At 47.5% G+C, this 70898-nt stretch overlaps 4 protein-coding genes across 5 annotated transcripts; 3 read left to right on the top strand and 1 right to left on the bottom strand.

Moving 5' to 3' along the window:
* The first annotated feature begins 29598 nt into the window (after positions 1-29598).
* Positions 29599-33895, top strand: LOC100278233 (uncharacterized). Of its 2 annotated transcripts, XM_020553250.3 has the most exons (3): positions 29599-30030; positions 33008-33053; positions 33168-33800. In XM_020553250.3, exons 1-3 carry the CDS (start codon positions 29878-29880, stop codon positions 33197-33199), a joined length of 231 nt encoding a protein of 76 aa, XP_020408839.1. In that variant the 5' UTR covers positions 29599-29877; the 3' UTR covers positions 33200-33800. The 2 variants fall into 2 exon arrangements, with proteins under 2 accessions (XP_020408839.1, NP_001145047.2); NM_001151575.2 differs by lacking the exon at positions 33008-33053 and having other exon boundaries at positions 29714-30030; positions 33168-33895.
* A 1885-nt stretch (positions 33896-35780) lies between these two features.
* LOC100193840 (Protein IRX15-LIKE) lies at positions 35781-37210 on the top strand. The gene is made up of 2 exons (NM_001138922.1): positions 35781-36599; positions 36711-37210. The coding sequence occupies exons 1-2, from the start codon at positions 35902-35904 to the stop codon at positions 36982-36984; spliced, it is 972 nt and encodes a 323-aa protein (NP_001132394.1). The 5' UTR covers positions 35781-35901; the 3' UTR covers positions 36985-37210.
* A 1257-nt stretch (positions 37211-38467) lies between these two features.
* On the bottom strand, positions 38468-41862 carry LOC100277365 (uncharacterized). The gene is given in 3 exon segments (NM_001150949.1): positions 38468-38804; positions 39705-39928; positions 41070-41862. Coding segments are annotated over 3 exon segments (1044 nt in total). The 5' UTR covers positions 41733-41862; the 3' UTR covers positions 38468-38647.
* Positions 41863-43192: 1330 nt separating this feature from the next.
* On the top strand, positions 43193-44723 carry LOC109939724 (uncharacterized). The gene is made up of 3 exons (XM_020538038.1): positions 43193-43295; positions 44098-44438; positions 44553-44723. Exons 1-3 carry the CDS (start codon positions 43193-43195, stop codon positions 44706-44708), a joined length of 600 nt encoding a protein of 199 aa, XP_020393627.1. The 3' UTR covers positions 44709-44723.
* The last annotated feature ends 26175 nt before the right edge of the window (positions 44724-70898 follow it).

Below are 70898 nucleotides of genomic sequence, written 5' to 3'. Positions count from 1 at the left end.
GGGACGCTACGACAGCGGGGAGGATCGGAGTCCCTCGCCCGAGCCACCCGGTCCGCAGGCTTTCAGCCGCGCCATACGACGGGCGCCGTTCCCGACCCGGTTCCGAACCCCGACTACTATCACAAAGTACTCGGGGGAGACGAAACCGGAACTGTGGCTCGCGGACTACCGGCTGGCCTGCCAACTAGGTGGAACGGACGATGACAACCTCATCATCTGCAACCTCCCCCTGTTTCTCTCCGACACCGCTCGCGCCTGGTTGGAGCACCTGCCTCCGGGGAAGATCTCCAACTGGGACGACCTGGTCCAAGCCTTCGCCGGCAATTTCCAGGGCACGTACGTGTGCCCTGGGAACTCCTAGGATCTCCGGAGCTGCCGACAGCAGCCGGGAGAGTCTCTCCGGGACTACATCCGGCGATTCTCGAAGCAGCGCACCGAGCTGCCCAACATCACCGATTCAGATGTCATTGGCGCGTTCCTCGCCGGCGCCATCTGTCGCGACCTGATGAGCAAGCTGGGTCGCAAGACCCCCACCAGGGCGAGCGAGCTGATGGACATCGCCACCAAGTTCGCCTCTGGCCAGGAGGCGGTTGAGGCTATCTTCCGGAAGGACAAGCAGCCCCAGGGCCGCCCACCGGAAGATGCCCCCGAGGCGTCAACTCAGCGTGGCGCCAAGAAGAAAGGCAAGAAGAAGTCGCAAGCGAAACACGACGCCGCCGATGCGGACCTTGTCGCCGTCGCCGAGTACAAGAACCCTCGGAAACCCCCCGGAGGTGCCAACCTCTTCGACAAGATGCTCAAGGAGCCGTGCCCCTATCATCAGGGGCCCGTCAAGCACACCCTTGAGGAGTGCGCCATGCTTCGGCGCCACTTTCACAAGGCCGGGCCGCCCGCGGAGGGTGGCAGGGCTCGCGACGACGATAAGAAGGAAGATCACCAGGCAGGAGAGTTCCCCGAGGTTCGCGACTGCTTTATGATCTACGGTGGGCAAGCGGCGAACGCCTCGGCTCGGCACCGCAAGCAAGAGCGTCGGGAGGTCTATTCGGTAAAGGTGGCGGCGCCAGTCTACCTAGACTGGTCCGACAAGCCCATCACCTTCGACCAAGCCGACCACCCCGACCGTGCCGAGCCCGGGGAAATACCCGCTCGTTGTCGACCCCGTCATCGGCGACGTCAGGCTCACCAAGGTCCTCATGGACGGAGGCAGCAGCCTCAACATCATCTACGCCGAGACCCTCGGGCTCCTGCGTGTTGATCTGTCCTCGGTCCGGGCAGGCGCTGCGCCTTTCCACGGGATCATCCCCGGGAAGCGCGTCCAGCCCCTCGGACAACTCGATCTCCCCGTCTGCTTTGGGACACCCTCCAACTTCCGAAGGGAGACCCTCACGTTTGAAGTGGTCGGTTCCGAGGAACCTACCACACAGTATTGGGGAGGCCATGCTACGCGAAGTTCATGGCCGTCCCCAACTACACCTACCTCAAGCTCAAGATGTCGGGCCCCAATGGGGTCATCACCGTCGGCCCCACGTACCGACACGCGTTCGAATGCGACGTGGAGTGCATGGAGTACGCTGAGGCCCTCGCCGAATCCGAGGCCCTCATCGCCGACCTGGAGAGCCTCTCTAAGGAGGTGCCAGACGTGAAGCGCCATGCCGACAACTTCGAGCTAGCGGAGACGGTTAAATCCGTCCCCCTCGACCCCAGCAGCGACGCCTCCAAGCAGATCCGGATCGGCTCCGAGCTCGATCCCAAATAGGAAGCAGTGCTCGTCGACTTTCTCCGCGCAAACGCCGACGTTTTCGCGTGGAGTCCCTCGGACACGCCCGACATACCGAGGGATGTCACCGAGCACTCGCTGGATATCCAAGCTGGAGCCCGACCCGTGAAGCAGCCTCTGCGCCGATTCGACGAAGAAAAGCGCAGAGCCATAGGCGAGGAGATCCACAAGCTAATGGCGGCATGGTTCATCAAAGAGGTATTCCATCCCGAATGGCTTGCCAACCCTATGCTTGTGAGAAAGAAAGGAGGGAAATGGCAGATGTGTGTAGACTACACTGGTCTAAACAAAGCATGTCCGAAGGTTCCCTACCCTCTGCCTCGCATCGACCAAATCATGGATTCCACTGCTGGGTGCGAAACCCTGTCTTTCCTCGATGCCTACTCAGGGTATCACCAAATCAGGATGAAAGAGTCCGACCAGCTCGCGACTTCTTTCATCACACCCTTCGGCATGTACTGCTATGTCACCATGCCGTTCGGCTTGAGGAATGCGGGTGTGACGTATCAACGGTGCATGAACCATGTGTTCGGCAAACACATTGGCCGGACGGTCGAGGCCTACGTCGATGACATCGTAGTCAAGACAAGGAAAGCCTCCGACCTCCTTTCCGACCTTGAAGTGACATTCCGATGTCTCAAGGCGAAAGGCGTGAAGCTCAATCCCGAAAAGTGTGTCTTCGGGGTTCCCCAAGGCATGCTCTTGGGGTTCATCGTCTCCGAGCGAGGCATCGAAGCCAACCCGGAGAAGACCGCGGCCATCACCAGCATGGGGCCCATCAAGGACTTGAAAGGCGTACAGAGAGTCATGGGATGCCTTGCGGCTCTGAGCTGCTTCATCTCGCGCCTCGGCGAAAGAGGCCTGCCTCTGTACCGCCTCTTAAGGAAGGCCGAGTGCTTCACTTGGACCCCTGAGGCTGAGGAAGCCCTCGGGAACCTGAAGGCGCTCCTTACAAACGCACCCATCTTGGTGCCCCCCGCTGCCGGAGAAGCCCTCTTGATCTACGTCGCTGCGACCACTCAGGTGGTTAGCGCCGCGATTGTGGTTGAGAGACGAGAAGAGGGGCATGCATTGCCCGTCCAGAGGCCAGTCTACTTCATCAGCGAGGTACTGTCCGAGACCAAGATTCGCTACCCACAAGTTCAGAAGCTGCTATACGCGGTGATCCTGACGCGGCGGAAGTTGCGACACTACTTCGAGTCTCATCCGGTAACTGTGGTGTCATCCTTCCCCCTGGGGGAGATCATCCAGTGCCGAGAGGCCTCGGGTAGAATTGCAAAGTGGGCGGTAGAAATCATGGGCGAAACGATCTCGTTCGCCCCTCGGAAGGCCATCAAGTCCCAGGTCTTGGCAAACTTCGTGGCTGAATGGGTCGACACCCAGCTCCCCATGGCTCCGATACAACCGGAACTCTGGACCGTGTTCTTCGATGGGTCGCTGATGAAGACGGGAGCAGGCGCAGGCCTGCTCTTCATCTCGCCCCTCGGAAAGCACCTACGCTACGTGCTATGCCTCCATTTCCCGGCGTCCAACAATGTGGCTGAGTACGAGGCTCTGGTCAACGGGTTGCGCATCGCCATCGAGCTAGGGGTCCGACGCCTCGACGCTCGCGGTGACTCGCAACTCGTCATCGATCAAGTCATGAAGAACTCCCACTGCCGCGACCCGAAGATGGAAGCCTACTGCGATGAGGTTCGGCGCCTGGAAGACAAGTTCTATGGGCTCGAGCTCAACCACATCGCCCGACACTACAACGAGACTGCGGACGAGCTGGCTAAAATAGCTTCGAGGCGAACAACGGTTCCCCCGGACGTCTTCTCCCGAGACCTGCATCAACCCTCCGTCAAGACCGGCGACACGCCCGAGCCCGAGAAGGCCTCGGTCGAGCCTGAGTCACCCTCGGCTCAGCCCGAGGTACCCTCGGCTCAGTCCGAGGCACCCTCGGTTCGGCTCGAGGCACCCTCGGCCCAACCCGAGGCATCCTCGGCTCAGCCCGAGGCACCCTCAGCTCAGCCCGAGGTACCCTCGGCCCTCGAGAGTGAGGCACTGCGCATCGAGGAGGAGCGAAGCGGGGTCACGCCTAATCGAAACTGGCAGACCCCGCACCTGCAATATCTCCACCGAGGAGAGCTACCCCTCGACCGAGCCGAAGCTCGACGGTTAGCGTGGCGCGCCAAGTCGTTTGTCTTGCTGGGGGACGGGAAGGAACTCTACCACCGCAGCCCCTCAGGCATCCTCCAGCGATGCATTTCCATCGTCGAAGGCCAGAAGCTCCTACAAGAGATACACTCGGGGGGCTTGCGGCCATCACGCAGCACCTCGAGCCCTTGTTGAAAACGCCTTCCGACAAGGTTTCTACTGGCCGACGGTGGTGGCCGACGCCACTAGAATTGTCCGCACCTGCGAAGGGTGTCAGTTCTACGCAAGGCAGACCCACCTGCCCGCTCAGGCCCTACAGACGATACCCATCACCTGGCCTTTTGCTGTGTGGGGTCTGGACCTCGTCGGCCCCTTGCAGAAGGCACCCGAGGGCTACACGCACCTGTTGGTCTCCATCGACAAATTCTCCAAGTGGATCGAGGTCTGACCCCTAAACAGCATCAGGTCCGAACAGGCGGTGGCGTTCTTCACCAACATCATCCATCGCTTTGGGGTCCCGAACTCCATCATCACCGACAACGGCACCCAGTTCACCGGTAGAAAGTTCCTGGACTTCTGCGAGGATCACCACATCCGGGTGGACTGGGCCGCCGTGGCTCACCCCATGACGAATGGGCAAGTAGAGCGTGCCAACGGCATGATTCTACAAGGACTCAAGCCTCAGATCTACAACGACCTCAACAAGTTCGGCAAGCGATGGATGAAGGAACTCCCCTCGGTGGTCTGGAGTCTGAGGACAATGCCGAGCCGAGCCACGGGCTTCACGCCGTTCTTTCTAGTCTATGGGGCCGAGGCCATCTTGCCCATAGACTTAGAATACGGTTCCCCGAGGACGAGGGCCTACGCCGACCAAAGCAATCAAGCTAGTCGAGAAGACTCATTGGACCAGCTGGAAGAGGTCTTGGGACATGGCCTTACTACACTCGGTGTGGTACCAGCAGTCCCTGCGACGCTACCACGCCCGAGGGGTTCGGTCCCGAGACCTCCAGGTGGGCGACCTGGTGCTTCGGCTGCGACAAGACGCCCGAGGGCGGCACAAGCTCAAGCCTCCCTGGGAAGGGCCGTTCGTCATCGCCAAAGTTCTGAAGCCTGAAACGTACAAGCTGGCCAACAGTTGAGGCGAGGTCTACAGCAATGCTTGAAACATCCAACAGCTACGTCGCTTCTACCCTTAAGATGCTTTCAAGTTGTTCGTATGCCTCGTTTCCCACGCAAAGTTTAGTCATCAAGGAAGGGTCAGCCTTGCCTCGGCAAAGCCCGACCCTCCCTCGGGGGCTAAAAGGGGGAACCCCCTCTGCGTCGAAATTTTCCTCGAAAAAAGATCTTTTCTGCCAGAATGTCTTTCGTGCTTTTCGACTACTTCGAAAGTGGATCCTGAAAACGACGGAGTACACGTAAGCAGCCAAGGCCGACCGAGCCGAGGGACTCCTATGCCTCCGGGATACGGATACCTCACTCATCACCTTCTGCGATAAGTAACTCGCGTTCGGATAAGTGATTCCGCGGACCGAACAAGTCTTCACGCTCGAAAGCTCCTCTGCCGAAGCGATTCTTCGGGCCTTCTCGACTGCGTCGGTGACAGAACCCTACGGACGGGTAAGAGTGCGCGTAAGCGGCAAGGCCGACCGAGCTGAGGGATTCCTACGCCTCCGGGATACGGATACCTCACTCATCGCCTTCCGTGAAAAGCAACTCTCGCTCGCACAAACAATTCTGTTACCGACAAAAAAGTCCAGATACTCGAAACAAGGGGAAAAGAAATGCAGCTTTACAACACGACGATGGTGTGTTTGGGCCTCGGCGGCCGCAGAAAACACACGCTGCAAGATAATCCGATCCTACAGGCTCGGATCTTGACAGTTGAAGGGAGCAGCAGCACCCTCGGCGTCAACTACACCTTCGGCGAGGTCCGACCTAGCCTCGGACGGCGACGTAGTCGGAGGATCTCCACTCTGAAGGACGACATCATCACCACGCCCGGGCCATCGCCGCCAGGGTCTTCTCCAGGAATCCGGCTCGAGCAGATGGCTCGGCCAGTCACCCCGAGGCCTCGGCCAGCTGTCCCCCGAAGACATCAGCCCGGCCCGAGGCCTCGACAACTCAATTCCGGCGTCGGTCCCGCCAGTGGACGACCCGGCCAGGCTCTGGCCGACCAAGTCTTCTTTTCGAGCCAACTCTGCCTCTGTCCGTGCTGACGCCGCTACCCCTGGTTTCGGCTCATCGTAGAGCGGCCGAGGGGTTCCTTTAACTAAGCAAGAGAAGCCTCGGACAGCTAGGTTGACCAAGCCGAGGGACTCCTACGCCTCCGGGATACAGATACCTCACTCGTCACCTTTGCACGGGGCGACTCACGCTTGGTGAAGCGGTTCAGATAACCAACAAGCGAGTCTCAGTGCTCGAAAATGAGGAAACAACACGGCTCCGCGCCAAAAATACATACATGTTCAGGCCCCGACAGCCACAATGAACAAAGAGACCGGCATTCAAGGTGCCATTACAAACGGAACCCCGGTTCCACCTCCGCAGGTACAAACAACCCCACACGATTGGGGGGCCTGCGGAGCAACAGAAGACCGACGAACGGCTCGCCGTCGCTCGCTCCAGCAGCGGCGACGACGACGACTTCTGCTCCGGGGGGCCGAACAGCAGCAGCGATGACCTCAGGGCGAATGCTGCTGCCATGAGGCCCTCGCCCATGCCCTCACTCGAGAGGCAAGGACGGGCAGAAGGCCGTAGAGTTGGAGGTCAGTCCGTGGGCGGCACCGGCTATCTCATCGGCGGAAGAACCTCTTCCAGCTGCCGTGGCAGAAGGCGGCGCCGAGAGCGGCTCCGAAGCCACTCAGGTCAGAGAGCCAGGCACGCGGCAGCTGCCAGCGCCACGAACTGCGAACGCCCTTCCCCCCGATCACTGAGGGAAGGAGCGGGCCGCCGCCCGCGCAGGGGCCGACCCCAACTCGACACACTCCCCTCCCCAGCACTGATGATGAAAATCCTTGGAGCTGAGGGAGGGGCAGAGGCCGCAGCCCGGCTCGCTTTCCCCCGCCATCGAACTGGAGGTCACCGTCTTGGGTGACCGCCGGCGAGGGGGTGCAGCCGGGCTGCATGATGAAAATCCTTGAAGCCGAACGATGGCTGAAAGGTACCAACTTCCACGAAGCTGTGTTCCTCCAACGATAAGGCGGAAGGATTGCGGGTGTCCCCCATCTGGGGGCTCGGAAGGTGAAAAGACACGGTGCATAAGGGAGCGCGAAGACATGGTCGCCTTTCAAGGGGATCACCCCCCTTTTTAAAGGCGACTCTCCCTACTTGTGTCCCCAGCCGTCGTGGGCTGAGTCTTCTCCAACACGCTCCAAGGTCCTCCCCCTACGGCGCGGGGGCTGGGTCCCACGCGTCATGCAAACTGGCCCAGGGCAGAAGAAGCTAAACCGCCGCGCGCGGTGCATGCAACCGCCCAGCGGTTACAAGCGTCCCTCCACTTTTGCCCAGACCAACGGGTGAAAGGGCGGACAGCCGTGCAGGCGGCATGTGACCGCGCCAAGTGGGCGCGCCCCTCCGACTTCCAACGCACCCAGCATGGAGGCCCAGGCCCACGCGTCATGCAACCGACGCGCCGGTTGCTACGTGCGAGCAACTGCACCGCCACTCGCACCACTACCACGCCTCCTCGACTGCGGAACCAGTACCGCGACTCGAGGCAACCCTGCGTACGACCCAGCAGTGCCAGCCAGGCACGACGGTCAATACGGCCAAAAATGGGCCGGCAGTAATGGCGGTGGCAGGCGGGCAGGAGCAGCGGTCACGTCGTCAGCCAAGCTTACGTCCCATCCAGGGGCAGCGAGAGAACCCTCTCTCACGGCGTGGAGACGGCTCGCCCGTGTTCCGTTCCTCGAACGGCTCGCGCACGCGCAACGGCCGCCTCGCGAACCACTCACCCCGTCGCATTAACTCCGCGGCGGGACAGGCGGCGCCTCTGGCAGGGGAAGCGAGCGACGCTTCGCCTTCGCCATAATGACCGCGTCGAAAAAGGTACGCCACGTCATTCGATTTCGTATCCTTTTCCTTTTCCTCTTTCTCTCTCTTACAACAGGGACCGGGAAAGGGGGATACCCCGAAAAGGATCCTTCTCCATGAAGGAAACAGGCCCCAAGCCTCACTACTGATCAGAGGTTCAAAGGCTGGCCCCTCGGAGGGGTTCAACAGCCGCCTCAGAACGCTTGGGTTCTGCGCCCACTACTGGTCAGAGGTTCGAAGGCCGGCCCCTCGGAAGGGTTCCAGGGGTTCGCAGGTTGGCCCTCGGAGGGTTCACAGCCGCCTCAGACACAGAGCGAGGGATGACCCTGGTACGTTCGATACATAACCAAGGCTCGGGCTACGCTCCCGAGGTACCCTAGGACATTTCCGAGACCGGCGGGAACGATCTTGTAATGGAATCCCATCAGAGGGAGGCATCGAGCCCTCGGACCCCGTCGAAAGGGGACCGGGTCCGGCAGATCACCCGTAGGTACTTTTGGGCGCGCCTCCGGTCCTCTAGCCGACCCCTAACAAATGGGGCACGGGCGTTCACTCGGATTACCCACCAGCAGCTCACCGGAGACACCATGTTCGGCGCCCTCCGAGGGCAACATGGCGCTTTCCCCCCTCCTCCTTGCGGAAAGGCGACGCAGGGGCGTATGTAAAAAAGTCGAGTCTGTCCCTGACCGTCCTCTCACCCTGTGTAGAGGCTCGGGGGCTGCTCTCGCAAACCTGGCTCCAGCCAAACCGTTGACAGCGTCAACATACCAGCCCAAGAACTTGGGACCCGACCGTGCACCCGGGCTACAGCCAGCTCGCATGAGGGAACGACCAGACCAGCCAAAGCATTGCGCAAGGCATTAAGACCTCAGAGGAGTCAAACCACTCCTCCGAGGCCTCGGGGGCTACACCCGGCGGGTGCGCTCGCGCGCACCCACCGAAACAAAACGCAACCGAGAAAGGCTGGTCCCCTTGCAAAAAAGTGCGGCAAAAGCCTCCAAGCGAGTATTAACACTCCCTTCGAGGCTCGAGGGCTACTGTCGAGGACCATAATTAGGGGTACCCTCAAGACTCCTAATTCTCAGCTGGTAACCCCCATCAGCACAAAGCTGCAAAGGTCTGATGGGTGCGACTAAGTCAAGGATCGGTCCATTCGAGGGACCCGATCACGCCTCGCCCGAGCCCAGCCTCGGGCAAGGGCAGCCGACCCCGGAGGATCTACGTCTCGCCCGAGGCCCCCTCGAGCAACGTACATACTTTCGGCTCGCCCGAGGCCCAGCCTTCACCAAGAAGCAACCTTGGCCAAACCGCCACGCCAACCGACCAAATCGCAGGGGAATTTAATGCAAAGGTGGCCTGACACCTTTATCCTGACGCGCGCCCTCCAGTTGACAGAGCCGAAGTGACCGTAGTCACTTCGCCGCTCCACTGACCGGTCTGACAAGAGGACAGCGCCGCCTGCGCCGCTCCGACTGCTGTGCCACTCGACAGAGTGAGGCTGACAAGCAGCCAGGCCCGGCCTCAGGCGCCATAGGAAACTCCGCTTCGCCCGACCCCAGGGCTCGGACTCGGGCTCAGCCCCTGAGGACGACAAACTCCGCTTCGCCCGACCCCAGGGCTCGGACTCGGGCTCAGCCCCTGAAGACGACGAACTCCGCTTCGCCGGACCCCAGGGCTCGGACTCGGGCTCAGCCCCGGAAGACGACGAACTCTGCTTCGCCCGACCCCAGGGCTCGGACTCGGGCTCAGCCCCGGAAGACGATGAACTCCGCTTCGCCCGACCCCAGGGCTCGGACTCGGGCTCAGCCCCAGAAGACGACGAACTCCGCTTCGCCCGACCCCAGGGCTCAGACTCAGGCTCAGCCCCGGAAGACGATGAACTCCGCTTCGCCCGACCCCAGGGCTCGAACTCAGCCCTGGCCTCAGCCGACGGTCTCCGCCTCGCCCGACCCAGGGGCTCGGACTCGACCTCGGCCTCGGAAGACAGACTCAACCTCGACCACGGAGGAGCCTCCACATCGCCCAACCCAGGGCACGGACCGACCACGTCAACAGGAGGCGCCATCATTACCCTACCCCAAGCTGACTCAGGCTATGGGGAACAAGACCGACGTCCCATCTGGCTCGCTCCGCCAGACAAGTAATGATGGCGCCCCGCACGCTCTATGACGACGGCGGCTCTCAGCCCCCTTACGGAAGCAAGAGGACGTCAGCAAGGACTCGACAGCCCCGACAGCTGTCCTTCCGCCAGGCTCCAGCGCTCCTCCGACGGCCACGACACCACACGAACCGGGTGCCAAAACCTCTCCGGCTGCCACGATGGCATGTACTTAGGGCGCTAACTCTCCTCCGCTAGACACGTTAGCACACTGCTACACCCCCACTGTACACCTGGATCCTCTCCTTGCGCCTATAAAAGGAAGGACCAGAGCCCTCTTACAGAGGGTTGGCCGCGCGGGGAAGGACGGGACAGGCGCTCGCGTGAGGCCGCTTACTCCCTCCCGCGTGGACGCTTGTAACCCCCTACTGCAAGCGCACCCGACCTGGGCGCGGGACAAACACGAAGGCCGCGGGATTTCCACCTCTCACGCCCGTCTCCCTCCGGCTGCCTCCCCCCTTCGCGCTCCGTCTCGCGCCGACCCATCTGGGCTGGGACACGCGGCGACAATTCACTCGTCGGTCCAGGGACCCCCCGGTCTCGAAACGCCGACACTACTCTTTTTGGAGTCACAAAATGCGTAGTCACTTATTTTCTCTCCATCCTAGTATTTGGGAGATAGTTGAAAATGGAATGCATTTCGATAGTACGGATAACCCGATGTTTATTAATGAACAAATTCATAAGAATGCACAAGCTACCACTGTTTTGCTAGCATCTTTGTGCAGGGATGAATACAACAAGGTGAGCGGCTTGGACAACGCCAAGCAGATTTGGGATACCCTCAAGATATCACACGTGGGAAACGACGCCACCATGATCACCAAGATGGAGTTGGTGGAAGGCGAACTGGGAAGATTCGCAATGATCAGGGGAGAGGAGCCAACACAAACATACAACAGGCTCAAGACCCTGGTCAACAAAATCAGGAGCTATGGAAGCACAAGATGGACGGACCACGACGTCGTTCGACTAATGCTAAGGTCATTTACCGTAATTGACCCCCATCTTGTCAACCTTATTCGTGAGAATCCCAGGTACACCAAGATGACGCCCGAGGAGATTCTTGGGAAGTTTGTGAGCGGGCGCATGATGGTGAAGGAGGCCCGATATGTGGACGATGCTCTAAACGGTCCACTCCCCGTCCACGAGCCTCAAACTGTTGCTCTCAAGGCAACGAGCAGCAGGGAGACGCTACCAAGTAAGGTGGCACAAGTGGAGGCCGCTGGCCTCAACGAAGATGAGATGATGCTTATCATCAAGTGTTTCAAGACCGCACTAAAAGGACGCAAGGAGTACCCCAACAAGAATAAGACAAGGGGGAAGCGCTCCTGCTTCAAATGCGGTAAGACATGTCATTTTATTGCTCAATGTCCTGATAATGAAAATGACCATGGGGAAGAAAGACATGGGAAGAAGGAGAAAAAGAAAAGCTATAGGAAGGCAAAAGGCGGGGCTCATCTTGGCAAAGAATGGGACTCAGACTGCTCTTCATCCAACTCCGACGATGAAGGACTGGCATCCTCAGCCTTCAACAAGTCTTCGCTCTTCCCCAACGAACGCCACACTTGCCTCATGGCAAAGGAGAAAAAGGTAAGCATTCGAGAAACCCCTAAGTATATTGTTGGGGGTATGCTTCGTAGCCGAAGATCCTAAAGAAAGAGAACACCTTCGAAAGATCCACTCAGGAGCAAGTGCCGAAGCTATTACCTATAGAGCTTTGGCACAATGACAGATCTCAAGACGAAGGGCCGAACCGACTTAAAGATGGATTGACTTAAAGACCCATGATGTTTTGTGTCATTATTGTAGTCGATTGTAAAGGACATAAATGTAATTTTACACAGGTTGCACCCTGTGCCTATAAATAGGTGAACAGTACCCCGGCACTGTTCACATATTCTTGTAATCGCTGGCACATTACGCTGGAATTATTGCTTTCTGCCAAGACGAAGGTATAAATGTACCTAAATATTATGTTTTAATATTTAGGTTCATAAAATAAAATATATAAATAATGTTATCTATTTTTAGTATATCTTTCCATAATGTTTCATGTTTTATATCCTATTTCATATTCTTTTATAAGTCTGATCACGAAGGTGTGACCTTCGTGATATTTTTGCTCATGGCCTTCGTCCGAAGCTCATTAAATCCTTGGGGAGATAATGCTTCAGCGGACGAAGGGCATTGATATTTAACATTTTATGTTGCCTTGTTCTTAAATCATAGCATTTGAGAACAAATCCCCAACATTGGCGCCCACCTCCGGTGAACTCACTTACACTTTTTTGAGCTGATGGCTTCGTTCAACAACAAAGCTGGAGCTGCTTCGGCTCCGAAGCTGGTACTCCCGATAACAGGTGGTTCATGCTCAGAGCTAGCTAACAAGAAGCAGAAGAAGGAGGCACAGAGAAGGATACAACATGTCGGGGTGCAAGGACCCTTCATCAAGTCAAGATGGTCCCACATCCCAATTACCTTCTCTCAAGAGGACCTTCAGCTCAAGGATTACCCTCACAATGATGCTATGGTTATTTCTTGTGTTATCAAAGGATTTCTGGTCCACAATGTTCTGGTTGACACATGCAGTGCAGCGGATATTGTATTTGCTAAGGCCTTCAGACAGATGCAAGAGCCTGAAGATAAAATCCATGATGCTACACATCCCCTTTGTGGCTTCGGAGGAAGGCAGATTGTAGCGCTCGGCAAGATCACGATGCCAGTGACCTTCAGATTTATCAATAATACAAGGACTGAACAAGTTGTGTTTGATATCGTTGACATGGAATACCCTTACAACGCAATCATTGGTCGTGGGACACTCAATGCTTTTGAAGCAATTCTTCATCCAGCATATCTCTGCATAAAGATACCTTTGGATCAAGGACCTATTGCTATTCATGGAAGTCAAGAAGCTGCCAGAAAGGCCGAAGGAAACTGGACAGATTCAAAAGCAATCCATAATATAGATGGAGCTGAAGCTTGTGAGCAATACAAGTACAGAAGGGAGAAGGCTGCTTCGGCTGATCAGCCAAAGCCCATGCTTTTATGTGAAGATATAGCAGAGCAGAAGGTGTTGCTGGGGTCTCAATTGTCTGAGGAGCAGGAGAAAACCTTGACAAGGTTTCTGTTCAACAATAAAGATGTCTTCGCATGGTCGGCCAATGATCTCTGTGGTGTGAACAGGGATGTCATTGAGCACTCGCTCAATGTTGATCCATCCTTCAGACCCAGGAAGCAGAGACTTCGGAAGATGTCTGATAACAAAGCCAAAGGTGCTCAAAACGAAGTAAAAAGACTTCTTAGTGCTGGAGTCATTAGAGAAGTAAAGTACCCAGAATGGTTAGCCAACACTGTTATGGTGAAGAAGGCCAATGGTAAATGGAGAATGTGCATTGACTTTACTGATCTCAATAAGGCTTGTCCGAAGGATGAATTTCCATTATCAAGAATAGATTCTCTAGTAGACGCAGCAGCTTCGTTAGAGCTCATGAGTCTACTAGATTGTTATTCAGGCTACCATCAAATCTGGATGAAGAAAGAAGATGAGCCAAAAACCAGCTTCATAACCCCCAGTGGTACATATTGTTATCTTCTGATGCCTGAAGGGCTCAAGAACGCTGGAGGAAGCTTCAGCAGAATGACAGCGAAGGTCCTTCATTCTCAGATAGGCAGAAACGTGCTAACATATGTTGATGATATCATAGTAAAAAGAACGAAGCAAGAAAATCACATTGCTGATCTGCAGGAGACATTCGCTAATTTTAGGCAAGCTGGTCTGAAGCTGAATCCAGAAAAATGTGTCTTCGGAGTAAAGAAGGGGAAATTCCTTGGTTGTTTGGTTTCAACAAAAGGGATCGAAGCTAATCCAAATAAAATCGAAGCTATCCTTCGGACGGAGCCACCAAGCACAAAGAAAGGGGCTCAACGGCTAACAGGAAGACTGGCATCTTTGAATCGATTTATATCCAGATCAGCAGAAAGAAATTTACCATTCTTTGAAGTGCTGAAGTCAGCCGAAGCTTTTCAATGGGGATCAGCTCAGCAAAAAGCCTTCGAAGAGCTGAAGCAGTATCTGATAGATTTAACAACCCTAACTCCACCAGCGCCAGGGGCTCCTCTGCTGCTGTATGTGGCAGCCTCACACTCTGCAGTAAGTGCGGCGCTTGTCCAGGAGAAGCTTGAAGGACAATTGAAAAAGCAGGCTCCAGTATACTTCGTCTCTGAAGTTCTCAGTTTATCAAAGAAAAACTATACAGAATTGGAGAAGGTGATGTATGTAGTCTTAATGGCCTCCAGGAAGCTTCGACATTATTTTCAAGCATACCATATAATTGTTCCTTCATCACATCCTTTGAAGGATATTATGAGAAACAGAGAAGCTACTGGAAGGATTGGAAAGTGGGCTGCGGAACTCAACGAGTTCAGCATTGATTATGTGCATAGATCTTCGATTCAGTCCCAGGCGTTAGCAGACTTCATCGCTGACTGGACGCCAGGGGCTCAGGAGGAAGAAGCAAGTAAAGATGTCGAAGCTTAGACAGTGTTTTGCGATGGTTCCTGAGGAACCTTCGGGGCAGGTGCAGCTGCCGTTTTAATTGCACCTTCCAGAGTCAGAACATGTTATGCAGTGAAACTTGATTTCAGCTGCACAAATAATATTGCTGAATACGAAGCTTTGCTTTTGGGGCTTCGGAAGTTGAAGGCAATGGGATAAGAAGGACGGTTCTCAAAACTGATTCCCAAGTTATTTCTGGTCATGTTGACAAGAGTTGCAAAGCAAGAGATCCAAAGCTTGAGAAATATTTGGATACAGTTCAAAGGCTTGAAGCTTCCTTCGAAGGGTTTTCTGTCAAGAATATTCCACGAGGAGAAAATGAGCACGCTGATCTGCTAGCCAAGTCAGCGGCACAGAGGCTGCCTTTACCTTCGGAAGTATTCTTTGAAACAATAAAAGCACCTTCGGTCGACCTTCTTGAAAGAGCAGTGCTCAATATATCTCCTGTTTATAGCGAGGATTGGAGAACTGAGATCATGTCTTTTCTCCAAGGCAATTTCCTTTCAGATGACGAAGCTTATAATAAGAGAATAGCGGCAAGAGCCCGTCCATATGTAATAATAGAAGGGGAGTTATACAAGCATGGAGTCTGTTCTCCATTACTCAAATGTTTATCCAGAGCTGAAGGTATAGAGCTGATGAAAGAAATACATGCAGGGTTGTGTGGATCTCACATCGGATCTAGGCCCTTGCTGGGTAAAGTTTTTTGTCAAGGATTTTATTGGCCGAAGGCAGCTTCGGATGCAGCAGAATTAGTCCAAAAATGCGAAGGTTGTCAAAAATGTGCAAGAGATCAGAGACAACCTTCGTCTTTAACTCAATTAATACAGCCCACTTGGCCATTGCAAAGGTGGGGCCTTGATTTGTTAGGCCCACTTCCACCAGCACAAGGGAATTTAAAATATGATGTGGTGGCAGTAGAATATTTTTCTAAGTGGATTGAGGCGAAGCCCTTAGCCACAATAACTTCGGTCACTGTTCAAAAAAATTTCTGGCAAAATATTGTGTGTCGCTTCGGAGTGCCGAAAGCTATCACCGTGGACAACGGAACACAGTTTGATGCCGAAGTTTTCAAAGAGTTTTGTGAACAAATTGGCACGAAGATCCATTTTGCATCGGTTCGGCATCCAGAGTCAAATGGACTTGTTGAAAGAGCTAATGGAATTATAATGACAGGAATAATGAAGTTAATCTTTAACCAGCCCAGGGGGGAAGTGGCCAGACGAATTAATCAAAGTGGTGTGGAGCCACAACACAACAATGTCAAGGTCAACAGGTTTTACACCATTCAAATTGCTGTTTGGTGACGAAGTGATAACCCCAGAAGAAGCTAAAGCGGGATCAATAAGAACATTAGCTTCGGCAGAGGATGAAGCTGATTATTCTATGGCAAAAGATGTTATAGAAGGGATCAAGCTTCAGGCTGTGGAGAATATCAATAAATATCAAGCCGAAACAATAAAATGGCGTGACAGAAAAGTTCAGTTAAAAAATATTAAGCCAGGACACTTGGTACTTCGGAGAGTTGCCAACCCAGATACAGTAGGCAAGCTACAGTTGAAGTGGGAAGGACCTTTTCTGGTAGTATCTTCGTCAAGACCCGGTTCCTACAGGTTGAAGGATATGGACGGCAACGACATTCCTAGATCTTGGAATGCGGATGAGCTTCGGCGGTATTATGTGTAGATTGATGTAATCTTTTTATTTTTTTCCTATGGCACCCTTTTCCTTTCCAAAGGGGGAGAAAGGTTTTTAATGGGGCATAGCATGTAATTTCTCTTTTTCTTATATCAGCTCTATAAGAGCAATATCCCCTAAAGATGTAAATGTAAAAACCGAGCGCGCACCATCGAGTGCAAAAAGAGGAAAAGGAAAAACAACGAGAAGCTCGAAAGACGTCCCTAAGGGGATGAAGAGCACGACGAAGCTACAAAAAAGTCGTTCTTAAGGGAGTGCAGCGTAAGTTTTCTGCTCAAAAGTCGTTCCTAAGGGAATGCAAAGCTTACAGCGAAAAGTCAACGCTGATTCCGCCGAAGTATAAGGCGAAACGCGAAAAGTCAACGCGATATCGCCGAAAGTAAAAGGCGAAGAAGTTCAAAAGACGTTCCTAAGGGAATGCAGAACTTACAGCGAAAAGTCAGTGCTGATACACCGAAAAATAAGCGGTGAAGCCGAAAAATAAATGGCAAAGATTTGTTATTCCTAAGGGAATAAGAGTTTTGATTGTGGTTTCGTATGTGTCTTTGAACATTCATTTGCACGATACATTACATCATACATTTGCATTCATAAACATTCACTTAGACATACATAGGGTCATCATCATCATAACATACACACTTGCTTCAGCTATAAAAGAGAAGGCTTCGGAAAAAAGAAAAAGAGGCAATTTTATGCTTCGCTGTGTACGCAAAGAAGGGAAGGTGTTTTTCGCTTTCGGCTCAAAAATATTGATTTCGTCCACACCAAAGCACTTTATACATAGACGGAAAGGTAAGACTATATTACAAGGTATGTGTAAAGTCCACGAAGTGAAATTTAAATACATCATACTTTATACAAGTTATTACAGAAGTTTTTTGAGCTATTTCTACAGACTACTCGAGTTTCGTCAGCATTCATAGAGCTTTGTCTTCTTACTCCGTAGCTTCGGCTTCGCCATCCTGTATGTAAGTATTATAAGATAAATTCAAAACTCAAAGGAAAAGGTAAGCATAAGGTATGATTTTGTTACCGGTTTGAGGTGGCTTCGAGCTTCGTCACCAGCCTTGCTTCGTCCACCCTTTGTCCATACTAATTTTATAAATCTATTCGCAATACTTCGGGCAAGGTTGGGAATATTATCTAAGTCTGCTGGTGACAAGCTGAAGTTGGGTCTATTGATAATCTTTCCGTGTTCACAGCCAGACTTCAGAAAGGCAACAGTTGTGCCCCGAGAAGCTACCAGGGCACAGAAGTCACCATGCCCAGCTATAACTTCGTCAAGATCATTAATTTCACCTTCAATGTGCTCGAAGGCACCAGGCAGGTCTTCAGCCGAAGGAGTAAACTTCTCAGTGCTGGATCCAACAAAATAGAACACCTGCTTCAGCCGCTGAATGCATCGATTGCTGAACTCTAGACATTTATTCTGAAGGCTTGTCAAAGATTCTTTCAGCTCTGAACTTTTTTGGACTTCAGCCTCAAGTTCTGCATCAAGCTTCAGCTTCTCTTGTTCGAAGCTTTCTGATTGAGAGAGAAGCTTCGAATTTAATTCTGTTATTTTAGCTTCAGCATCCGCTAATAAGCCTTCGGTTGTTTGAAGCTCAAAGTCTTTCTTTTCGATAGCAGCTGATTGCTCTTTTATCTTGTTCTCTAAGTTCTCAATTATAACTTCGTGCTTTTTATCCTCTAAGTCCTGCTGCATTTTTAAAGCCTTGCTCAACAGCATACTCTGCGGACAAATAACCTTCGTTAGAAAACATTTATATTATTGCAAATAATAAAAGTTAGACAAAAGTTGTTTACCTTAAAATTGGAATAAAACAAACTACCGACAATGTGTTGTCATCGGTAGCGGCTGATATCTGCTTCGAGCTTCGGGAAACCGATACTCTTTGATAGAGTACTGATAACCTTCGCGTTGGTCTGATCTCGTATGCAGCCCAATCTTTCATCATCAATACCACCAAAGAGAAGCGCTCCCGGCCGATACCCGCAAGATATAGCATATTCTTTTAATTCTTCTTTTTCAGTTTTTGTCAGCTCTTGGCCAACTAAGTTTTGAAAGTTAAAGGCTTCATCTTCCGAAGTACCTTCGGTCATTTCTTCTTTCTCGGGTTTTGCGGTCGTAGTCTCTTCGGTGGCTGCGGTAGCCTCTTCTGCGGCAGCTTCTTCCGCGACCATGTTTAGTAGTATTTTATCTATATCAGCAGCCATGCTTTCTAAATTAATATCTTCGGATTTGACATCTTCGGCTCTGGCCTCTTCTGCGGTAGCCTCCGAAGGTACAGCTTCAATAGCCGGCACCTTCGGAGCTGAAGCTCCTGGTGGTGTTGCTTCAATGACTTCTGTCACAGTAACGATTCTTTGCCTTTTTGGCCTAGGTGCCTTCGCTTTTGCGGGCTCCTTTTCCTTATGAAAAAGCTTTGTCAGATGTAGTCCCAGCGGACTTAGTTTGACAGGCAAAGTTTCAGTCATTACCTTTAAGATTTCCTCTATTTCGGTAGCAGAGGATGTCGCAGAAGTCCTTTCTTTTTCATCAATTGATTTTTGCTTCGGAGTCAAAGCCTTTCTTTTCTTTGGAGCAACTGTTTTTGCCTTAGACTCTTGTTTTTTCTTCTTCGGTTGATCTTCATCGTCCTTATTCAGAGCACTAGCTACTCTCTTCCTTTTTTGGCCTTCGACACCCTTGTCCAGCCGCTCGTAATCAGGGTATTCAAAACCTATAGCATCCATCACTCGGTTTAGCCTTCGTTTCGGACGGGTGCCGAAGGCCACAGTCATTAATTGGTCTTCTTTTTTAGAATAATTTCCAAGTATTTCGTTGCACATTACTTCAATTGTATCTAGCCATTCTTGGCAAGGCACTTTGAAATGTCTCTTGAATTTGTAATGATAGGGCAACCGGATAAGTTCACCTTCCTTCTTTTTTCCTTCAAGCTTCGGCATGGCCCACTCTTTCATAGTTGGAAACACTTTGAAAGCCAAAAATTCCTGCACTAAGTCCCTAGTGCAAAAGTGCTTTGCGATAACCCTAAATTCAGCCAGCGCAATTTGGGTTGGACCGTCTGGTGTCATATTGCACGGGGGTCTGGTCTCTCTGAAGACCAACTCTAACGGACTCTGAACCAGCTTCTCCTTATCATCGTCAACTTTGACGTAGAACCATTCAGATTTCCATCCAGCTAGCCACTTGCTTCGGTAACTGATCACTGGAAATTTTGTAGTCTTGCGGTAGGCAAAATTGTAGCAGCCGAAGTTTTCATGCAACCCATCTCCTCTAGCCTTGGTTTGGTAATGCAGCTCATGCACTCGGCAGAAACCTTCGGCAAATGGTTCCACCCCTTGGTTTCGAAGAGCCCAAATGTAAACGCTAAGCCTAACGATAGCGTTAGGAGTTAGCTGATGAAAGTAGATCCCAAACTTCTTCAACACATCAGCAATCATCTTATTCAAAGGGAATCTCAAACCAGCTTTGAAGAAACTTTTAAAAACTACTACTTCATCTTTTCCTGGCTTTGGAGTAGTTTCCTCCCCACCAAAGCGAACCAACTCTTTCTTTTCTTCATTAAAATAGCCCAATTTCAACATCTTAGGTAGATCACCTTCAGAGATGGTGGATTTTCTGAAATCCAGGTGGCTGGGTTTGCTCGGCACCGTGCTGCTATAGTCATCTTCAGACTCGGTCTCCTCAACATCAGCTCACTCTGCTTCAGCGGCAGGGACGTCCTCCGATGTTACCAGCCCAGACCGCTTCATTGCTTCGGAAATCGGAACAGTCTCAGTAGCTTCGGTCTCTTCTCCCTCACGATCAACCCTAGCAGTAGAGCGAACTCTGGCCATTTGATTATGACTTTCTTGAAATTTTTGTTGCTGACTTTTTTGGTTGTCCCGAAGCTCTTCCTCTTGTGACAAAGCAGAATCAAAAGCGAAGTTTCGTCTGAGCACAATGATTAAGCTTCGGCTATGACTAAAATTTTGGCAGCAAAACAGTGCAATAGCAATGAATGTTGTGGTAACTTCACACCTACCCGTCTGTTTATATAGTGCCCCAGGTGGGAAGGTGAATCGCTAAGGTCTCCCGCACCGAACAAACAGTCACCCGCACTCGCTGAACGGTGGGCCACAGGGTCCGAGAAGGTGAATCGCTGGGGCGCGCGTAACTGCTGCAAGATGGGCCACCGCGCGTGCGCCGATTATTTTAATCGTTTCTCGCCAACGAGCTCAGGGAAGGTGTTTTTCGGATCTTCGGCGTCCCGAAGCCTAGAAGATTTTTTCACGGACCAAGCTCGTTACGAAAAACGATCTAGCACCGCGAAGGGGCTACTGTTGGGGGTATGCTTCGTAGCCGAAGATCCTAAAGAAAGAGAACACCTTCGGAAGATCCTCTCAGGAGCAAGCGCCGAAGCTATTACCTATAGAGCTTTGGCACAATGACAGATCTCAAGACGAAGGGCCGAACCGACTTAAAGATGGATTGACTTAAAGACCCATGATGTTTTGTGTCATTATTGTAGTCGATTGTAAAGGACATAAATGTAATTTTACACAGGTTGCACCATGTGCCTATAAATAGGTGAACAGTACCCCGATACTGTTCACACATTCTTGTAATCGCTGGCACATTACGCTGGAATTATTGCTTTCTGCCAAGACGAAGGTATAAATGTACCTAAATATTATGTTTTAATATTTAGGTTCATAAAATAAAATATATAAATAATGTTATCTATTTTTAGTATATCTTTCCATAATGTTTCATGTTTTATATCCTATTTCATATTCTTTTATAAGTCTGATCACGAAGGTGTGACCTTCGTGATATTTTTGCTCATGGCCTTCGTCCGAAGCTCATTAAATCCTTGGGGAGATAATGCTTCAGCGAACGAAGGGCATTGATATTTAACATTTTATGTTGCCTTGTTCTTAATTCATAACATTTGAGAACAAGTCCTCAACATATACTACTTCAAGCGATGATGATTCTAGTGATGATGAAGTAGATTATATCGATTTATTTAAGGGTTTAGATAGAACAAAAGTAGATAAAATTAATGAGTTAATTGATGCTCTAAATGAAAAGGATAGATTGCTAGAGAAGCAAGAGGACATTTTATATGAAGAACATGACAAATTTGTTAGTGTACAAAAGTCTCTTGCTTTAGAAACTAAAAGAAATGAAATGTTATCCTCTGAATTGTCTGTGTGCCATGAATCAATCTCTAGTTTAAAGATTTTGAATAATGATTTAAATGCTAAGCTAGAGGTAGCCAATAAATCTAGTTCATGTGTAGAACATGTTGCCATTTGTAATAGGTGTAAGGATTTTGATGTTGATGCTTGCGTTGAACACCTTACTTCTATAACCAAATTAAATGATGAGGTGGCAAGTCTTAATACTCAGCTTAAGACTTGCAAAATTGATTTTGATAAGCTAAAATTTGCTAGGGATGCCTACACCATTGGTAGACACCCCTCAATTAAGGATGGACTTGGTTTTCAAAAGGAAGCCAAGAACTTAACAAGCCAAAAGGCTCCCATTCTCGCCAAGGAGAAAGGGAAGGCCCCTATGGCTAGTAGCGTTCAAAAGAATCTTGCTTTCATGCATAATAGGAAAATTGCTAGTCATAATAGGAGATATGATCATGATGCTTGTGAGTCACATGCTATGTTTGCTTGAAGTTCTAATTTTAATGGTAGGCCTAGGAGAAATTTTGTGTCTCATGCTCCTAGGAAAATGTGTAATAAACCTACTACTGTCTTTCATGCTTGCAACACTACGTTTGTACTTCCATGTAAAAATGAAAAAGTGGTTGCTAGAAAATTGGGATCCAAATGCAAAGGAGACAAGGCTTGCATTTGGGTACCAAAAGCTATTGTGACTAACCTTATAGGACCCAACAAGAGTTGGGTACCTAAAACCCAAGCCTAATTTGCCTTGCAGGTTTATGCATCCGGGGGCTCAAGCTGGATTATCGACAGCGGATGCACAAACCACATGACGGGGGAGAAGAAGATGTTCACCTCTTACGTCAAGAACAAGGATTCCTAGGATACAATCATATTTAGACATGGGAATCAAGGCAAGGTCAAAGGTTTGGGAAAAATAGCCATCACAAGCGAGCACTCTATTTCCAATGTATTTTTAGTAGAGTCGCTAGGCTATAATCTCCTGTCTGTAAGTCAATTGTGCCACATGGGCTACAATTGTTTGTTTACAAATGTTGATGTATCTGTCTTTAGAAGGAGTGATGGTTCATTAGCGTTTAAGGGTGTACTAGATGGCAAACTCTTCTTAGTTGATTTTTCGAAAGAGGAGGCTGATCTAGATGCATGCTTAATCACTAAGACTAGTATGGGCTAGTTATGGCATCGCCGTCTAGCACATGTTGGGATGAAGAACTTTCACAAACTTATAAAGGGAGAGCATGTGTTAGGACTAACCAATGTATGTTTCGAAAAAGATAGACCTTGTACAGCTTGTCAGGCAGGGAAACAGGTGGGAAGCACTCATCACAGCAAGAATGTGATGACAACATCAAGACCGCTGGAGCTTCTTCACATGGACCTCTTCGGACCCGTCGCCTACCTTAGCATCGGAGGAAGTAAGTATGGTCTAGTGATTGTTGATGATTTTTCCCGCTTCACTTGGGTGTTCTTTTTGCAGGATAAATCAGAAACCCAAGGGACCCTAAAGCGCTTTCTAAGGAGGGCTCAAAACGAGTTTGAGCTCAAGGTGAAAAAGATAAGAAGCGGCAACGGGTCCGAATTCAAGAATCTGCAAGTGGAGGAGTACCTTGAGGAAGAAGGCATCAAGCACGAGTTCTCCGCTCCCTACACACCACAGCAAAACAGTGTGGTAGAGAGGAAGAACAAGACGCTTATCGACATGGCGAGGACGATGCTTGGAGAATTCAAGACGCCCGAACGGTTTTGGTCGGAAGCTGTGAACACAGCTTGCCACGCCATAAACCGGCTTTACCTACATCGCCTCCTCAAGAAGACCTCCTACGAACTACTTACCGGTAACAAACCCAATGTTTCCTACTTTCGTGTATTTGGGAGCAAATGCTATATTTTGGTGAAGAAAGGTAGACATTCAAAATTTGCTCCCAAGGCAGTAGAAGGGTTTTTACTAGGGTATGACTCAAATACAAGGGCGTATAGAGTCTTCAACAAATCATCGGGTTTGGTTGAAGTCTCTACGACGTTGTATTTGATGAGACTAATGGCTCTCCAAGAGAGCAAGTTGATCTTGATGATGTAGATGAAGATGATGTTCCAACGGCCGCAATACGCACCATGGCGATTGGAGATGTGCGACCAAAGGAACAACAAGAGCAAGATCAACCTTCTTCCTCAATGATGATGCATCCCCCAACTCAAGATGATGAACAGGTTCCTCAAGAAGAGGCGCGTGATCAAGGGGGAGTACAAGAAAAACCAGCTATGGAGGAAGAAGCACCACGAGTCCCTCCAACTCAAGTCCGAGCAATGATCCAACGACATCACCCCGTCGATCAGATACTGGGTGACATAAGCAAGGGAGTAACAACTAGCTCAAGATTAGCTAACTTTTGTGAGCATTACTCGTTTGTCTCCTCTATTGAGCCTTTCAGGGTAGAAGAGGCCTTGCAGGATCCGGACTGGGTGTTGGCCATGCAGGAAGAGCTCAACAACTTCAAGAGGAACGAAGTTTGGAGCCTGGTGCCACGTCCCAAGCAAAATGTTGTGGGAACCAAGTGGGTGTTCCGCAAGAAGCAAGACGAGCACGGGGTGGTGACACGAAACAAGGCTCGACTTGTGGCAAAAGGTTATGCCTAAGTCACAGGTTTGGATTTCGAGGAGACTTTTGCTCCTGTGGCTAGGCTAGAGTCTATTCGAATATTATTAGCCTATACCGCTCACCACTCTTTCAGGTTGTTTCAAATGGATGTGAAGAGCGCTTTCCTCAACGGGCCAATCAAGGAGGAGGTGTACGTGGAACAACCCCCTAGCTTTGAGGATGACAGGTATCCCGACTACATTTTTAAGCTCTCTAAGGTGCTCTATGGACTTAAGCAAGCCCCAAGAGCATGGTATGAATGCCTTAAAGATTTCTTAATTGCTAATGCTTTCAAGGTTGGGAAAGCCGATCCCACTCTTTTAACTAAGACTTGTGACGGTGACCTCTTTGTGTGCCAAATTTATGTTGATGACATAATATTTGGTTCTACTAATCAAAAGTCTTGTGAGGAGTTTAGCAGGGTGATGACACAAAAATTGAGATGTCAAGCGGTTTGGGATGAAGGACGCCAAGCCCGCAAAGACACCAATGGGAACCGACGGACATGTCGACCTCAACAAAGGAGATAAGTCTGTTGATCAAAAGGCATACCGGTCTATGATAGGGTCATTACTTTATTTATGTGCTAGTAGACCAGATATTATGCTTAGCATATGCATGTGTGCTAGATTTCAATCCGACCCAAGGGAATGTCACCTTGTGGCTGTTAAGCGGATTCTTAGATATTTAGTTGCTACACCTTGCTTCGGGATATGGTATCCAAAGGGGTCTACCTTTTACTTGATTGGATATTCAGACTCCGATTATGCCGGGTGCAAGGTTGATAGGAAGAGCACATCGGGGACGTGCCAATTTCTAGGAAGGTCCCTGGTGTCGTGGAGCTCAAAGAAACAAACATCTGTTGCCCTATCCACCGCTGAGGCCGAGTATGTTGCCGCAGTACAATGTTGCGCGCAACTACTTTGGATGAGGCAAACCCTCCGGGACTTTGGCTACAATCTGAGCAAAGTTCTACCCCTATGTGACAATGAGAGTGCAATCCGCATGGCGGATAATCCTGTTGAACACAGCCGCACTAAGCACATAGACATTCGGCATCACTTTCTAAGAGACCACCAACAAAAGGGAGATATCGAGGTTTTCCATATTAGCACCGAGAACCAGCTAGCGATATCTTTACCAAGCCATTATATGAGAAGACCTTTTGCAGGTTGCGTAGTGAGCTAAATGTCTTAGATTCACGTAACTTGGATTGATCTATAACATACATGTGTTTTATGCTTTTGATCATGTTACTTATGCATTTATGAAATTTGTTGATTATTTATGGTTCTCAAATTGTGCAAGGGATCCTCGGACCTCTCAAGTCCATGTGTGAATGATGCACATATTTAGGGGGAGAAGTGCTACAACTTGACCCTTTGAGACTAACCTTTGTGTTTGAGTATATTTAATGAAGTCTCAAAGGTGAATTGAAAGGGAAAGGTGAACTTGGACCATGCAAAGACTTCCACTGCACTTCGGTATTAGTGTACTCACCTCCAAGTTCATTCTTATGATCTTATTGCCTTTTTGCTCTTAATTGACATTTTGGTGAGGCAATGGGGTTAAAGGGCCAAAAATGATCCCATTTTGGTGCTTAATGCCAAAGGGGGATAAATTAAGGCCAAAGCAAATGGATCAGCTACCACTTGAGAATTTTGAAAATAGTAGAGTTAGAATTTTTGGTTTGCTAAAATACTCTTATTGCAAAATTTGGTCTCTTGTGGGGAGAATTTATAATTATGGGAAAAGGGGGTGTTTTTGGATCTTGTACAATTTCACTTTTGGAATATCTCTCTTTATGCCCAAACAAGTAAGTTTGACTTAGAGATAGGAAAATGAATTTGATTTGCAAAAACAAACCAAGTGGTGACAAAGGATGATCCAAATATGCCAAATTAGAGTCAAATACAATTTGGTCTTCAATTTGAATCAATGTTGCATGTTTTGCATTGCTTTTTGATGTGTTGGCATAAATCACCAAAAAGGGGGAGATTGAAAGGGAAATGTGCCCTTGGGCCATTTCTATAATGTTTTGGTGATTAAGTGTCCAACACAAAGTGAGTGAAATATTATGTGCCAAACAAGCAAAAGATGCAAATCATGTAACAAGGTACGTTTCTAGACTTAGTACATTGTGTTGAGTACTAACATATGTTGTCTAAGTGCTAGAAACAGAGAAAAGAAAAGAACCAAAAGACTTGGCTCGGTGCAGCCAAATCTCTGCTCAGTCTGGCACACCGAACTGTCCGGTGGTGCACCGGACAGTGTCCGGTGCGCCAGGCCATCCTCCGGTGAACTGGCCGCTCTCGGGAAAAATTGGCGACGTATGGCTATAATTTACCGGACTGTCCGGTGGTGCACCGGACTATCCGGTGAGCCAACAGCCGCCAGCGCAATGGTCGGCTGCGCAATCCGCGGGCGACGCGTGGCCCGCTCCAACGGTCGGCAGGGTGCACCGGACTGTCCGGTGTGCACCGGACACTGTCTGGTGCGCCAACTGCCACGACTCTGCAACGGTCGTCTGCGCCAGAATAGGAAGGAGATCGCGCACCGGACATGAACAGTGGCTGTCCGGTGGTGCACCGGACTGTCCGGTGCGCCACTCGACAGAAGGCAACTTTAGCCTTCCTTGTTAGCCTCCAACGGCTCCTAGCTGCCTTGGGGCTATAAAAGGGACCCCTAGGCGCATGGAGGAGTAATCCAAGCATTCACTAAACATTCTAAGACTCCCACACTCCGTCTCCGCGCACTTGATCGATCGTGTTAGTGATTTGAGCTCCGTTTTAGTTGTGAACTCTTTGCGCTTCATCTTGAGCTCAAGTCTTAGCTTGTGTGCGTGTGTGTTCTGCGGATTTGTGTGTGTTGCTCCCAACCTTACTCTTGTGTGTTCATTGTGATCTTTGTTGTAAGGGCGAGAGCCTCCAACTTGTGGAGATTCCTCGCAAACGGGAAAAAGAGAAAAGCAAGAAAAGTCGTGGTATTCAAGTTGATCATTGGATCACTTGAAAGGGGTTGAGTGCAACCCTCGTCCATTGGGACACCACAACGTGGAAGTAGGCAAATGTTACTTGGCCGAACCACGGGATAAAATCGTGTGTCTCTTGTGATTGTTTTCTCTTTGATTGTCTGTGTTCACAAGAGCTCGTTTCAAGCCACTTAACCGTTCTAACCTTCATAACCAAAGTTTTGTGGCTATTATTGTTGAATTTTACAGGATCACTTATTTACCCCCCCCCCCCTCTAAGTGCTCTCACATGGATGTTTTGATGATTAAGAACTTTGGAGAGGATCAATAAGGACTTGGGAAAGGCCAAGGGGCTGAGGAGGAGGAGCAAGGGCGTCCACAACAGGAAGGACATCAAGTTCGACTCAGCTGCGATTCCATCTCGGGTTCCATGACTAGCCTGCACTAAAATGGACGTCCAAGACGTATCCAGACTCCGATGGTGGTGGACAAGATATGGATGGAAAGATAACGAGATTATCTAACCAACCTATTTGGTCTCACCTTAAAATTCATCCGGAGCCAACGGGAATCGTCAAAACAATTCTGTTTAAGTGGTGCGAAACTGTTCTATTGGGGCGTTGGCCTATGTATCGCGTCGAAGCTCGTTAGGGGTGAGATCAGGGTTCACGCACGCTCTAATACCCTATATATTCAGCAGCCGCCATCACATTAGGGTGGGTTTTGCTTAGATTATTCTGTCATTGAACAATTTCGTCGTCATCGGCTTGTGAGACCCCATCTCATAATCAACACGGTTTGGTTGCGTTCTTCCTATTCTTGATGGTGTTCTTGATTGCACTTGCAGGGATAAGCGTTCGTGGTGAGGTCACTCGTATGTCACGAATGATAACCAACGGAGCAGTGGTGTAGTGATTGCGAGGAGTCATTCTTTTGGAGCCTTGGATAATCAACGTCGAGATCTCCATCAATCAAGTTATCGTACCTCACGAAAGATCAGGTATCGTCCTCTATCAGAAGGAGTCTTCGCTACCGTTAAGAAGAAAGCAGATGTCGCCGATCAGACATGGCTCCTGTTTGTTTCAGCTTTTTACAGCTTCTGGCCACCAAAAGCTGCTGCGGACTGCAAAACGCTCAGCTTTTCAGCCAGCTTCTATAAAATTCGTTTAAATAAAAACCATTCAAAATTAATATAAACACATAATCGGTTGAGTCATTGCAATAGTAGGAATCCGTCACTTTTAGTTTCTGAGCCCTATGAACACCTTTTATCTTACTTTACACGTAATCCTAATAATACTCAGATTCTCTATACATCCGGATTCTCTCTGTACTCAAATTTTTATAAAAGTTGATCAGAAAAGTGGTGGAAGATGGCACCAAGTGGAAAACTGCCACCTCTACTAATGAATCGTTCCGAACGTAGCCCGCTAAATCAAACCCCATCGGACCTTCCCCACAATGACCTCGTTCTCGTTGAGTCTCCGGTGGCTGCCGACTGAATCTAACGGTTGTGATGGACAAAGGAAAATCGAGATATTGTACAAATATAGTTTAAACAATAAATTAGGAAAAAAATCTCTACTATACTTGAAGCACCAGTTTCAACGATCGTCCCGCGTCATCTTTTGATCTAATAATGGAAAAAGGGCGGGAGACACTGAATGAAGCTGTCTAACCAATAGAACATCATGCTCAGATGTTTTTAATATTGAATATAAATTGTATATATGTATATAAGTTTTTTGTAAAATAAAAATATATAATTGTGTCGGGCCAGCACTACGGGCCGAGGCTACAACCCAAGCACGATACGACGTTCTTGACTCTTGCAAGCATTAGATTGTTTTTGAGACCACATTGGCGCAATGGACTCCATGGTGTTTGAGGTTGTTGAATTGGATGGAGCAATAATGAGTCACACTAACAGTAAAATGAAAGGTTATTTGTTGGTTTTAAACGTTAGTAATTGCTACGAAGTAGCGTATTTACATGGAGCACATCTAGTTTTTATTGATGTTTGAGTTTAGCAACCACTCCATATTTTGATCTATCTTTTTTATAAGTTTGAGTTCATGTTACTTATTTTAGAAACTTGAGCTCACAAATTTTCTCTTATTTGGTCTCTGTATGGTGGAATTATGTCATTCTATAATCTCTGTTCGTTCAATCAGTCGTTGTGAACTCTCTTCTAATCGCTCACTTCATTGACCGTGTTGTACCAAGACATATTGGATAGAGCAAATAATAACATTAGTTAGCCAAATCAAAAAAAATATTATACGGAGAGCGGAGACAATCAATAAAAAATATTGAGATTTTTTGGTGGATAGTTTACGTGGATATTGTTGTAAGTCGTCGCAACGCACGGACAAAAGGACTACTAAATATATAGACATACGAGGATATGATAAATAGATACGTATAGAAAAGTGTTTTTTTAAAAGAGACTAATAAGGATACACAGGAAACGAGATATAATTTAGTGCTTTTTAAAAAGAGATTGCAAAAGTAATACAAACAATAGAGAATATTGTTAGACGTTTTATTGAAGGAAAACGGGCGAGAGACTAGACAAACCATAGAAGCCGCCACTCACGCCTGGAAGCATCTGGAGGCGTGGCACGGCAGCCGTCGCCCGCCACACCAGCAGCGAACTGCTTCCCGGTGCCCGCGGCGGCGAAGCACAGGAGAGAGGCGGCGAGTGAAACCGATGACGCCGCCGATGGATCCGCCCGACGTCGAGATGGAGATGGAGCCCGCGCCCCAGCCTCCGGCTCCGACAGCGGTCGGGGAGGGGTGGAGCATGCTGTCGCGCGCCCGCGGGCTGCTCGAGGAGGGCAAACCGTCCCTCGCTCTGCAGGCGGTGAGAACCCTCCCCCCTCTCCCCTTCTCCGTTCGGTCTCCATTTCCCGCGCTGTCAATCTCGCGTTTGTCTCCACCGTCGCCCGGGGTCCGGCGATGAAATGGGGAATCCGTGGATTTAGTTTCTTTCGTCACGTAGACGTATTGAAACCTAATCGATCGCGTGGTTGGACGATCGCGGATTCGCGGTGAGCTTCCCGTAGTTCGATCTCACTTTGGCCCGTCCGCCTTGAGGTTTGGCGCGGAGAGGCCAAATGGAGGTTTAGGTGTAATCCGTTCTAGGTCTTAGAGTTTGGGCTTGGTTAGGTATGATTCGTTCTAAAGATGATGCTACGGGTAGCTGTTTAGGTGCCTGGCTACTTTTGCAGCTATCCCTTTCGAATCTGTTGTCTACCTGTTTCTTGGGCAAGCGAAAGGAGAAGGGATGAAAGGAAATCGTGGCTTTATGCACACACATCTTAACTACTGCCTTTCTCCTTTGTCTGGAACTCTTGTAACTTATCCTTGCCAAAATGTGTGTTTCCAGGCACAGACATATGTAGTTGCTGAGTAATGAAAAGCTGTTGGGTTGTAGTTGGTAGACCCAAGAAACACGAACTCGACTCGTCCAAGGTGGAAGTTGAACAGGACACAGAAGACAGAACACAAGAACACTCGTCGTTTTCGTTGGACGGACTGAATAGCCAGCGGCACCGCCTTTTGGGTGTTTTCTTTTATCCTATCGCCGAGACAGTTGCATCGCCCAGAGCCCGATCCTTCTGCCATATCCGCGTCTTCCGCCATGACTCAGCATGAAACACGCGGAAGCCGCTGGAGTGGAGAACCGGGCAAACGCGCCCACGCACGCTCGATGTGCGCGGTGACCGCGCTCCGACGTGGCTCATGACATGCCCTGGCTTGCGCCCATTTATTTGCAAGAATTCGAACTCTTATCTACTGCCAAACTCCATGGTCAGTTGGTCACGAAGCTGAAGTATCCAACAGTAGTTGCCGAGTAATGCAAAGCTGCCGTGTTGATCATTGGCAACTCATCTATCGTATCCCCTCGCTATACTGTTGATTTATGTGTTCTTGCTAATTAGACCGTGGCACTGTGCAGTTGCGTCTAGCTCTGTTGGCATTGCATGCATTGCATGCATTGCTGATTCGTGACATGTGGCGAGTTTCCAATACAGTACAAGCCCTTTCTGTTAGAGTTTTATCCATTTTTTGTTTTTTTTTTCCAATTCTGAACATGAATGATCTGGAAAATTGAATGACTACCATCCGGAAAATTCATGGATGCAGTGTGTTATCTGAGCATTGATGGCATCCGAAGTAAGGGCCTGCAACTTAATTTCAAGAAGCCGAGTCAAATCGAGCTTTAAGAGTAGGTCTTACTTCCCTCATGTGGTGAACCTTACTAGTTAGCAAATTATGTTCCTGTTGATTGAACACTAAGAGCTCATCAGAGACATTATTTGGATAAAATGCTTAACACAACTGAATCTGATCTCAACGACAGCTTAGGTACACCTTAACATGCTGTGTGATCTTATGTTTGTGTAAAACTGGTGGTGTCCTATCCCATATGTGCAGGACTGCAGGGCACATTTGATAATGATGTTCTTCTATTCCATATCAACCATTTTGGATTGACCTGTTAAAAATGACTATCAAAACCTTTTATAGGTGAGTAAGGGTGAAAGTAGAAGGCATGGTTGGGGAAAGTTGAAGAAAGCCACAGCCCACAATTAGACCCTGTTTGAGAGCTCATTTTTAAACCCACAGTTTTCCAATACCACAGTCTAATAATTGGCATGAGTGCATGACACAACCATGGTTTTTTTACAGCAGTCAATCGAACACCTTTTTGGTGCCATGGTTTTTTATGTTGTCATCAAGCTTCATTCAAAAGATGTTGACTGGCGATCATATAAGTCAAATAAGTCACAACAATTCACATGGACTAAAAAGAAACAAGTGCGTGACAGTTTACATGAAAAAAGCACTTGACAGAGGGGTGCACCAAAGTTTTTCATACTCCAAAAATACCGTGGTATTGCCAAAACCAAGGTTTTTATATAGTGTGGTTTTAAATGGTCTACCCAGCACCTTTTGGCCTCTAAAACCATGGTACTCTTAAATAGCACAGTATTGTCTTGGGACTAGGAAAATACAGTATCTTCAAACAGGGCCTCAGTGTTTGGTTTGCTTATAAAATTATTTGAGTCTACACTATTTTACATAGGAATACAGGGCAATATAGGCTTAACGAATCTTACTATATATGTATTAGTGTGCGATGCAAAACATACTCTATCTGAGTTCTCGAGTAGCAATCCTCAGGTTCTGCGTTTGAATTCCTGTGGGAGTGAATTTTAGCCTGGGTTAAAAAAATCCCTTTGTCGTTCTAAGATCAGGCCCTGGTTAGGGTTGTTCTCACATGGGCTATAGTTCCGTTGTGTATGGGTGGGGAAGGGTACGGGGGTTTCTCGACCTGCATTAGAAGGTCGCAAAATGCCTGGAGGCTGCCTTAAGCCCCCCCCCCCACCCCACCCTCCACCCCCACCCCACACACACGTGTTGGAATTTCCATATCTTGTTTGGATTAGAAATGTATAGCATATTCCTGATGCATTACATGGATTGAATGAAATGCACATGTTTTCTGTGGATCAGAGTAGTAGGCTAATTACTTAACTGCAACACCACACTATGTCATTAGCGATTCGCCGATTCCTGCCTGTACCCCGAGCTATGTACCTATGTTAGTGGGACTGATTTTTTCAGACCAACATCTACCCAATATGAGGTTATGTCTTACCTGTTGCATGTGAGATCCTATGATTGTGGTGATGTGCGAGTCATAATAACATTGTAGGATTTGTTGGTAATGTGACGAGTTAAGTATTCTGGTCTATTCAAATGCATAATTTTCATTTTGATTCCTGCTGGAAGACTTCTGTTTCAATTTTCTTCGTATCCCAACAATCCAGATTGATACTGCTGCTTTCCGTGACGATGGTTACGTGATGAGTCTTGGTAACTAAATTAACCTTTCGAACTTTACTTGCTATCTTGAGACTCATTTATCTGATTTCATGTCCATTTCATCTGTATCTGTTATATTGATTATCATCTTATGAAACTATGCAGGTTCTCTTGGCCATAAGATCTCAAGGCGGTGAACAAGCTCTCATGCAGACATTGAACCGTGCACGTGAACTCTATGCACAGAGATTGCAGGCCAGTCCTAGTGTTGATGAGCTTGCCTCTTTGCTTGCCCAATGTGCCATAGCAGAGGCTCAGTCATCAAATACTAACCCTCCACAAGGGCCTGGGTCAGACCCTGTCAATATGCTGAATTCTGATGAGGCCTGCATTCTTGCTGAGAGTGGAAGGAAGCAGATCATCCTGGACGCATTTGCTGATGGGAGCAGCTTCATTTGCTTGAAATGTGGGGGGCTCTTTAGCACATCTCGCAAGGATGAGCACTTAGCCTACTGGTGCGGGACTGCATGATCCTGGTTACGTCTTGCTGTGGTATATCCATGGTCACACCTAGCAATGAACCGATGATCATGATACCCGTGAGATTTTGTATAAACTTTGTTCTGTTCCAATCCGATTACTGCTTCTTTACTGCGGGGATGCCAGAGGCACGTCTGTTAAGTCGTAGTAAATACATTTGCCGATGACAAACTTTATGAACGAAAGTTTCCATCTCTATCCGCTTGTTGTACTTGTGCTTTCGGCTGATGGAATGTGTTGAGATGTTTGGCATGGTCATCAAATTCTAATAGTTGAATGTGACGAAGCAATGTTCTTGTGGTTAGCTCTGATCTGATCACGCAAATACTGAAGCTGGGTAGAAAGTTTGGAGGAACTGATGATATGCCCCTTCGCTTTCGGTTTTATTGAGTTGAAAACTGGATTTAGCAGTGATATTCATGAGAAAAATCTGCAAAGAAGATAGAGCACTGCCATCACTACCTGCTACCATAAAAAGGTTGGTTTTCACATTCCTCTCTCTGTTTATCAACTGATCTTCTGTTTGGATGACCAACCCATGCTTTTATGATATTGTTACTAGCGTCGCCACTGTTGTGTCTTCAAATTACTTGCTGTCACTGTAAATGTGAAATGGTTCTGGTCCTTTTGGACTCCACAAGGAATGGGCAGGCAGGCGATGCGTGTTTCATGCCCGGTTTTTGCCTAGGCTTCACTTGAAGGCAACGGAGAGAGAAGCTGAGAGCCACCTCCTATCTGCAGAACTTTAGCTCCTGCCACGCCTGTGCCTTACATTCTAAGTGTTTGCAATTGCTGGTAGCCTCTTACGATCAGTCAATGAATTCCAGACTTCATCTGTTGCTCGGTGTTGTTTGTCACCAAACCTGATTTGCTTGCTCCCTTTGGTGGCTGCTTTTGTTTCATATACGTCTGGTCTGGTGGTGGCCAGAAAGCTGCTGGCTGCCCTTCCAAAACCTGGTGTCATCTTCCGTTGCTTTTCGATGATGCTCTCCGATCATCACTCACCTTGCAGGTTGGTGCTACTGTGCAACGCCAAAGAAACCATGGGTCCTTGCTCTGCCTGAAAAAAAGTGTCATGACTTGGTTGTCCGGGGAATATTCACATTCAACCCATTCCAATTTTTATAGGACTGTTTGGTTAACAAATTTCAACTTTGAAGCATCTTCATTTAGGAAAGGAAAAATTATAAATTACTCTCCTCACCTATAGACGATGTTTATATAACCCTTAAATTATTTTTTCGTTCAATTTATCTCTGTACGTTTGAGTTGGTTCAATCTATTGCTTTACAATATTTGTCTTTTTTTATTTCTTTATGTACAAATTAAGTTTTCGGTTTAAATTATTAGTCTAGAAAATTATATTATGTTTTTTTTCCAAAATTATTTGGATAGATTAAAGCTCAAATAATATAATAGATTTAATGGTATACAACTAAATATGAAATAATACTAAAAAATTAACATATTTTTTAAAATTATGTCTCAGTCATCTTAGAAAATATGAACTCGAAATTTAACTTTTATCTGAAAAAACAAAAAATAAATTTTAAGATTTTTCTTTTTTTTTTTCTCCATGTAAAAGTTGAATTTCAAGTTTATATTTTAAAATCATAACTTATATTGAATTTTTTTTACGAATTTATTATTTTATATTTAGTTTTATACCGTTAAAGTTATTATATTATTTAATCTTTAATCTATCAAAATAATTTTAAAAATGATAATATATTTTTGTAGTCTAAGTTAGGGCATTAACTACTGACGAACAAATTTTGAACAAAAAAATTAGTTTGTACATAAAGAAATAAAAAAAGATTAATGCTCTTAAGAGGTAGATTGAATTAACTTAAATGTACATATGGGTAAATTGAACGAAAAAATAGTTTAGAGATTTATATGAACAAAGTGAGGGGAGTAATTTAGACTTTTTCTAGAATTGAGAAAAAATAGCGCATTCGAAACGAATTTTTTGGTGTGCTCCTATTTCCATTTTCTTAAAACGGATTAAAAGAGGAAGTGTTATAGTTAAGCCGTGAGGAAGATTTGGTGTCAAAATCAAAGAGTGCCATCAAAACCTACCCAAATTTGAGCCACTCTGAAGCAAACCCTCAAGTAATTTTTAACCTGGACTGCTTTCCTGCCAAACATGACAACTACTAATCCAACATGAGCTTATTTAACTTTGCTTAATTCGGCCTTGGCATGCTGTCAGTCCCTCCCAACCTCCATTCCTTCCTCCTTTGCCAATGCAGCTCTGATCTCTCCTACCTGAGAATGTCAGTGTGAGTGGCCATTCCATCTGCACAACATCCTCCTCCACGCACGCAAAACATACAAAAAGGCAGAAGCGGAGGAGATGAAGGCAATGGCCGGGCCAAAGCTGCTCGTCGTCCACGCGTCGTCGAACAAGGCCCTGAACGGGATGGCGCCCACGTCGCCGGCGTCGCCCGGCTGGTCGCGGTGCCTGTGGCTGGTGGTGTTCCTGGCCTTGTTCACCTGCGTGTCCCTCCTGACCGTGCTCTCCACGGCGCGCGCCTCGGCCGGGGCGCCGGCGTGCCAGGCGGCGTCGCTCACGGCCAGCGCTGCCGGCGCCACGGAGGCCGGCCTGCCGCGGCACGTGTTCGACGCGCTGGTGCAGTACGCGGCGGCGGCAGGGAACTTGTCGTCGAGCATGCCGGAGCCGGACGTGCGCGCGATCGCGTCGGTGCTCCGGCGGCGCGCGCCGTGCAACCTGCTGGTGTTCGGGCTGGGCGCGGAGACGCCGCTGTGGCGCGCGCTCAACCACGGCGGGCGCACGGTGTTCCTGGACGAGAACCCGTACTACGTGGCCCACCTGGAGGGTAAGCACCCGGGGCTGGAGGCCTACGACGTGGCCTACGCCACGGCGGTGCGCGAGCTCCCCGACCTCCTCGACGCCGCCCGTGCCGCGCGCGCCGCTGAGTGCCGCCCCGTCCAGAACCTGCTCTTCTCCGAGTGCCGCCTCGCCATCAACGACCTCCCCAACCAGCTCTACGACGTCGCCTGGGACGTCATCCTCGTCGACGGCCCGCGCGGGTACGTGCCAATGCACATGCACCGTTGCATGCCGGTTGTTGGATTAGTTAAGGAAGGAAGCCAATCCATTAACTAGTTATAACTACCTGACGATTTTGTCATGTCGTAAAGGTTCATGGAGGGGTCGCCGGGGAGGATGTCGGCGATCTACTCGGCTGCGGTGATGGCGCGGACCAAGGGCGCGGAGACGGAGGTGATGGTGCACGACTACGAGCGGGAGGTGGAGCGCGCGTGCGGCCGGGAGTTCCTGTGTGACGAGAACCGGGTCACGGCGACCAGCACGCCGTCGCTCGGCCACTTCCTCGTTCGCGGCGGCGCCGCCGCCAACCGGGAAGCCTTCTGCGGGCCGCCCGCCGGCGCCGCCCAGAAATCGAAACCGAGCTAAGCGAGTCGTAGTCGTTACTTCTCCTTCCCGGGCAATGTTGGCGATCTCTCTTTGACAGGGGAAAGTAATGAACTCGCGGAATTGACTCAAGGAAGCATAGGTCAGTGGTTCCTCGTATTCTTTTCGAACAAATCCTGTATTCCTGTGGGTGGTGGTGGTCCAATGATTTCTCCCTTCAAACATACTGTAATGCCTGACGTGCCAACACATTCGACACGTTTAAGAGAAATTTTGCATTTACAACCTTTACATATGCAACTATTTGATACCACGGATCGCATAGTACACCGTCCGCAGCAAACGTGGTCAATTGCACAAATGGCAAAAATTATTAGAGGCAATTGTGATTATACCCTTCTCCGGTATTGTAGTTATGATTTTACCCCTCTTTTTCAACTTTGTGATTTTACCCCTATGTTCTGAAAACGAAGTCGTCGTTTACCCCTCCTCTTAACACCGTTAGTAAAAATTAGAATTAGTGATTAAAAATGAAAAACAAGGGATAAAATTAAAACCGCAAGTAAGAGAAGGGTATAATCACAATTAAATTTTAGAATTAATTATAATTATACCCTTCTCTTATCATGCAACTATAATTTTACCTCTCGTTTTTTTATTTTTTAATCACTAATTCTGATTTTTCACCAACAGTGTTAGTGTTTAGAGGGAGGGTAAACAGTGGCTTCGATTTCAAAACAAAGGGATAAAATAAAATCATAAAGTTGAAAAATAAGGAATAAAATCATAATTGCAATACCAAATAAGGGTATAATTACAATTGTCTCAAATTATTATTATTGTTACTCAGCGGCAACAAGTTTTTTTAATAGAAAAACAGTTATATTTAATTGACATTAGAAAACTATGCTTCCACCAATAAAGCTGTCATTGTATGATATTTTCTTCCTTTTAAGTTAGTTTGGAAACTTAAATCTTCTTCTGAGTTTTCAGAGATTGATTGAGAAATTAGCTTATTTTCCTCTTAATTTTCGGGAATGCCAAAAGGGACTTAAATTTCCAAACTAGTATTTAAAAAAACTCGAACATGGAGATTTTCTGTCATGATGTCCAATCATGTGATTAATATGAAAACCCCACCCCTTTTTGGTGCATTATTTTCCTTAAAAATAGATAAATATTGTGTTACTTTTACTTTAGACCTTAAAAACACCATTCAAATAGCCACACAAAATATGATTTCTTTTGCATGCTGTAACATCCTATCGTAAAGTGTTCCATTGAATTGAATTCAAATAGGTGAATAAAATTTACAACCACAGGTAAAAAAAAGAAGTTTTCTGGGAAACAAAACTACGTGTACTTTCTACATTGTCTTTATAGAAAGAATTATTTTTAAGGTACAAGTTAACTGAGCACGATGCAATCTGTCATCTAGAAAAGATGGACATTATCTATTTGCATTTTAACATGTTTCAGTCGGTCAAAGTACGTAAGCTCAGCCTGCCACACACCCGGATCCATCAAGAGAAACCAAGGCAATCGGCATTTAAAATTAAGTACAAAAACACAAGCATTATAAGCAGTGTACCATGTTCCTCTTAGCGACCACTATACTGTACATAAGGGTACACTGAAGAGTTCAGGCTCCACATAAATACTCCAGCGGTAACAGCTAGCTAACAGGTAATGGTGCCACACAAGTCTACAATCCGGCAGAGACCAATCCATGCAATGTGATGATTCCACACACGACGTTGTTCTCGTTGACAACAGGCAAGAACTGCACGGGTGAAGGTGGTGCCTCCATCTTCTCCATGGCTTCAACTGCCATTGCCTCCGCAGTGATTGTCCTTGGGTTCCTGTTAGACAATGCAGGGAAGTTAGATAAGACTAGCATCTGGCTTAGACTAGGAACAAGTTCCACTGATGCAATGAAAGATGTGTGACACCACAGATATATGGAACTGAGCATTATCTACACAAAACAATGGATATTGAACACTGAAGGCATTTATTTTCGTTGGAGGTCACGATGAACATGAGAATATGCACCCTGGTGTATCGACTTGAAAGATCAGAAAAGCAGGAGAGGTTCTGAATCCAGTTCAATAACGAGACATAATTTTTCTTTCTTTGATAGTGTATCTTACACCAAAGCTTGTACACGCAAACAAATTTCATATGAGAAATGAACAGAACAGAGCAATGAAAACCAACTCTTGAGAAAACAAAACGGACATGGTAAGAAAACTGCTTATTCTCGGTCAAAACTGTTTGTCAGTATTGTATATTGAAGTTATTGCTGCTGACAAAACAAATGTTTATTCTCAATAAAACACAATGTAGCTATATACATATACCGTTCTGCAAAAAAACAATGAACCCTGGAGCTTATAATGCATAATAAACATTTAGCATATCATATTGAATTTCATTTATTAGCATGATGTATCGAGGATATAGGCAACTCGGCTATTTGAGGGATAGAGAGAGAGACTTGTGTTTTTCATAGTACAGCTACTACTGCAATCTGTAAAGGTTAATACACATGAACTTATGGTTTATGAAACAACAATACTTCAGAACTAGGATGAAAACAAAAGATGAAAAGGACAAAAAAAAAGTACTGCTTCTACTTTGCCATTTCCAAATTCCAGATGCACTGAAAAAAATATCAGTATCCTACAAGTACCACTGTGCTTATGAGAGAAGGAATTCATACATGCTAGGTAATTTATAGCAAGTTAATGTTGACAAACCTGTTGCACATCTCTCCAACTGTGAGACTGAAGATAGCTGGCCCGCTTGCCTTCAGTGTCCGCCGGAGATCACCATCAGTGAAGGTCCCAATCAAATGATGCTCTTCATCAACCACAAGCAGACAACCACAACCTTTACTGGTGAGCTCGGTGAGTTGGTCCATTATCATATCTCCCTCCTTGCACAGAGGAAGCTCATTCTGTTTCTTCATAACATCCTTAACCTGCAGGGTGTTTGTGTAAGAACAAAAAGTCTAAAAGACACACCTCACCTATAGAAACAAGAAAATAACACACAGGCTGATGCTGGATCAATAACAACACCCACAGAAATCAGATAACTGGGAAGACAAGATCTGAACTTGTTTCAGTTTTCAGTAACTACTTTGCACGAGAACAAGGATCCCATTCAAATATATCATGTCATGAACAGCTGGCCTTACACATCACCCAGAGCTACATAGCTTGTTAATAACTACCACAATTAGACAATCGATAATGCACACAAATGAGTAGGTGCTTTTTTGTTTTGTTTTTCTTGGCATGTGTATATAAAAAGGACCATTGCAGATAACAATAAACAAAAAAAAATGTTGGATGGATAGTGACAAAATTATCCAATCCTAAAGCGCATTTCACCAGGGCTATTTATTGGACCACTCCCAGTGACGACACGCAAACAGTAAATGAATCCTAGTAGTAACAAGCATCTGGCATCCTATGTCTCCCACTGGGTGGCAGCACAAGATATTGCACATGCCGATTTAACAAGAGCCCCGCAGAAATCAGATGGTTGAAGAGACAAGATCTACTCTTGTTTTAGAAGTCAGTAAATACATTGCAGATGAACAGAAACAACGCGTTCATTCAAATATGACAAGTTATGCACACCCAACTTATCATCCTCTGCTATGGCATCTGAAGACAGTGGCCACGATTAAACAAAAAATGCACACAAATGATGAGGCACTTTGTTGTATTTTTCTTCTTTGCTTTGGTAGCTTGTTGTATTCTTCTTGTAGCGATGAAAAGACTGCGAAAACGACAAGTAATAAGATCCCCTCCATATGAAAAAGACCACGATACGTAGTCACAAATTGAAACAAAATGTCGGTTGGATAGCAACAACACTATCGAATCGTATTGAGCATTTAACCAGAGCCAATTCTGAACCGACCCCCCTGCCACCGACATGCATCGGTGAAGGAATCCTAGCAGTGATAAAGCATCTGGTTCTCTCTGGGATCCGATCCGATGTCCCACACTGTGTGTCGGCACAAGGTAATTGAACGTTTCTAAAAAAAGTAACTGTAATAATGCCGGCAACCTGTTTATGTTAGGGTTAGAGGTGGTTGATTTGATTACCTTGAAGATGAGGGTCTTGCCGATCTTGCCAGCGGGATGGTTGGAAGCGTACTGGTCCCTGGAGAGTCGCCTTGCCTCCATGATGGCGGCGATGACGGTGTCCCCAAACACCATCTGGATGGCGGTGGAGGTGACGGGCGCGAGGCCAAAGGGGCACACCTCCCCCTGCAGCGGCAGGTGGACGTTGAGGTCGCAGGCCGCGGCGAGCGGGCAGTCATCCCCCGAGGCCGCGGAGGTGAGCGAGACGAGGTAGGCGCCCTTGGCGCGCGCGCAGGGCGCGAGCGCGAGCAGCTCGTCGGAGGCCCCGGACTTGGAGAGGATCACGAGGACGTCCCCGGGGAAGAGCGCGCCGATGTCGCCGTGGAGCGCGTCGACGGGGGCGAGGAAGCCGGCCCGCGCGAGGCCCAGCGACGCCAGCGTCTGCGCGGTCTTGCGCGCCACGATGCCCGACTTGCCGACGCCCGTGAAGAAGACGGCGCCCGGCGCGTCGAGCAGCGCCTGCGCGAACGCCGCCGCCTGCGCCATGTCGAGGCGGTCGAAGAAGTGGTCCAGGTGCCGGCGCTGCGCGGAGAAGAGCGGCGCCAGGTCCGACGCCACCACCGTGGCGCGCCCCCGCGGCCGCGGGGCGAATTCCGCCGAGGCCGGCGCCGGGAGCGAGCCCATGGGCGGCGAGGGCGTGGCTCGCGCGGGGCGTTCGAGGAATTGCCGCGTCGAGAGGGCGGGGCAGCGGATCTGGGGAGACGCGGGTACGCAGCCGAACGGTAGAAGGGAAGGAGCACGAGGCGTAGAGAATGTGACGCAGCCAACGGTGCGGATCAGACAATAGTCTACCAACTTGCATTGGACGATTGGTTGGCGCTCCGAGTCGTCTGTGCGCGGTGCATGCATCGGTCTGCAGTTCCAAGCCCCGCGGAGGTGAAGCTCCTCGTGTGGTGACCATAGAGGTAGGCCTCGGCAAAAAGAACCGGAACCGAGGAACCGAACCGAAATAACCGAGAACCGGAACCGAACTAACCGAACCGAAGGAACTGTTATGAATTTCGGTTCTGGTTTTTTGAGAACCGAAATAAATGAGATATTTTCGGTTCTGCACTCCAAAGAACCGAAAGAACCGAAAGAACCGAAAAACCCAAAAGTATTAGATTCAATTTGTTACATGTGTTTGTAACTTCGGATGTTGTGTTATCGACTTATGTTGAACCTCTAATCATCCATGTATTATCTATGAAATTATAGTTATTGTGCACTTGTCGTTGTTTGTGGGGAGATGTTGCTGAAATTTCTCACAAAAGTTGTCGTTAATCATAATTTTAGAGTGGCTGTTACAGTTCAGTTAGAACCGAGGAACCGAACCGAAGAACCGAGAACCGAACTAGTCGGTTCTGATTTCTTTATCTTGCTATTTCGGTTCTAGTTTTTGAAGAACCGAATTTCTACGAGAACCGAGGAACCGAACCGAACCGAACCGAAGAACCGAATGCCCAGGCCTACATAGAGGGACGCACTTGCCGCTGGAGCTGGACCATGACAAAGCGGCCAAACCAGGAGAGGAAACTGCCGGCCGGGCCAGCCGCCAGCCAGCATGGGACTGGAAAGTATAGATGGCCAAATGGGCCGTGTCTAATGGGCCGGCCCGAAGCACGACCCGTTTAATAGTGCCGGGCCCGGCCCGGTACAAGAACCGTGTCGTGCTTGGGCCGCTGTCTCGGCCCGGCCCGGCACGATTATATATTTTTTATTTTATAAAACATAGTATATATATATATTTACATTTTATATTAGCTATTTACAACAAACGCACTTGAGTTATATTGGTTAGTGTCCTTCGGTTAAGTGTTTCAACCTCGTAGAGTGAGGTCGCGGGTTCAAAACCTCACAAAAATATAGTTTTTTTTGCTATTTCCTTGAATTAATGGGAGAACGTGACCAGTTAAACGGGCCGGCCCGGCACGACCACCAGGCCGTCGTGCCGTGTCTGGGCCGCGGCTGCGGCACGCGGGCCGGTCGGGCACGGCCCGATTAACCGTCGGGTCTGACGGGCCCGTGCCGTGTCGGGCCGGGCCGCCCGTTTGGGCATCTCTACTGGAAAGTGGGCTGGTTACTTTCTGCAGTCTACACCTGCCATGCCTCTGCATGGGACATGGGAGTGGGAGAAAAATTCCTACGGGCTTCTGCCCTGCCCTGCCCTGCCGTGCCGGGCGCGCGTGACGCTGCACTGCCGCGTACGTTACGTGCACCATGGGCCAACAATTGCATGTGCCGCGCTTTACGCGTGGAAAACAGGAACACCTTGTGCGCGTGGCTCGGCCTAGTGCTGGGAATTGAGTCAGAACAGGCCAGTCCGGCTCAAGCTCGGCGTGCTTCATGTCAAACAGGTTTAGACCAAAAAATACTAAAAGACTTTTGGGTCGTGCAGTGCCATCCTGAACTATAAAAATAGTAGCCTAGTCTGACCTCTAAACGGGTAATGCTTTGAACTCCTATTTTTGAGTTGTGCTCGTGCTGGCCCAAAAAATCCGACCTATATTTTCAACACTAGCTCTCGCGCTTGGCTCCAGCCTCCAGGAGCTTTTTGGAACCGTGGTATTACCAAGACTGGGCTTCTGAAATAGGTATCCTGAACAGCGCAATTGGAATTTTGGTATTATAATCCGTTGAACTTCGGATTTTTGGTATCTGAGTCAGATTTAGCCGGCGCTCAACTCGTTGTTACGGCAGTCCGTTTCTTAGAACGGATCCACGACCGACCGCTCTCCCTCTCTCAATCCTCTCCCTCCCGGCGCTCGTCGAGCTCGTCTGCGCTGCTCCTCCCTGGTGCTCGAGCGCTCCTGGTGCTCTCCCCGACGGTCTTGCTCTCTCTGCCCGGCGCTCTCCCTCTAGGCATGTCAATGGAATCTCCTGTAATTCTTCGGAGCACGAAGACATTACTCGACCGATTGGAGAAACACCTTGTCATTTCTCATTCAGTAGCATCTTCATCAGTAGAAAATGTTGATCATATACTGAAACGCCTTGGTTCTCCCCCAAGGAGGAGGACTCCTCCTAGCAGAGAAGGAAGTGAGGGATTCGTTGCATGACCTGGCTCCAAAAGAATGGAAGGAGAAAATTCTTGAGAACATTGACCTTGAAATTCTGTCTCAGGTACTTGGGTCAGGTTCCCAGGATGCACAATACTTGGGGCAGATTTTGGAGTATTCTCTGGATATGGTTCGCAAGCTCTCTGCTGCTGCAAAGGAGGATGAGATGAAGAAAAACCATGATAAATTATTGAGTGAATTGTCTACGAATTCTGAAGTTAACGACGATGGCATCAACTCATTTGTCATTGTTGTTACCAAGGGCCTTCGTTTCATCCTGGAAGAAATAAAGGTATATTTCTTGTTAAATGTTAATGCATTAGTTATTCCTATACTTTCTTATCAGAGTTAATGTTCCTAGAATTGATTTCACTTGGGGTTTCTGACACAATCCTTTGTAAAACAGGAACTGAAAGCAGAAGTGAGTAAAGCACGTATCCAGATGATGCAACAGATCATAAAAGAGTCGGCTGGGGTTGAGTACCTGCAGAAGGCTTTTGCTGATCGCTATGGACCTCCTGAGTGTTGCATTTTTTATGGGCTTGGCCCATTTATTGAATAAACTCTATGATGTGTAATGGTGGAGAATACCAATAGTACCACATTGGAAGTCCAAGAGTCTTTTGCCTTGACTTATATGGTGGGATTTATTCCACTTAACTTGAGAAGTCAAGAAATGGACAAAGGCGTGCCACACGCGCGCGCGCGCCGCCGCCGCCGACCGGGCCGGGCGTGGCGAGGCGAGGCGAGGCAGGCGAGCGGGCGTGGTCAGCCAGCCGAGTGACCCTTCTCCTTCAGCTGCCGACTCATGGCGTGACTCGGCGAGAGCTAGCCGACTCATGGCATAACTCGGCTAGAGCTGGCCGACTCTTGGCGTGACTCGGCGACCTTTCTCCTTCAGCTTCCCTCTGCGAGAGGTTAAATAGAGGAGCACCCCTGTCACTCGGTACACGCGAGAACACTTTCAGAATCACAGTCCAGCCGCCGAGTGAGGGTATTTCCATCTTGTGACTCTGCGCGTACAGAGAAGCGAGAGGGCCGGTATCATCAGAGCGCATCGGAGGGTATGATCGTTTTATTTACTTACTGTTTTGTGTTCTGGATATTATATATGTTTCATATATTCATCTATGTTGTTTCATATTTAGGAATGATTTTATCTTATCTGTTCTGTCTTATTGTAATATGATAGATCTGTCTGTTTTAATTTTACAGTCATGCTGTTTATGTTTCTATCTGTTTATTTTCAATCGTTCAGTCAGTTTACATGTTTATCGTATTTATATGATTTATATAATTCATATGCTTTATGTTCTCATGATCCATATTGTTATGGATATATTTGATGTCATGATTAATTATCTTTTATATGTCATCATCATAATATTAATTTATGGAATTAAAATGATACGGAAAATGCTTATAAGTCTAACAATCCAAAAACCTAATGTTAGGCATTTTTCTATGAGAGGTTTTGTTGCTGTGTTAAAGCCTGATCCTTTTGATGGTAAAAACTTCTTGATATGGAAAGCTAAGATGGAATTGTGGCTAACTGCAATGTCTTGTTTTCATGCCGCTGAGGGCAAGCCTGCCAACTTACCTCCTGAGGATGAGGCTAAGTTTAAGGCTGAAGACAACTTCTTTCGAGGTGCAGTGATTAGCGCACTTGACACAAAATTCCAGAAAAGCTATATCATCCTTCCCTCGGGGAAAGAGCTGTGGGATGCTCTTGTTGGAAAGTTTGGAGTTACTGACGCTGGTAGCGAGCTGTATCTCATGGAGCAGCTGTATGACTACAAGATGGTTGAGAACCGATCTGTAGTGGAACAGGCTCATGAGTTTCAGGCACTAGCTAAGGAACTCGAACTTTTTCCTTGTCCTTTGCCTGATAAGTTTGTGGCTGGCGGTATAATCGCCAAGTTGCCACCTTCTTGGAAGGACTTTGCTACCTCTCTCAAACATAAGAGACAAGAGTTCAATGTGGAAGAGCTCATTGGTACTCTTGATGTTGAGGAAAGAGCTAGAACAAAAGACAATGGAAAAGGTGTGGAGACCTCTACTGCTAATGTGGTGTGAAAGGGAATTAGGCTTACACCTAGTCCCTAATTAATTTTGGTGGTTGAATTACCCAACACAAACAATTGGACTAACGAGTTTGCTCTAGTGTATAAGTTATACAGGTGCTAAAGGTTCACACTTAGTCAATAAATAGACCAAAAGTTGGGTTCAATAAAAGAGCAAAGGGCCAACCGAAGGCACCTCTGGTCTGGCGCACCGGACTGTCCGGTGTGCCACCGAACAGTGTCCGGTGCACCACCGGACATGTCCGGTGCATCAGAGGACTCCAACGCAAACTCGCCACCTTCGGGAATTTCCAGAGGCACTCGCGCTATAATTCACCGGACTGTCCGGTGTACACCGGACAGTGTCCGGTGCGCCAAGGAGGAGCAGCCTCAGGAACTCGCTGTCGGTGTTTTGGGTCCGACCGCACACCCGGGGTTGCCCCTCAAGGTGTTTTTAGGAGTAGGACGGTGTCAACGACTGTAGCAAAATGGTTCGTGCCGGTCGCACGAGGGACAATGGACAAGATTTGCAGGTTCGGGCCGCTTAGAAGTGCGTAACACCCTACGTCCTGGTGAGTATATGAGCGTGGTTACAAGAGGGTTCTCTGGATAGAGGGCGCAGAGAGTTTATGTGGGTGGCTAAGCAGAACAGGGTCGATCCTTCTGAAGGGGTGCCCCCTAGGCCTTATATACTCGGCTGTGGGGCAGTACACGTGATATGATAACAACAAGTAGCTAAAAGATAGTGAACCTCTTGAGTTTATCCCTACGTAACCCTCGCCGACTTATCCTCGCATGGCTCTGTCGCATGGGGGCTTCAGCGCGGGAAAGTCGGGTCTCTGTTGCGATTCATTCGTTCGACGTTGTGGGCCGTCTGGGTTTGCACTAATCAGTCTCACGTCTTCTTTTCTTCGTTGGTTGTCTTTCCCTAGGCCCACGAAAGAAAGAATGACCTTACGAATTATTGGGCCCTTGGGCCTTTCGTGAGGCCTTTTACTTCTTTAGTGGACCCAGGGGATATCTATCCCCCACAAGCCCCCGATCTTTGGGTTGATTTAGAGGTAATCAACTCAAAGATCCAAGGTCCAAAAAATGACTTTCTGCTGTCTTCTCTGGCTCTGATCACTCGTTCGACTAAAGTTTGGTTTTGTGCTTGTGCCTTAGAGGTCGGCATTTTGGATTGTAGGACTCTGGACTTCATTGGGTGCACCGGAGGTGCACCCAATGGGTGTAGCCCCCGACCTTTGAGTAGATTTTAGAAGATAATCTACTCGAAGGTCTTCTTCCAAAGGTTATCTCCATTCGCGCTCCTGCATCTCGGTTGAGGATTGGTCTTTTCAATCTTGCTCTACGCCTTAGAAGTCGGCGCTATATCGGTTTAGGATAATACTCCATGGGGTGCACCGGAGGTGCACCCAATGGGTGTAGCCCCCGACCTTCAAATGGATTTTTTAAAGATAATCCATTCGAAGGTCTTCCTTTCGCTTGTGGAAACTGGCATGAAGCTATTTTGCATTATGCTTTGGAGGTCAGCATTATGTCATCAATATTTTGCTGCAGAGGTCAGCGTATATTTTGTCTTTAGCAGCCGAGTTTGCAATCCATCCATATCTTGCTAGGTAGTGCAATTTATTTGCTTCTGCGATTGATTGGACGTTTGACGGACGTTCTCTGTCTAGTCTTCACGTCGCTTCTGTCGGCCATATCTTGTACTTTGCTGGCTATATTTGGCTTTCCTCTGATCCTTACTGATATCTCATTTTTGTCTTGAGGTATTCACTGCATGCCCTGCACGGATGTGACCGTTTTGAAAAATATACTGATAATTCCTGGGCGTCCCCCCCTAATGGGTGTGGGCAAGGGACGACTTGGTACGCTGAGTGTTTTAGCCGGTTGCCTCTGAGTAGTAATGCGATGGGACGGCTAGTGTAATCATATCCTTTGCGCTGTTGACTGGAGTCCCAATGGGTGTAGTGTTGCATGAAACGGCGTCCGCCGTCTGACGTGTCTTCAGATGGGTGGAAGTGCTTATTGAATGCCTTGCGACTGTTCAGTGACCGCAGTTAGAAGTGAGCGGTTGCCTTTCCCTTCTATAAATAACACCTTTGCTTCTCTGGTTTTTTCACATCTCTTCGCTTCTCTTTACCGCCTTCTTCTTCCTCCCTTCTGTCTGCTTCCACCATGGGCAAGAACAACAAGCGCAAGCGTGAGCCGACTCCTCCATCGGAGGAGTTTGGTGACTCGGAATACTTAGAGGAGGAGTTCTCCTCTGAGTCCAAGGGGTCTCCGGCTCCCATCCCCCTGCGTGAGTCGTCTGATGACTCAGACGACTCCCAGGGGCTTGCGGCGGAGGTCTGGACGTACATCCGGGCCGTCGAGCGCTCCGGGCTCGAGGGCTCGGATGAGTCTGAGTTCTCCTCGGACGAGGAGGACTCGGACGGCGGCGAGGGCGAAGATGACGACGACGACGGCGACGACGACAACGGAGGCGACGGCGACGGCGATGGCGGCAACGGCGACGGAGGCAGCGGTGGCAAGGGCGGCACCAAGGGCAGCAGCAGCGTGGGCAGCACCGGAGGCGGCGGCGGCAAGGGCAGCAGCGGCAGGGCCAGTGGCTAAACGCCACTGGTCTTTAAATTTTAGTATAGTTAGAATAATGTAGTAGTAATGTAGGGTAGTATAGTGTAGTTTAGTAGTAGTAGTAATGTAGAGTAGTATAGTGTAGGGAAGCACCAACTCCTGAGGAGTTGGTTTGTAAACTTTTTAACTTCCCTTTAATCAAGAACTGTCGTTGATCCCCCCTTTTCGATGACTTGTCGTTGCTTTTCCTGAATGTTGAACTGATTCTTTTGATATAGTAGAAACAACGCCGAGCGATGTGAAGGTTGACATCAGCGTTTGAGAAGTAACACCAAGCAATCGAACACAAGGCCAGCGTTTTAGAGGCAATGCCGAATGATAGAAGGTCGGCATCGGCATTTTAGAAGTAATGCCGAGCGACAGAATACGGGGTCGGCGTTTTAGAAACAACGCCGAGTGATTGAAGGTCGGCGTCGGCATTTTTAGAAGTAATGCCGAGCGATTGAACACGTGGTCGGCGTGTTAGAGGACACGCCGAGTGATTGAAGGTCGGCGTCGGCATTTTAGAAGTAATGCCGAGCGATTGAACACGTGGTCGGCGTGTTGGAGGACACGCCGAGTGATTGAAGGTCGGCGTCGGCATTTTAGAGGCAACGCCGAGCGATTGAACACGTGGTCGGCGTTTTAGAGGCAACGCCGAGTGATTGAAGGTCGGCGTCGGCATTTTAGAAGTAATGCCGAGCGATTGAACACGTGGTCGGCGTTTTAGAGGCAACGCCGAGTGATAGCCAGCTTCACAAGTTACTTTTGAGGAAAATAACCGAGTGATGAGGTGGCACGTCGGCTTTCTTAGAAATAACTGTCGGATATCCACGTGGCATGCTGGGATTTCGGAAATGACCGCCGGGTGATGACTGGGCACTTTTTGAAAGGGTATCTGGCTCAAGAATATCCCTTAAGAGTCGCGATTTTAGCCGCCTTTGCTTTCCGTGCCCTAGTTCTCGCATTTCCGCATCTGAATCTTCTCTGCCACTCGCCTCCTACTCTGTTTCGCCAGTGAGAAGCAAGATGGCGCCCAAGAGAAAAACTGCGAACTCGTCTGCTGCAGTGATCCCCGCAATCGACCCCAACAGCCAGTTACCCTTCGCAGGTAACCACATGTCTGTAATTTCTGAAGCTGAGCTTCTCCGCCTTGTCTCCATCGGGGTTCTTCCTCCGCGGGAACTCTGTTCTTGGCGGGTTTGCCACGGGACTACTGTCCCAACCGAAGATACCCACGAGTCAGTAGTTTACACTCCTTTCCTTCTTCGCGGCCTCGGCCTTCCCATATCTCCTTTTTTTCGTGGCCTCCTTGATTTTTATCACATCAACCTGACTCATTTGAACCCTAATTCCATTCTCCAAATCTCTATTTTCGTTCACCTTTGCGAAGCTTATCTCGGCGTGCTGCCGCATTTTGGTTTATGGAAGTATCTGTATCACTGCCGTCCTGGGATGGCCGGGGGGCAACATCAGTTGGTCGGAGGTGCCAGTTTGGAGATGCGCCGTGGGCGGAAGACCGAGTATCTCGAGATACCCCTCAAAGACAGCATTAAAGGTTGGCGTCTGGAGTGGTTTATAATTGATAATTATGGAAATTCTCTCCCTTCCCGTTCAGGAAGACAGCCAGACGTTCGTACTCCGAGTTGGACTGAGTCTCCCACGGATCAAGAAGTGGCCGAGGCAGGCGTGTTGCTTACTGAAGTCGGATTACTGAAAGAGAGAAGGCTGACTGCCGAAGCTGTGGTCACAGATTTTGTTTTCAAAAACATTCAGCCGCTGAAAGACAGGGCCTATCCGGCATATCTTTATCGAGGGCTGGCCGACTCAACCCGAGTTACCAATAGGAGAATTCCTTCTGTTGATTTGGTAAGCCGACTCGAGATGATCCTCAGGGGTAAAGTTTCAAACGTTGGTGCTCCAGTGGCATACTCGGCTTGGAACCTACCTTCTCCCAAAGCTTTCACCCTTTTTGTGTCCAATCCGCCCGTGACTGATAGCAATTTGGGTCTTAGAGTGCGACCCTCTGCTGAAGAGGTCCGTTCTTTAGTTGCTTCGCTCGGGGAGATACCTGATGATGAACGGCAGATTTATTTTGAAGTGCCCCTGAACCCTAGTGATGCAGACATAAATGACATGCTTGATCTGCTAGCTGAGGATTCATCTGATGCTGCTCCTGATGGTACATTGGCAGTGGTGCCCCTTCCATAGGTTGATGCGACCTTGGATGTCCCAAAACCTGTCAGTACTCGCCTGAGGCGCCCTAGCCGAACCAGTCAGCCCGAGCCTTCTGCTGATGAGCAGAAGAAGAAGAGAAGACGCCTCCGGCGAGTATCCAGCTTTGACGAGGATGCCAGTACCTTAGCTCCTACTGCTGAAGAAATGACTGCAACTGGCCTTGCTGACATTGATCCCAATGGGTGTGCTCCGCCTGCTGCTGACCCCGCTGAGGATGCTGTTCGTGCTGTTACTGTGGAAGATGAGGAGGAAGAAAATGACACTCCATTAACTCGGAAAAACAGTCGGCAGTTCGTTGCTAGCGGTGGAAGTAGTGGAGTCCCTTCTCCTGCTTTGTCTGCCCTTATTGGTCTGCAAGAGCTGTCTATGGCCAATTTTGATCAAGCTCTAGAGGATATGGTCCCAGAAGAGTTGCTATCAGAGCCTGTGGATGTTGATGCAACAGAAACTTGTGCTGCCGTGCCAGATGCTGGGCTGAGGTCATCCCGTGCCTCGTCAACCTTAGAGCATGATCTCGAGGGTCGGGATGCTGACTTGGACCGTCCTGATCCCATGGAAGTAGCTGAAGGCCCGTCAACCTTAGAGGTGGTCACGGCAGAGAGCTTGGATCCCTTGAATAGTGCTGACACGTGCCCAGCCCCCGAGGATGTCGACGGGGAGGACTCAGCTCGGGTGAGGAGTGTAGGCCACTGCCCAGCCCCCGAGGGTGTTGCCGGGGATGATCCGGCTCAAGTGGGCAGTGCCAAATTTGACCCAGCCCCCGAGGGTGTCCGAGCGAGGTCTCCTTCCTGCACTTCCATGGATGTTCACGCAGGTTCACCTCCACACTCTGGCGGTATGGTGGTGGCCCAAACTCCGGATCAGGGGGTCGCTTTAGAGGGCAGCATCCCCACTGGTCTGGCGTTAGGCTCTGTTGAATGTACTGAGCTCGTTCCTGCTGGTCTGCTGCAAGCTGCTTCGGGTGGTGGTCTGGCACCTGGTCATCAGCTGATTTCTCCTGACTTGGGGATCCCTTCGCTCTTTTCCAACCTCCAGGTGCTGTGCTGTGCTTTAGTTTGATCTTTATGTTGCATGAATTGTTGCCATTATGTTCATCCGCTCTTCTTATCAGGCTTTGGTGGATGGAATGGTCGGCCAACTGAAGTCGCAGGGTGCTTCCATCCCGGAGGTGGCTTCATCTCTTGAGCGTTGGAATCCAGTGTTGCTTCGGGGTCGTGTATCCGAGTTGGAGGCAACTAATGCTGGTTAGTGTCTTTTCTTCTTTTTCTTTGTTCTTGCTCGTGGATTGTTTTACCTTCTGACCTCATTTCGTTTGAATACCTCTTGATAGGGATGACTCGGCGGATTACAGTTCTTGAAGAAAAACATTCCCAAGATCAAGCTGAGATGGCTCGACGGTGCGCTGACTTCGAGGAGAAGTATTCTCAGAGCCAGATTGAATTGAGTCAGGTCTCCGCGGCTTTGGATGATGCTAACGCTCTGAGTTCTTCTCTTCATGCTCAGCTTGACTCTGAGAAGGTAGCTTACGAACCCGTGCTTCGCCTTATCATGCTCTTAGATTCTGAATGAGTTGATTTTTGCTTGTAGGAAGAAAAACGCATCCTTGCTGCTTCTCGCGACAACCTGGACAGATTGTACCGAGATTCCAGCAACTCGCTGACCATCTTGGAGAGGAGCCATCGTTTTACGATGGAGGAGCTGGACAATCAGCGCCGTCAGCTGCAAGAATCCTCGGACGAAGTGACCCGCCTTACACAGTTGCTATCAGCAAAGGATGCCACCATCAAGGGACTCCGAGCTTCTAAGAAATCCATTGCTCAGGAGTTAGAAGCTGCTCAGCAGGCTGTTAAAGTTGCCGAAGAAGCTGCTGTCACTTTCAAAGCTCAGCGTGATAAAGCCCTGGATAAAGCTATTCGGGCGGGACGAATCTTGATGAGAAGACCCGGCGTGGTTGTCCCTGAAGATATAAGAGCCGATGTGAATGCTGCCCCTGATTCCTCAAATCGCCCTTCTTCGTCAGTCGTTCCTGAGAAAGACATTGGAAAATAAAGAAACAGTTCGCGTGCTCTGAGCGCGCAGTTAGCATGATCAAGTACTTGTTAGAGGTTATCGGCTTATCATTCGAATGACATCATCACTTTCTTATTGTATCCGAATTGCGAATTTGTGGTAACGCTGCATGATGATTATGAAGTTTGTTTGTGGGATATGGAAATCATCCCCTGAACTGCATAAGCGCGAGTATGCTATACCGGCTTAAGCCGTCAATGACTTTAGCCGGTAACTCCGTTAGTAGGGTATAGTGGTCACCCTAGGTTAAGTAAGCGTGAGCATGTTGCACCGCCTTAAGTCGTTGCCGACTTAAGTCGATTGCTCCATTTGTAGGGCATAGTGGTCACCCCGAGTTAAGTAAGCGTGAGCATGTTGCACCGCCTTAAGTCGTTGCCGACTTAAGTCGATTGCTCCGTTTGTAGGGCATAGTGGTCACCCCGAGTTAAGTAAGCGTGAGCATGTTGCACCGCCTTAAGTCGTTGCCGACTTAAGTCGATTGCTCCGTTTGTAGGGCATAATGGTCACCCCGAGTTAAGTAAGCGTGAGCATATTGCACCGCCTTAAGTCGTTGCCGACTTAAGTCGATTGCTCCGTTTGTAGGGCATAGTGGTCACCCCGAGTTAAGTAAGAATGCAAATCAATCGTAAATGAGCCAAGTATCTTTGAAATCTCTCTTTATTGATGACGTATTTCCATTATACAGAATACATGGTCGCCCCGGCTGTTTTGAGATACAGCTAGGGGTAAAATTTTCGGAGGTGCTCTATGTTCCAGGAGTTCCCCACACTCGCCAGCCTCGGGAAATGCCAACGGCTAGTCCGCTATAATTCACCGGACATGTCCGGTGTGCACCGGACTGTCCGGTGCAACTCCGTAGCAACGGCTAACTCGCGCCAACGGCTACCTGCAGAGCATTAAATGCGCGCGCAGCGCGCGCAGAAGTCAGGCGTGCCCATACTGGCACACCGGACAGTAAACAGTACATGTCCGGTGTGCACCGGACACCCAGGCGGGCCCACAAGTCAGAAGCTCCAACGGTCAGAATCCAACGGCAGTGATGACGTGGCGGGGGCACCGGACATGTCCGGTGTGCACCGGACTGTCCGGTGCGCCATCGAACAGACAGCCTCCCAACGGTCACTTTTGGTGGTTGGGGCTATAAATACCCAACCACCCCACCATTCATTGCATCCAAGTTTTTCACTTCTCAACCACTTACAAGAGCTCTAGCATTCAATTCTAGACACACCAAAGAGATCAAATCCTCTCCAAATTCCACAAAACACCATAGTGACTAGAGAGAGTGATTTGCTTGTGTTCTTTCGAGCTCTTGCGCTTGGATTGCTTTCTTCTTTCTTGATTCTTCCATTGCGATCAAATTCACTTGTAATTGAGGCAAGAGACACCAAACTTGTGGTGGTCCTTGTGGGAACCTTGTGTTCCAAGTGATTGAGAAGAGAAAGCTCACTCGATCCGTGGGATCGTTTGAGAGAGGGAAGGGTTGAAAGAGACCCGGCCTTTGTGGCCTCCTCAACGGGGAGTAGGTTTGCAAGAACCGAACCTCGGTAAAACAAATCCGCGTGTCACACTCTTCATTTGCTTGCGATTTGTTTTGCACCCTCTCTCGCGGACTCGTTTCTTTATTACTAACGCTAATCCGGCTTGTAGTTGTGTTTATGTTTGTAAATTTCAGTTTCGCCCTATTCACCCCCCCTCTAGGCGACTATCAATTGGTATCAGAGCCCGGTGCTTCATTAGAGCCTAACCGCTCGAAGTGATGTCGGGAGATCACGCCAAGAAGGAGATGGAGACCGGCGAAAAGCCCACTACAAGCCATGGGAGCACTTCATCGGAAGAGTCCCGCACCAAAAGGAGGGAGAAGAAGAAGAGCTCCTCCAACAAAGGGAAGGAGAAGAAATCTTCTTCTCACCACAAAGAGAAGAAGGAAAAATCTTCTTCCCACAAGCCGCATCGGAGTGGGGACAAGCAAAAGAAGATGAGGAAAGTGGTCTACTACGAGACCGACACTTCATCAACATCAACCTCCGACTCCGATGCGCCCTCCGTAACTTCTAGACGCCAAGAGCGTAAGAAGTTTAGTAAGATCCTCCTACACTATCCTCGCATTTCTAAACATGCACCTCTACTTTCCGTTCCATTAGGCAAACCACCAACTTTTGATGGTGAAGATTATGCTAGGTGGAGTGATTTAATGCGATTTCATCTAACCTCACTCCACAAAAGTATATGGGATGTTGTTGAGTTTGGTGCACAGGTACCATCGGTAGGGGATAAAGACTATGATGAGGATGAGGTAGCCCAAATCGAGCACTTCAACTCTCAAGCGACAACAATACTCCTCGCCTCACTAAGTAGAGAGGAGTATAACAAAGTACAAGGGTTGAAGAATGCCAAGGAGGTTTGGGATGTGCTCAAAACCGCGCACGAAGGAGATGAGCTTACAAAGATCACCAAGCGGGAAACGATCGAGGGGGAGCTCGGTCGGTTCCGGCTTCTCAAAGGGGAGGAGCCACAACACATGTACAACCGGCTCAAGACCTTGGTGAACCAAGAGCGCAACCTCGGGAGCGTAAAGTGGGATGACCATGAAGTAGTTAAGGTTATTCTAAGATCTCTTATTTTCCTTAACCCTACTCAAGTTCAATTAATTCGTGATAATCCTAGATATACTAAAATGACCCCCGAGGAAGTAATCGGGCATTTTGTAAGTTTTGAGTGCATGATCGAAGGCTCGAGGAAGATCAACGAGCTTGATGATCCATCTACATCCGAAGCTAAACCCGTCGCATTCAAGGCGACGGAAGAAAAGAAGGAGTCTACCTCAAGTCGTCAACCAATAGACGCCTCCAAACTTGACAATGAGGAAATGGCGCTCGTCATCAAGAGCTTCCGCCAAATCCTCAAGCAAAGGAGAGGGAAAGACTACAAGTCCTGCTCCAAGAAGGTTTGCTACAAATGTGGTAAGCCCGGTCACTTTATTGCTAAATGTCCATTATCAAGTGACAATGACAGGGGCGACGACAAGAAGGGGAGAAGAAAGGAGAAGAAGAGGTACTACAAGAAGAAGGGCGGCGATGCCCATGTTTGTCGAGAGTGGAACTCCGACGAAAGCTCTAGCGACTCCTCCGACGACGAGGACGCCGCCAACATCGCCATCACCAAGGGACTCCTCTTCCCCAACGTCGGCCACAAGTGCCTCATGGCAAAGGACGGCAAAAAGAAGGTTATATCTAAATCCTCCACTAGATATGAATCCTCTAGTGATGATAATGCTAGTGATGAGGAAGATAATTTGCGCTCTCTTTTTGCCAACCTCAACATGCAACAAAAAGAAAAACTTAATGAATTGATTAGTGCCATTCATGAAAAGGATGATCTCTTGGACACTCAAGAGGACTTTCTTATTAAAGAAAATAAGAAGCATGTTAAGGTCAAAAATGCTTACGCTCTAGAAGTAGAAAAATGTGAAAAACTTTCTAGTGAGCTAAGCTCTTGCCATGAAACAATAGACAACCTTAGAAATGAAAATGCTAATTTGTTAGCTAAGGTTGATTCTCATATTTGTAGCGTTTCAACTTCAAATCCTAGAGATGATAATGTTGATTTACTTGCTAGGATTGATGAGTTGAATGTTTCCCTTGCTAGCCTTAGAATTGAAAATGAAAAATTGCTTGCTAAGGCTAAAGATTTTGATGTTTGCAATGCTACTATTTCCGACCTTAGAACTAAGAATGACATGTTACATGCTAAGGTTGTAGAATTAAAATCTTGCAAACCCTCTACATCTATCGTTGAGCATGTATCTATTTGCACTAGATGTAGAGATGTTGATATTAATGCTATTCATGATCACATGTCTTTAATTAAACAACAAAATGATCATATAGCAAAATTAGATGCTAGAATTGCCAAGCATAACTTAGAAAATGAAAAATTTAAATTTGCTAGAAGTATGCTCTATAGTGGGAGACGCCCTGGCATCAAGGATGGCATTGGCTTCCAAAGGGGAGACAATGTCAAACTTAGTGCCCCTCCTAAAAGATTGTCAAACTTTGTTAAGGGCAAGGCTCCCATGCCTCAGGATAACGAGGGTTACATTTTATACCCTGTCGGTTATCCCGAGGACAAAATTAGGAGAATTCATTCTAGGAAGTCTCACTCTGGCCCTAACCATGCTTTTATATATAAGGGTGAGGCATCTAGCTCTAGGCAACCAACCCGTGCTAAGTTGCCTAAATGGAAAACTCCTAGTGCATCAAATGAACATAGCATTTCATTTAAGACTTTTGATGCATCTTATGTTTTGACTAACAAATCCGGCAAAGTAGTTGCCAAGTTTGTTGGGGGCAAACACAAGGGCTCCAAGACTTGTGTTTGGGTACCCAAAGTTCTTGTTTCTAATGCCAAAGGACCCAAAACCGTTTGGGTACCTAAAGTCAAGAACTAAAATTGTTTTGTAGGTTTATGCATCCGAAGGCTCAAGTTGGATCATCGACAGCGGGTGCACAAACCACATGACAGGGGAGAAGAAAATGTTCTCCTCCTATGAGAAAAACCAAGATCCCCAACGAGCTATCACATTCGGGGATGGAAATCAAGGTTTGGTCAAAGGTCTTGGTAAAATTGCTATATCTCCTGACCATTCTATTTCCAATGTTTTTCTTGTTGACTCATTAGATTACAATTTGCTTTCTGTATCTCAATTATGCAAAATGGGCTACAACTGTCTTTTCACTGATGTAGGTGTCACTGTCTTTAGAAGAAGTGATGATTCAATAGCATTTAAGGGAGTGTTAGAGGGTCAGCTATACTTGGTAGATTTTAGTAGAGCTGAACTCGACACTTGCTTAATTGCTAAGACCAACATGGGCTGGCTCTGGCATCGCCGACTAGCACATGTTGGGATGAAGAATCTTCACAAGCTTCTAAAGGGAGAACACATTTTAGGACTAACAAATGTTCATTTTGAGAAAGACAGGGTTTGTAGCGCATGCCAGGCAGGAAAGCAAGTTGGCACTCATCATCCACACAAGAACATCATGACGACTGACAGGCCACTGGAGCTCCTACACATGGACCTATTCGGCCTGATTGCTTACATAAGCATCGGCGGGAGTAAGTATTGTCTAGTTATTGTGGATGATTATTCTCGCTTCACTTGGGTATTCTTTTTGCAGGAAAAATCTCAAACCCAAGAGACCTTAAAGGGATTCTTGAGACGGGCTCAAAATGAGTTCGCCTTAAGGATCAAGAAAATAAGAAGCGACAACGGGACGGAGTTCAAGAACTCTCAAATTGAAAGCTTCCTTGAGGAGGAGGGCATCAAGCATGAGTTCTCTTCTCCCTACACGCCACAACAAAATGGTGTAGTGGAGAGGAAGAATAGAACTCTATTGGACATGGCAAGGACCATGCTTGATGAGTACAAGACTTCGGATCGGTTTTGGGCCGAGGCGGTCAACACCGCTTGCTACGCCATCAACCGGTTATATCTACACCGAATCCTCAAGAAGACATCCTATGAACTCCTAACCGGTAAAAAGCCCAACATTTCATATTTTAGAGTCTTTGGTAGCAAATGCTTTATTCTTGTTAAAAGAGGTAGAAAATCTAAATTTGCTCCTAAGACTGTAGAAGGCTTTTTACTTGGCTATGACTCAAACACAAGGGCATATAGGGTCTTTAACAAGTCCACTGGACTAGTTGAAGTCTCATGTGACGTTGTGTTTGATGAAACTAATGGCTCTCAAGTAGAGCAAGTTGATCTTGATGAGATAGGTGACGAAGAGGCTCCGTGCATCGCCCTAAGGAACATGTCCATTGGAGAGGTGTGTCCTAAGGAATCCGAAGAGCCTCCAAATGCACAAGATCAACCATCCTCCTCCATACAAGCATCTCCACCAACTCAAAATGAGGATGAGGCTCAAGTTGATGAAGAAGAAGATCAATCAAATGAGCCACCTCAAGATGATAACATAGATCAAGGGGGAGATGCAAATGATCAAGAAAAGGAGGATGAGCAAGAACCAAGGCCGCCACACCCAAGAGTCCACCAAGCAATCCAACGAGATCACCCCGTCGACACCATCCTCGGCGACATTCATAAGGGGGTAACCACTAGATCTCGTGTTGCACATTTTTGTGAACATTACTCGTTTGTTTCCTCTATTGAGACACACAAGGTAGAGGAAGCACTTCAAGATTCGGATTGGGTGGTGGCGATGCAAGAGGAGCTCAACAATTTCACTAGGAATGAGGTATGGCATTTAGTTCCACGTCCTAATCAAAATGTTGTAGGAACCAAATGGGTCTTCCGCAACAAGCAAGACGAGCATGGTGTGGTGACAAGGAACAAAGCTCGACTTGTGGCCAAGGGATACTCCCAAGTCGAAGGTTTGGATTTCGGTGAAACCTATGCACCCGTAGCTAGGCTTGAGTCAATTCGCATATTACTAGCCTATGCTACTTACCATGGCTTTAAGCTTTATCAAATGGACGTGAAAAGTGCCTTCCTCAATGGACCAATCAAGGAAGAGGTCTATGTTGAGCAACCTCCCGGCTTTGAAGACAGTGAGTATCCTAATCATGTCTATAAGCTCTCTAAGGCGCTTTATGGGCTCAAGCAAGCCCCAAGAGCATGGTATGAATGCCTTAGAGATTTCCTTATTGCTAATGGCTTCAAAGTTGGAAAAGCCGATCCTACTCTATTCACTAAAACACTTGAGAATGATTTGTTTGTATGCCAAATTTATGTTGATGATATTATATTTGGGTCTACTAACGAATCTACATGTGAAGAGTTTAGTAGGATCATGACACAGAAGTTCGAGATGTCTATGATGGGGGAGTTGAAGTACTTTCTAGGATTTCAAGTGAAGCAACTCCAAGAGGGCACCTTCCTAAGCCAAACCAAGTACACTCAAGATATTCTAAGCAAGTTTGGAATGAAGGATGCCAAACCCATCAAGACACCCATGGGAACTAATGGGCATCTCGACCTCGACACGGGAGGTAAGTCCGTGGATCAAAAGGTATACCGGTCGATGATAGGATCTTTACTCTATTTATGTGCATCTCGACCGGATATTATGCTTTCCGTATGCATGTGTGCAAGATTCCAAGCCGACCCTAAGGAAGCTCACCTTACGGCCGTGAAACGAATCTTGAGATATTTGGCTTATACTCCTAAGTTTGGGCTTTGGTATCCTAGGGGATCCACTTTTGATTTGATTGGTTATTCGGATGCCGATTGGGCGGGGTGCAAAATCAATAGGAAGAGCACATCGGGGACTTGCCAGTTCTTGGGAAGATCCTTGGTGTCTTGGGCTTCAAAGAAACAAAATTCGGTCGCTCTTTCCACCGCCGAAGCCGAGTACATTGCCGCAGGTCATTGTTGCGCGCAATTGCTTTGGATGAGGCAAACCCTGCGGGACTACGGTTACAAATTAACTAAAGTCCCTTTGCTATGTGATAATGAGAGTGCAATCAAGATGGCGGATAATCCCGTCGAGCATAGCCGCACTAAACACATAGCCATTCGGTATCATTTTCTTAGGGATCACCAACAAAAGGGAGATATCGAGATTTCATACATTAATACTAAAGATCAATTAGCCGATATCTTTACCAAGCCTCTTGATGAACAAACTTTTAACAAACTTAGGCATGAGCTAAATATTCTTGATTCTAGAAACTTCTTTTGTTGATTTGCACACATAGCTCATTTTGTATACCTTTGATCATGTCTCTTTCATACGCTATGACTAATGTGTCTTCAAGTCTATTTCAAACCAAGTCATAGGTATATTGAAAGGGAATTGGAGTCTTCGGCGAAGACAAAGGCTTCCACTCCGTAACTCATCCTTCGTCGTCGCTCCAAGAAATTCTCCATTCTTGGGGGAGAAAAGCTGAGCATCAAAGAAAAGGACCTTGTCTTTGGGGGAGAGAGTAAGAGCCCAAAGCAAAAGGACCGGACTTCGTCTTTGGTATAATCTTAACTCATTTATTTATGACCAAAGGGGAAGATAGCACTTCGAGGGCTCTAATGATTCCGTTTTGGCGATTCATGCCAAAGGGGGAGAAAGTAAGAGCCCAAAGCAAAAGGACCGCACCACCACCAATTTCAAAAACTTCGTGTTTTCAAAGAATTTTATCATTTGGTATCCTATTGTGTTCAAAATGGGGAGAAAGTAGTATTTCAATATGTTATATCAAAACCCTCTTGAACACTAAGAGGTGTATCTCATTTAGGGGGAGTTTTGTCTAGTCAAAGGAAAAGCATTTGAAACAGGGGGAGAAATTTTCAAATCTTGAAAATGCTTTGTAAAATCTTATTCATTTACCTTTGACTATTTGCAAAAGAACTTTGAAAAGAATTTACAAAAGAATTTGCAAAAACAAAACATGTGGTGCAAGCGTGGTCCAAAATGTTATATAAGAAAGAAACAATCCATGCATATCTTATAAGTATTTATATGGCTCAATTCAAAGCAACCTTTACACTTACATTATGCAAACTAGTTCAATTATGTACTTCTATATTTGCTTTGGTTTGTGTTGGCATCAATCACCAAAAAGGGGGAGATTGAAAGGGAATTAGGCTTACACCTAGTCCCTAATTAATTTTGGTGGTTGAATTACCCAACACAAACAATTGGACTAACGAGTTTGCTCTAGTGTATAAGTTATACAGGTGCTAAAGGTTCACACTTAGTCAATAAATAGACCAAAAGTTGGGTTCAATAAAAGAGCAAAGGGCCAACCGAAGGCACCTCTGGTCTGGCGCACCGGACTGTCCGGTGTGCCACCGGACAGTGTCCGGTGCACCACCGGACATGTCCGGTGCATCAGAGGACTCCAACGCAAACTCGCCACCTTCGGGAATTTCCAGAGGCACTCGCGCTATAATTCACCGGACTGTCCGGTGTACACCGGACAGTGTCCGGTGCGCCAAGGAGGAGCAGCCTCAGGAACTCGCCAGCCTCGGGAAATGCCAACGGCTAGTCCGCTATAATTCACCGGACATGTCCGGTGTGCACCGGACTGTCCGGTGCAACTCCGTAGCAACGGCTAACTCGCGCCAACGGCTACCTGCAGAGCATTAAATGCGCGCGCAGCGCGCGCAGAAGTCAGGCGTGCCCATACTGGCACACCGGACAGTAAACAGTAAATGTCCGGTGTGCACCGGACACCCAGGCGGGCCCACAAGTCAGAAGCTCCAACGGTCAGAATCCAACGGCAGTGATGACGTGGCGGGGGCACCGGACATGTCCGGTGTGCACCGGACTGTCCGGTGCGCCATCGAACAGACAGCCTCCCAACGACCACTTTTGGTGGTTGGGGCTATAAATACCCAACCACCCCACCATTCATTGCATCCAAGTTTTTCACTTCTCAACCACTTACAAGAGCTCTAGCATTCAATTCTAGACACACCAAAGAGATCAAATCCTCTCCAAATTCCACAAAACACCATAGTGACTAGAGAGAGTGATTTGCTTGTGTTCTTTCGAGCTCTTGCGCTTGGATTGCTTTCTTCTTTCTTGATTCTTCCATTGCGATCAAATTCACTTGTAATTGAGGCAAGAGACACCAAACTTGTGGTGGTCCTTGTGGGAACCTTGTGTTCCAAGTGATTGAGAAGAGAAAGCTCACTCGATCCGTGGGATCGTTTGAGAGAGGGAAGGGTTGAAAGAGACCCGGCCTTTGTGGCCTCCTCAACGGGGAGTAGGTTTGCAAGAACCGAACCTCGGTAAAACAAATCCGCGTGTCACACTCTTCATTTGCTTGCGATTTGTTTTGCACCCTCTCTCGCGGACTCGTTTCTTTATTACTAACGCTAACCCGGCTTGTAGTTGTGTTTATGTTTGTAAATTTCAGTTTCGCCCTATTCACCCCCCCTCTAGGCGACTATCATGGTGCAGAAGAGAAACTTCCGCAAGTTTAACAAGAAGAAAAACCAGAACAAACCAGAGAACGCGAATAAACCTGTTCAAACAGCACAGTTTAAAAAGAAGAACAACAATAACAAGGGAAAGGGAGGATGCTTTGTCTGTGGCAGTGATCAACATTGGGCAAGAGAGTGTCCTGATCGCAAGTTCACTCAAGACAAGAAATCAGCTAATGTTGTAACCACTGAAACTGAAGGAGGAACATCTGGGTATGGTAATTCTTTACCATTTGTTCTCTCAATTTGTAATTCACCTGAGTGGTGGATGGACAGTGGTGCAAATATTCATGTGTGTGCTGATGCCTCTATGTTCTCCTCCTATCAGGTCGGGAGGTCTGGCGCCTTGTTGATGGGAAATGGGTCACGTGCTCATGTTCTTGGTGTTGGTACGGTCATTCTGAAGTTTACTTCGGGAAACACGGTGCCATTGAAGAGCGTGCAGCATGTGCCCTCTATCAAGAAGAATCTCGTTAGCGCTTCTATGCTATGTCGAGATGGATACAAAGTTGTTCTTGAGTCTAATAAATGTGTTGTGTCGAAACATGGTACTTTTGTTGGTAAAGGATATGACTGCGGAGGCTTGTTCCGCTTATCACTGCATGATGTGTGTAATAAACTGGTGAATTCTGTTCATTTTTCTGATGAGTCAGATTTATGGCATTCACGTTTTTGTCATGCAAGTTTTGGCTGTCTTATGCGGTTAGCAAATATAAATTTAATTCCTAAATTTAACTTGGTCAAAAAGTCTAAGTGCCATGTGTGTGTTGAATCAAAACAACCCCGCAAGCCTCATAAGGCTGCTGAGGCGAGGAGTTTGGCACCTCTAGAACTTGTTCATTCTGATCTGTGCGAGATGAATGGAATTTTGACCAAAGGTGGTAAAATATACTTTCTCACTTTTATAGATGACTCCACTAGATTTTGTTATGTGTATCTCTTAAAAACAAAAGATGAAGCGTTCAATTATTTTAAGGCCTATAAAGCTGAAGTTGAGAACCAACTTGAGAGGAAAATAAAACGTTTAAGGTCCGACCGAGGTGGAGAATATTTCTCTAATGTGTTCGATGAGTTCTGCGTGGAACATGGTATTATTCATGAGAGGACACCGCCATTCTCACCACAATCCAATGGGATTGCTGAAAGGAAAAACCGCACTCTAACAGATTTGGTGAATGCCATGTTGAGTACAGCGGGATTATCCAAGGCATGGTGGGGTGATGCGATTTTGACAGCATGTCATGTCCTGAATAGAGTTCCAACAAAGAACAAAGAGATCACTCCATTTGAGGAATGGGAAAAGAGAAGATTAAATCTCTCATATTTGCGCACTTGGGGTTGCTTGGCTAAAGTGAATGTGCCAATCAACAAAAAGCGTAAACTTGGGCCTAAAACTGTTGATTGTGTATTCCTTGGGTACTCTTTTCACAGCACTGGGTATAGGTTCTTAATTATAAAATCTGATGTGCCTGATATGTATGTTGATACTATCATGGAATCAAGAGACGCAACATTTTTTGAGAATGAGTTTCCTATGAAGAATACACCTAGTGATATAAGTCATGAGACTATAATTTCCCATGAGCACGAACTGTCGATTCCTATAGATCATGCTGAGGATTCTCACGTGCACATCCCTGAGGAGGATGACACTATAGTCACTCGAAAGAGCAAGAGACAGAGGGTTGCAAAATCCTTTGGTAATGACTTTATAGTGTACCTTGCGGAAGACACACCAACTACCATTAGTGAGGCATATTCCTCTCCTGATGCTGACTTATGGAAGGAAGCAGTAAGGAGTGAGATGGAATCTATTATGTCTAATGGAACTTGGGAGGTCGTTGACCGTCCTTATGGTTGTCAACCTATAGGTTGCAAATGGATCTTCAAGAAAAAGCTTAGGCCTGATGGTACAATTGAGAGGTACAAGGCAAGGCTTGTGGCCAAAGGATATACCCAAAAGGAGGGTGAAGATTTCTTTGATACCTACTCACCAGTGGCTCGATTGACTACAATTCGCACATTAATAGCCGTGGCAGCCTCTTATGGTCTTATCATTCATCAGATGGATGTTAAGACATCTTTCCTAAATGGAGAGTTGGATGAGGAGATCTATATGGATCAGCCAGAAGGGTTTATTGTGGATGGTCAAGAGAACAAGGTGTGCAGGTTGATAAAATCATTGTATGGCCTAAAACAAGCACCTAAGCAATGGCATGAAAAGTTTGATAATACTCTTACAGCAGCTGGTTTTGTTGTAAATGAATCTGACACGTGTGTATACTATCGGTATGGTGGGGGTGAGTCTGTTATGTTGTGCCTTTATGTTGATGACATTTTGATCTTTGGATCAAATCTCAATGTGATTGAGGAAGTTAAAAATCTTCTATCGAGCAATTTCGAAATGAAAGATTTGGGAGAGGCTGATGTCATTCTAAACATCAAGCTTGTTAGAGAAGCTGATGGTGGGGTAACTTTGTTACAATCCCATTATGTGGAAAAGGTATTGAGTCGCTTTGGTTTTAGTGACTGTGATCCTGCTCCAACACCTTATGACCCCAGTGTGCTATTAAGAAAGAATCGGAGAATAGCAAGGGATCAATTGACATACTCCCAGATCATTGGCTCGCTCATGTACCTTGCAAGTGCAACAAGGCCAGACATCTCTTATGCTGTGAGTAAGCTAAGTCGGTTTGTGTCGAAACCAGGAGATGATCACTGGCGTGCTCTTGAGAGAGTGTTGCGGTATTTGAAAGGTACTATGACATACGGTATTCATTATACTGGAAACCCAAAAGTGCTGGAAGGCTATTGTGATGCCAACTGGATTTCTGATGCTGATGAGCTTTATGCCACAAGCGGATATGTGTTTCTGTTTGGAGGTGGCACTGTTTCCTGGAAGTCTTGCAAGCAGACTATCTTAACGAAGTCTACAATGGAAGCAGAACTCGCAGCATTAGACACTGCTGGGGCTGAGGCCGAGTGGATTCGTGATTTCCTATTGGACTTACCGGTAGTTGAAAAACCGATACCGGCTATTTCCATGAACTGTGACAACCAAACGGTGATTACAAAGGTTAACAGTTCTAGGAATAACATGAAGTCTACAAGGCATGTTAAGAGGAGATTGAAATCTGTCAGAAAGTTGAAAAACTCCGGAGTTATAACTGTGGATTATGTCCACACATCAAATAATCTGGCAGATCAATTCACTAAGGGTCTATCACGCAATGTGATAGAAAGTGCATCGAGGGAAATGGGTATGAGACCCATGTGAGATCTACTCTAGTGGTAACCTGCTCTATGTGATCGGAGATCCCGTGAAGTAGAGTGGAGAAACAAGCTAGGAGTAGATTGTGAGGAAAGATCCCTTCTTTAACTCATTTCTGATGCACATCTTTCCTATCTGTAAGGCAGGATGGTTTTTACCTTAATGTATTCCAAGAGTCTTATAAAGGTGAGATGTTGTCCTACAGAACATCTTCTGAGGAATACACCTATATGAGTCAGACTGCTAGTCACAGTCTATGGGACTTGGGTAATCCCTAAATACTCATGAAAGGCACTAAAGTGTGACTTATATGCTTCTAAACAGCGGGAATACCCTTTTGCAGCCTAGTATCAGCAAAGGATTTGAGTGAATCTTATTTCGCACAAAACTGTCAATTCAAGGCATAGTCCATTGTTCAGTTGTGAATGAGTGAAACTCTTATTCTAGATGGATGTTCAACTTAACAGTCTCCATCGAAACACTGGTATATCAAAGGATTGTGATTCTGATACTTCATCATTACAAACCCTAGAGTTTGGTGGGGATTGTTGGATTTTTTGTGGGCTTGGCCCATTTATTGAATAAACTCTATGGTGTGTAATGGTGGAGAATACCAATAGTACCACATTGGAAGTCCAAGGGTCTTTTGCCTTGACTTATATGGTGGGATTTATTCCACTTAACTTGAGAAGTCAAGAAATGGACAAGGGCGTGCCACACGCGCGCGCGCGCCGCCGCCGCCGCCGGCCGGGCCGGGCCGGGCGTGGCGTGGCGTGGCGTGGCGTGGCGTGGCGAGGCGAGGCAGGCAGGCAGGCAGGCGAGCGGGCGTGGTGTGGTGTGGTAATTTTTAGCACTCACTAACCGCGTACGTCAGCCGAGTGACCCTGTCTCTTTGTCAGCCAGCCGAGTGACCCTTCTCCTTCAGCTGCCGACTCATGGCGTGACTCGGCGAGAGCTGGCCGACTCATGGCATAACTCGGCTAGAGCTGGCCGACTCTTGGCGTGACTCGGCGACCTTTCTCCTTCAGCTTCCCTCTGCGAGAGGTTAAATAGAGGAGCACCCCTGTCACTCGGTACACGCGAGAACACTTTCAGAATCACAGTCCAGCCGCCGAGTGAGGGTATTTCCATCTCGTGACTCTGCGCGCACAGAGAAGCGAGAGGGCAGGTGCCTCCGAAGCCGGTGCCGTTCGAGACCTTGCACGGGGGATCGGCAATTAGGTTTTTGGGGAGCGTCTACGCGACTGCCCAAAACATCTCCAACATGACAAAAGAAGCTGGCCAAGGATCTGGATCATCAGAGCGCATCGGAGGGTATGATCGTTTTATTTACTTACTGTTTTGTGTTCTGGATATTATATATGTTTCATATATTCATCTATGCTGTTTCATATTTAGGAATGATTTTATCTTATCTGTTCTGTCTTATTGTAATATGATAGATCTGTCTGTTTTAATTTTACAGTCATGCTGTTTGTGTTTCTATCTGTTTATTTTCAATCGTTCAGTCAGTTTACATGTTTATCGTATTTATATGATTTATATAATTCATATGCTTTATGTTCTCATGATCCATATTGTTATGGATATATTTGATGTCATGATTAATTATCTTTTATATGTCATCATCATAATATTAATTTATGGAATTAAAAGGATACGGAAAATGCCTATAAGTCTAACACTGAGATGGCACCAACTTCTCTTCCCCTGACTCTGCAATGGATTTTGACATCGAAGAACTTTGCGGAAGAAGAATGGAGTGAACATTCAGACTGTCTTTCAGTAATGCCAGCAGCAGGGCAGGCTCCTGCTCTTGTTTCGGTACTCCGATCTGGTCATGGAGCTCCAGTAGGGCAACCATCTCCTTCTGCAGGAGACACCTCTGGTCAACCAGAGTGCAAGGGTGAGAAGCTTGACAAGCTAATAAGGATTGGCCTGTTGCAACTCATTAGTAGTGTGGAGGGCTTGCAATTGCAGTCAACTCCTGAAAGTTTTCAGGTTAATCTGCTGAGGCTGAGGGCCATGCAGAGCCAATTCCAATAGGTGATCGTGATCGCCACAAGGTAAATTATTTGATCCTTTGGCCTCGGTTGTTAGAAAGGTTGGATTCTTTGATGTGTCATATTGATACATCCAAACTGTATTATTTGTGCAGCATGCTCGTCCTGCGCCAAGTTCTGATGAGCGAGAACTCGAGGGCCACTCCTCTGGAACTGGAAAATGTCATCTCAGAACTCGTCAAGGCTCTCGCGGACATACTGTACAGCTCACCTGATTCCGGCACGGAAGAGATTGTGCAGGCGATGGTCAATGCATCAGCCTCAGTTGGCTCACCATCAGAGAGAAGGTTCAGGCCAGGATGCAGATGATCACCCGGTAGAGGCGCGCTGTCCAAGGAGGAGCGCTCTCCGAGGAGCGCATGGAGGGAGAGAGCCGGGCAGAGAAGACCGTCGGGGAGGGAGCTCGTCGGGAGGAGCCAGGGAGGAGCAGCGCAGACGAGCGCCAGGGAAGACCGTCGGGGAGCACCAGGAGGAGCAGCGCAGATGAGCTCGACTAGCGCCGGGAGGGAGAGGATAGAGAGAGGGAGAGGAGGGCAAGGCGCGGTGCAGACAGTCGGTCGTGGATCCGTTCTAAGAAACGGACTGTCGTAACAACGAGTTGAGCGCCGGCTAAATCGGACTCAGATACCAAAAATCCAAAGTTCAACGGATTATAATAATAAAATTCCAATTACACTGTTCGGGATACCTATTTTCAGAAGCCCAGTCTTGGTGATACCACGGTTTCAAAAAACTCAGCCTCCCGCGGCTTTTCCACGCGCTCCACCCACGCGATCAGTCCAGCTCTAAACGGCGATCGGTTTGACTAGTCGGTATGCGGGAGTGTTCAGTTCACTCGATACTGGTCACGTTGAAATTTGGATCCGATAGACCAATACCGATTGATCAGTCGGTTACATGTACCCGACTTCGGCATCAACTTACCAATCAATTTTAGCAATGTGACGGTCCACATGTATCACATCAGTTAGTCATTGCGTGTATTTGCTTTTAAAACGTTTGAAGTTAAAAATAAGACAAAAAATTCAAAAAAAATATAGAATCCAATCTATAAATAAATGAGCATTTTGGGTTTATTCCCACCTCTTACTCTTTATTTTACTCACCTTCCTTGGCATTCTAGTCTTTCACTCTCTATTTCAATATGGATCCTAAGTGGATTCAGAACTTTCAAATCTCCACCAACTTGCTCAATCTTCACAACTTCTCGATCGTACAATTTAAATACACTATGTCTATATTTGTATTTAAACTATATGGTTCGTGACAAGGCCCAACCCGTATTGGGGCCAACCAGCAACCCAGTCTAGAGGGATTCCAAAGGCAAGTGCGTGGCTGTGGGCCAGAAGCAGTCCACGCCATTGCCCGCTCTAGTTACAGGCATGTGGACTAGGGTTAACGGTACCGTTTTTGACCGAATTTCGCCCTGCGACGAAACGGGGAAAACCAAATTTCGCATATTCCGACCGGTTTAAATTTTCAAATTTGACTAACCGAATCTCGCACTTTCCTATCGGATTTCGCTAATTTTTGACAATTTTTTATAGAATATGTTTGTATTTTATTCAAATCATGTTGTACAACGAATAACAATATATTTACAAATATTTTGATGCACAAAAACACATAAAACATACATGTGCAAATAGCAAACCGTAATTTGAGTGCAACACCGCAACCTGGTCACGTCGATCTACTCGATTTAACTAACAAAACTATATATACAAGTTGTTTGCCTCGCTTTAATCCGAAACGGCTTCTACTATTTCTATGGTGTTTTGTCTATATATACTACGGTTCCAGCAGTCTGAACAATTGACTTTAATCCGAAGCGAACAACTAGATAACCTAGCTTGATCTACTCGTTATGTAACTAACACTAAGCTCCCTAACAAACACATATGGAGTACAGTGAATAATTGATTCTACAACTATTTAACCATATAAGTACCGAGATCAGCTGTTGGACGGTCGAGAAATGATGCACCCCGAGTGAATCTCGTCCGCTTTGGGAGCGGTTTCTACACTGCCGCCGTCTAGACACGAGAAAAAAGAGTGGAGCGAAGAGTGAATGAGCTCAGGTAACTACACAGCAGTGTGAAGCCCAGGTATCCTATTTTTGAACGTTTAATTTTTGAACTTTAAATATTTTTTAGCTGTTAGGACCATCTAGTTTTTTTATTGGTTTTATTCCCATTTTTATGTTTTTTTTGAAATTCAATAAAATTAAACGAAAATTTCGAAATTTTATCATGGTTTTTGTTACCGCCGGTGAATCTCGCTCGAGATTGCAATCCGTGTGTGGACTGTGGAACCAATTGGGCAAGCGGGGCTAGGCAAAGGGCGGAATTCGCCGCGGCATGTGTCGAGTAGAGAGAAACGTGGATGGGGAACTCCAGCGCCCCGTCCCAGGCTCCCAGCTATATACAGCACGTGCCAGACACAAAAGGTGCGTGTGTGTGTGCGCGCGCGCAGCACG

This window comes from Zea mays, chromosome 5 (genome assembly GCF_902167145.1).
Source record: "Zea mays cultivar B73 chromosome 5, Zm-B73-REFERENCE-NAM-5.0, whole genome shotgun sequence".
Lineage (NCBI taxonomy): Eukaryota > Viridiplantae > Streptophyta > Magnoliopsida > Poales > Poaceae > Zea > Zea mays.
This window is presented reverse-complemented; position numbering and strand designations above follow the sequence as displayed.

Excerpts from the sequence above, each read along its gene's own strand:
- LOC100278233 (NM_001151575.2), top strand. The coding sequence starts at position 29,878 with ATGACGCCGCCGATGGATCCGCCCGACGTCGAGATGGAGATGGAGCCC. Across the intron at positions 30,031-33,167 it reads CGTCCCTCGCTCTGCAGGCG|GTTCTCTTGGCCATAAGATC; the intron begins GTGAGAACCCTC and ends GAAACTATGCAG.
- LOC100193840 (NM_001138922.1), top strand. The coding sequence starts at position 35,902 with ATGAAGGCAATGGCCGGGCCAAAGCTGCTCGTCGTCCACGCGTCGTCG. Across the intron at positions 36,600-36,710 it reads CTCGTCGACGGCCCGCGCGG|GTTCATGGAGGGGTCGCCGG; the intron begins GTACGTGCCAAT and ends CATGTCGTAAAG.
- LOC109939724 (XM_020538038.1), top strand. The coding sequence starts at position 43,193 with ATGCCTCTGCATGGGACATGGGAGTGGGAGAAAAATTCCTACGGGCTT. Across the intron at positions 43,296-44,097 it reads GACGCTGCACTGCCGCGTAC|GAGGAGGACTCCTCCTAGCA; the intron begins GTTACGTGCACC and ends TTCTCCCCCAAG. Across the intron at positions 44,439-44,552 it reads TCATCCTGGAAGAAATAAAG|GAACTGAAAGCAGAAGTGAG; the intron begins GTATATTTCTTG and ends TTTGTAAAACAG.